The 71,602-nt window shown below is 42.7% G+C and overlaps 5 protein-coding genes across 5 annotated transcripts; 2 read left to right on the forward strand and 3 right to left on the reverse strand.

The window, feature by feature from the left end:
- Nucleotides 1–1,597: 1,597 nt before the first annotated feature.
- On the forward strand, nt 1,598–2,139 carry LOC149092101 (uncharacterized). Its single transcript, XM_089256545.1, has one exon. The coding sequence runs from the start codon at nt 1,639–1,641 to the stop codon at nt 2,056–2,058; it is 420 nt and encodes a 139-aa protein (XP_089112671.1). The 5' UTR covers nt 1,598–1,638; the 3' UTR covers nt 2,059–2,139.
- Nucleotides 2,140–18,408: 16,269 nt separating this feature from the next.
- On the reverse strand, nt 18,409–22,010 carry LOC108649314 (uncharacterized). Its single transcript, XM_089260036.1, has 3 exons — nt 21,993–22,010; nt 20,188–20,393; nt 18,409–20,129 (listed from the first exon to the last, which is right to left on the reverse strand). Exons 2-3 carry the CDS (start codon nt 20,305–20,307, stop codon nt 18,525–18,527), a joined length of 1,725 nt encoding a protein of 574 aa, XP_089116162.1. The 5' UTR covers nt 20,308–20,393; nt 21,993–22,010; the 3' UTR covers nt 18,409–18,524.
- Nucleotides 22,011–42,273: 20,263 nt separating this feature from the next.
- On the reverse strand, nt 42,274–44,398 carry LOC108651903 (prolyl 4-hydroxylase subunit alpha-2-like). The gene is made up of 7 exons (XM_089256264.1): nt 44,190–44,398; nt 43,831–44,133; nt 43,583–43,767; nt 42,945–43,522; nt 42,851–42,883; nt 42,625–42,790; nt 42,274–42,563 (listed from the first exon to the last, which is right to left on the reverse strand). The coding sequence occupies exons 1-7, from the start codon at nt 44,378–44,380 to the stop codon at nt 42,487–42,489; spliced, it is 1,533 nt and encodes a 510-aa protein (XP_089112390.1). The 5' UTR covers nt 44,381–44,398; the 3' UTR covers nt 42,274–42,486.
- A 428-nt stretch (nt 44,399–44,826) lies between these two features.
- LOC108649103 (prolyl 4-hydroxylase subunit alpha-2) lies at nt 44,827–47,001 on the reverse strand. The gene is made up of 8 exons (XM_018098105.3): nt 46,712–47,001; nt 46,356–46,658; nt 46,107–46,297; nt 45,909–46,039; nt 45,358–45,810; nt 45,246–45,299; nt 45,020–45,185; nt 44,827–44,961 (listed from the first exon to the last, which is right to left on the reverse strand). Exons 1-8 carry the CDS (start codon nt 46,927–46,929, stop codon nt 44,888–44,890), a joined length of 1,590 nt encoding a protein of 529 aa, XP_017953594.2. The 5' UTR covers nt 46,930–47,001; the 3' UTR covers nt 44,827–44,887.
- A 1,015-nt stretch (nt 47,002–48,016) lies between these two features.
- On the forward strand, nt 48,017–48,900 carry LOC108651396 (uncharacterized). The gene has a single exon (XM_018101052.3). The coding sequence runs from the start codon at nt 48,145–48,147 to the stop codon at nt 48,814–48,816; it is 672 nt and encodes a 223-aa protein (XP_017956541.1). The 5' UTR covers nt 48,017–48,144; the 3' UTR covers nt 48,817–48,900.
- Nucleotides 48,901–71,602: the final 22,702 nt, after the last annotated feature.

Consider the following 71,602-nt stretch of genomic DNA (forward strand, 5'->3'; position numbering starts at 1 on the left):
TGCAGTATACATATAGATATACATAAATATATACACACATTTTCATATATACATATCTTAGATACCATCATTTTCATTGAATTTTCATTTCCTTGCCTGAGTTTTCTTTTGTTTTTCTTATTTGGTCATCGTGTAGGCGGTTTTTGTGCACATAAATACGGCGATATTTGGCTTGCAATTCTGACGTTTAGCGCAAGGGCAAAAAGTTTTGCACTCGCCTCTCAACAGGTCCCCTAATGGACGATACTTGGCTTTCGCCTTGCACTTTTGCTAAGGTCAGCGATTTGACATTGAGCTCGACACGCGAGACTGTCAATGAACTCCCCTTTATACATTTGCACCATTCGAAAAAAGTTTTCCAATTCGAGGCGCACAATCCTGTTGAATCAGTTTCGAGTTTCTAGTTTCGAGTGATGCAGCAGCAAAACTGGTGTAAATTTAATGAAAAAAGAATTCTTTATTTAATTTCATAGAATCTTCGGTATTTTTACTAGAGTGAACTATTAAATCTCTTTCTGTTATGTTGTAGTCAAAGGAAAATAAGATAAGCTCAGAATCAATTGTCATGTTATAATATAATATATTATATCTGTATTATAGAACTATAGCTCTATCATAGAATATAGAATATTGATATTCTGAGATCTCGGCGTTCATACGGACAGACGGACGAATGGACGAACGGTCGGACAGGGCTATATCGACTCAGCTCGTCGTGCTGATCAAGAATATATATACTTTATGGGGTCTGCGATGATTCCTTCTGCCCGTTACATACTTTTCAGAAAAACATTATGCCCCGACTTCCCATTTTCAATGGGTTCAGGGTACACAAATAATAATAAAATAAAGCGCAATGTGTGTCAATCTTCTTCAAGCAGCTAAGTTCTGGCTGCGACGGAAAAAAAAAAACGAAAATAAACATTGCTGAAAAGCGAATTATTTGTGGAGTGTGCAGATATACAAAAATACTAAACCTAACCCAGTTGGATGTTCCTTTTCTATCGTCGTAGACTAGTAAATATTATTGCTTTAGACAGCTGTTCATATTTATTCAAAAAATGTATACCGTATGCGTTTAGTAAGCCGCCGAAATGATGCTCTTAGCCATCTTTTAGACCTAACATCATGAAACTATTCACCTTAAATTAATCGGAACGATCCGCATTGGATGATTCGCTTGATTCTTGTTCACGACATCAAAAATAAAAGAATTACAAGATGTCACCCATTAAACAATAATTATTGCGGAATTTGCGTAATAAGCCCATTCGAATACGAGTTCTACTTCGTAAATGCGATTAAGGAACACATTGATCAAACTTTTTATGTCTGACTGTTTGATTGTTTTCACAGTTAAACAAATATTTAAATATTTTTGTTTGTTTGTTTTTTTTTTTTTTTTTTTGGTTTCTTTTTTTTTTCAATTTGTCTTATATATAACAATAAGCAAATGTATTAGAAATAATTAACAATAACCGGATGTCTTTAGAATATTTTGCATTTGTTGTCACAGATGGTAAATGCTTCAATACACGAAAACAAACACGAAAGTACAAATTTGCAAGCTCCAAATTTGTATAAATTGAACTCCACCGGCCACAATTTGGCATTCGAAACGAACTCCCCGATACTGAGATGAGAATACTAACGGTTATCTTGGGCTGTGCCTTCTTGGTCATTTGCCTGATTCCAGAGGCTCCCGCTACGGGAACAGCAGCAGCCGATCCACCCCCCGAAGCAGCCGCTCCGGACGCAGCAGCCACTCCGGACGCAGCAGCCACTCCGGACGCAGCAGCCACTCCGGCCGCAGGATCCGAAACAACTGTCGCCAGTACCGATGCTGAGACGACTGCTAGTTCAGCGCAGGTTCAACTGGTTCGACTGCGGACTCGCTTGCGCCGCATAAGGGCGCGTCAAAGAAGGGCCGAACGCAGAGCGAGGAATCTCCAAAGGCGCCTGCTCGCCCAAAGGAGAAGGGCTCAAGCGATGCGAAGAAGGAACCGGAACAGAGGTGGAAACAGAATCAGAGTACCCAGAGTCGCCAATCGGGGTTAAGCTGAACCATTAACTTGCTGTTTATCTCTTCAGATAATGAATTCAATTAACTTGATTAATAAAGAACATATGCATACCAAATTTCAGCTCTCTAGCTCTTATTACTTCTGAGATCTAGGCGTTCATACGGACGGACGGACATACGGACATATATCGATATATCGTGCACTTTGTGGGGTCTGCGATGATTCCTTCTGCCTGTTACATACTTTTCACAAAACCATTATACCCTGATTTCGCATTTCCAATGGGTTCAGGGTTATAGCCTGAAAATTGAAGCTACTCATGTAAAATACATTATTAATAAAATACTTGGGCAACGCTATCTCAGACAGCTCTCTAGGGTTGTCCAAAATTTTTAAAATATCTTATCATATTTATGATATTTAAAGTTTTGAAAAAGTACTAAAATGATATTTGATACTCAACTTTAAAAAAATCTATATATTAGCATTTTTCGAGTTTTTTTTTTTTTTAACTTTTTGAAAACGTTTTTCCCACAATAAATTTGATATGATCGTGATATGATCATCCGACATACGACTTTGTGAGTCGCTAACACCACATTTTATTTCCGACGCAAGTCGCTCCAAAGGCACTGCGCTACCAGGGGTGGTTAGGCACTGACTTCATGTATTTTTCTCAGCTTAATGTTTTTATCTGAAAACAAAAATAAATATTTGGCAATGATTTATACTAAATAATTATACTAAATAGCTAAGCAGCCGAAATGAATACTTGCCTTGGGCCGGCCAGGCTTTTAAATTGCGGCGCACATGTTTTGAGAAGGTGTGCTAGACGTACTCTCTCCACGCACCGGACGGGCATGTTGTCTCTGCAAATCGTAAAGACATTTGCTTCTTATATATCCCTTGTCTTTTGTCCATTTTTGTAATGAAGAAAAGTTAATAAAAACCAGATTACACATTTCTTCTTACTTACCTTTGAAAGATTCAGCGTTTCTGAAAGATTGTTGAATTTTTTGGTTTTCATCAGAGTTCATCAAACCCTAATTATTTTGGCAAACGAATAGAATTTTAGAATCATAAATTGCGAAACTATCCAAAGGAAAATCAATTGTGGTGTATTCCGAGAAAGCACACATAGAAATGTGACGGTACCTTAAATGAGGTTTAAGTACTTACCTTTTTTTGGTTGCACTTTAGAAAAGCTGTCCTATTTTTAAAGTCCTCATAATTCGTTTTCAACATATTCAATTTATTTTGCTTTTGCGCTTTTTCATTTATCACAAAACTAAAAAATAAAAGAAATCACAAAAAATATTTTATATTTGGGCAAAAAAAAAAAAAAAACGATATAAATATAATTCTTAAGCAAAAAAAAAAAAAAAAAAAAAACGATATATTAGTATTTCGATATATTTTCGACAGCCCTACTGCTCTCTTCAAATTATTAATTATCTAAGATTTGTTAATAAGCGGAAGCTTTCGAAAGTGACTAAAAGTATGCAAACTTATAAATAAAATGAATGAGCCAACTATTAATAATAAACAAAAAATAAAAAAACTTTTATACGTGTTTTTTAATGAATGTTTCGTCATTTTCAATTTTCGTGTACAAAGATGCGTGAATTTTTATTTTATTATTACTTGATAAATACTTTGATCTGATATAGCCTTCAACAAATTCACTTAAGAGTTACGCCCATTAAAGTAACATTTTTAGTCGTTTGACTTTAACTTCTCAGCCTTGAAATCTGGACTGGAGTCATAACTCATATGAGTAGTTCGAGTAAATGTTGCTCAGAGTTTCGAGAAGGCATGGCTGAGAGTCTCTAATAGCACACTTAACCCATTCCCAAATGCCACTCAGCTGCCCCTTACTCCCCTTCCCTCCCCCTCACTCTTTCACTCTGTTTCCCTGTTTCTCTGGTCAGTGCTTGAACAATAACTCAAAGCATTAGTCGCTTGAGAAATTGTCTGTTTACCTTGTTGGGCTTTGGCTGGTTGGCAGTGCAGTTGCCGTTGCCAAATGGCACTCAAAGTGCGCCAAATATGAAAAATGAGACGCAGGAAGCGAAATTACAAACTGCGCGCCAGCCGAGGCGAAGGCGCTGCTGAGGGCAGCTTCCTGATATCCTTGGTGCACCTACAGACATGGCCGCAACAAAAGCAAATGAAAACTTGAAGTAATAATTGCGCAGTCCCAGTTCGGTCTAAGCAGACCCGGATCCCAGGCCCAAGACGGCGTCAGCAGCGCCGCGGGGCCTGAGGCCAGGGCTACACATTTTCATTTGGTCATGTCCGGTCGTCATCATCATCGTCGTCGTCGTTGTCGTCGCCCCGCAATGTTTGTCCAGACGACCCCAAGTACTACAAACACACACACACACAGCTGCTGCTGCTTTTCTTCTTTCATTCTTTGGCTTGCGCTCTGTCAACGGCAAATGTTGCCAGCGCGTCGCGCTGACCGCTGACCGCTGTCCAGTTGGGGACACCTCGTCTAAGTGGGCTTCATCAGTTGCGCTTCGCTGAGCTCGGGCAGCGTCATAATCGTTGTCGTCTTTTATTTTCGTTGCGTTTTTTGCCCTTTTGCTTTTTGCGGTTTTTATTTTTTGGGGTCAAAGTTCAGCCACGTCTGCTTATTTATCTTTAAGATTCTAGCCACACACACACACACACACACACATGCGCACACATTTTGCACAGGTTTTTGTCACCAGAGCCCCTGAGTTATGAGCCCCAACAATGCGTCGCCGCATTGCCAGCCCAGCCACACTGCGTTTTTGTCCATGTCCACTCTACGGTTGCCATTTGCAGCGCCTCAACTCAACTCGACTGGACTGAAGTCGACTTGCTGCCAAGTGTCTCTGTGTGTGTCGCACGTGGCTTACGGCCTTAAGTGGAAACTGTAGTTTTTCTTACTTAACCGTGCCACACATACGACGCAGCGTCGGCCACATCATAAAGATTTGTGTCTGCGCTCTTGTGCCATAAGTCAAGTGCCGGTCGCAGTTCACGGAGCTCGCATTCGGTCGGGTTCAGGTTGGGGCCAAGCTCAGCTGGGCAGCTTCAGTGCGCGCTGCGCCTTAATTAAGAATGCGTATTAAACAATTACGGTGACCAGCTCGAAAAGACTTTGCCATTTGCAGCGGCATTAATTCAATTTGTCACACTTTACGAGTGCCCAACTTTTACTCCAGCTCCGGCTCCTGCTCGAGTCTCTGAGCTTCACAGCTTTACACTTTAGCCACAAAAAGTGGAGCAGCTGGCCAAGTGGTTGGCCGTCCTGTGGCATCCAATGCCATTTTCAATTTGACTATGCCGGAAGTTACCTGCTGGCGCCAGCCTCATGCTAACACACACACACACAGTAAGAGCAGGAGTAGCAGGAGTAGCACCACCAGCAGCTGGGCTGGCACTGAAGTCATTTCCTGTGCTGAGTCTGGCTGCCCTGCTGTCCAGTGGTTTTAAGTGTCCCATGTGGCCAGCAGGCACTAGAACTAGATTAAATTGGCATCTTTTGTTGTGGAGTGTCGAAGTGACTTTGTTTTCACATATGAGACACAGAGTAAGAGAGAGAGAGAGAGAGAGCGAGAGAGCGAGCAAATTAAAACTTGACTCATATGTGTGTGTGTTTGTGAGATACTCTACTCTCCTTCCACTGTTGCTACTCCTGCTGCTCCTGCTTTTACTGTGTGTGTGTGTGTGCTTGTTTGTTTTAGCTAAAGTCCTTGGGGGCATTCTAGCAGCCAGCTGAATGTTGGCGCACAAGCTGCCTTGTGTTTGCCGAACATTTTTAAAGCCTCTCTCGGTGATTCTCAGGCGACAGAGCTTGAGTATAACATTAAAATGTAACTAACATCTTTTGGTGTTTTAATAATATGCTCGTATGTGGTGTAGGCATCTCAAGGTCACTTGCGTTGCATCTGTTGTGGGCGTGGCTAAGGAGGTGGCAATCTTGAAACATGGCAAACCTATTGTTGTATCTATAGATTCATAAGAAATTAAATGGATGAGGCAAATCGGACAGGAGCAAGCATTTGTTGGGTTTTTTAACAGATATTTTCAAGATTTTCTACTGATTTGCTGTTCATTTATTTTACATAGAGATCTATATATGAATGATTATATCTGACTCCAAATCAGCTCTTTTAAGCCCGATAAAATCGTGCATATAATTAAATCTCTACATATGGATGACTTGATCGGACTTCATGTCAGAACTCTTCTAGTTCCATGTGGAGTAAGTAGTATTTTAAAAATGCATAACCTACATATAAGTATATACGATCAAATTTAATAAAAAATTATGGATTATTTAGTCAGAAAACTTCCTCTTTAAATAAACCATAGTTGATTTTTGCTTGTTTGGTTACTTGGTTTGGTTGCTGCAAACGCGCCCCTCTACGCGCTTCTCATGTCAGCCAGGCCCATTCATCAGCTGTTTTAATTGATTGCCGGCATTTCGTGTCGCTTTGCTGCCTTCGGCATTTTGGCCGCTTGCACAAATCGGCGATTAATTAAATATTTACAAGCTCAATTGGGCGGCAATGAATGCTAATTAATTTGTTGTTTTAAGCTGAAAGGCGGCTGCCTCTTATCTTTACGCTTGACGTGAGCTCTGCGCTGGATTTCGATTGATTATGGCTGATGGCAGCTGAAGCTGAAGCTGAAGCTGAAGCCAGGCAGAGCTGAGCAGAGCTGTCCCAGTCAAGTGAGTGAGAGAGAAAATCAACCCTTTGAGCCTGAGACGGACTGAGGCTGGACACTGATGCCAGGCACACTTCCGCATCGTTGCGATGCTTTTGGGTCTTGGCATGTCTAATTGAAAAACTTTGCTCGGCTGCAATGTTGCCAAAGTAAAACTGAAGCAACTGAATAAGTGCAAATTGCCAAAACTCAAATACAAACTGACACACACACACTGGGACACTCTGTCGAATAGTTATCAAACACACATGAAACAATTCAATAAATGTAACTAGATATGTTTTGTCAAGTTACAAAAGATTGTTGCTGCTGCATTCGAAATGCGGTTAATTTTCTTGAAAGTTTCCGCCAAGTGCCAAATGGAACTTGATGCCAAGTTTACAGCTGCGGCTGTACTCCGACTCCGGCCGGACTGCTGTGTGTGCTCCGGTTAATGCAATGTCCTCTCCGAGCTACACTCTATCTCTAGGCAATCTCTGATGGCGCATGGCACGCATTACATTTGATATTCTGGCTACTTTCAATTTCTTTCGGGCCAAGATTTTTAATTGCTCGATACGTTTCGCATATGAATTGTGGCCAGACGAAACAAACAAGTTAATTAAACGTTTCCGGCCAAAACTTTTTGCATGTTATCTCTCCGCTGGCATCGTGCCACTCCTCCCTCGGTCAGCCCCACTCCCCCACCTCCGCATATTCGGCTGGTGAATGGCGCTTTTAATTACACAGATTTGTATGCCATTCACTTTCGGCCCGAATTTGTCTTGTATTACACGCATTTGCGGCCGGGGCGCACACTCGGCCGCTCAGTTTTGTATATGTAAATTTATTATTTATTAACATTAATTATGTTGGCCAGTGTGCGAGTGGTAATTGCAGACGCCGTCATCTAGCTTGCCCACTGTCGTCAAATTTCATCTGGCTGGCTATCTGGCTAGCTGGCTGACTTTGCTGATGTCAGCGCTCCAATTAACTGGCAATTTGTATGGCTCATGGAATACATGATGATATAGGATATCCCATATAGCTGACCTCGTAAGTGAGAGAAATATCAGGGGATAAGGTAACAGTAGTTCCTGGACTCATGACTAACTCAGGGTTTTCTCTATCATTCAAATTTTCTATTATCCAATATAATATATTTATATATTATATATTTATAGTAATCAATATTAGTATTAATAAAAAAAACCTTTATTTATTTAAAATTCGCGAATTCTCCGCCTTTGCCATACCTCCTCCATTTGCTTTCGCGAATAATATATAAACAAGTAAGACGGCTCTAGTCGAGACTGCTCGACTAGGAAATACCCTGAACCCTCCAAGCTGATATTCTTATCGCTCTGCACTTCTTTTATGCACGCACATATACATACATATGCATCCACCCTCACGCGCCCCCGCTCTGCTAGCTGCGCAGTAAGCAGCGACTGAGAATTTATTTGTTGAATAACTTCTTTTGTTGTATGTCTACATCGTATGGTCGTACTGCGTATGGTATACACGTATATGCACACAAAACTGCAGTTCTCTAGCTTTTGTATATTCTGAGATCGACGAACTCATACTGACGGACGGACGGATAGACGGACAGACGGACAGACGGACAGACGGACATGGCTATATCGACTCGGCTCGTCGTGCTGATCAAGAATATATATACTTTATGGGGTCTGCGATAATTTCTTCTGCCCATTTCATACTTTTCACAAAACCATTATACCCTGATTCCCCATTTTCAATGATAATGATAAAATAAAGCGCAATGTGCGTCAATCTTCTTCAAACAGCTAAGTTCGAAGGAAAAACCGCGCACTACACTCGTAAATATTATTGCTTTAGCCAGCTGTTCATATATTTATTCAAAAAATGTATACCGTATGCGTTTAGTAAGCCGCCGAAATGATGCTCTTAATCATCTTTCAGACCTAACATAATGAAACTATTCACCTGAAGTTAATCGGAACAATCCGCATCGAATGATTCGCTTGATTCTTGTTTACGACATCAAAAATAAGAGAATTACAAGATGTCACCCATTAAATAATAATTATTGCGGAATTTGCTTAATAAACCCATTCGAATACGAGTTCTACTTCGTATATTATTATTAAGGAACACATTGATAAAGTTATTTGTATCTGACTGATTGATTGTTTTCACTGTTAAGTATACGAATTCATTAAACAGACATTTGAATATTTGACAATGTTTTGCATTTGTTGTCACAGATGGTAAATGCTTCAATTCACGCAAAACAAACACGAAAGTACAAATTCGCAAACTCCAAATCTGTATAAATTGGACGCCACCTGCCACAATTTGGCATTCGAAACGAACTTCGCGATATCGAGATGAGAATACTAACGCTTATTCTGGGCTGTGCCTTCTTGGCCATTTGCCTGATTCCAACGGATATTAGCTGCGAATCGACGGCCGCTCCGGGAGGATCGACGGCCGCTCCGGGAGGATCGACGGCCGCTCCGGGAGGATCGACGGCCGCTCCGGGAGGAGCGACATCCGCTCCTGGAGGTGCAGGAGCTACAACTGTCTCCAATTCCGGCTCTGAGACGACTACTAGTGCAGCGGAGGCTCAAGTGGCTCGACTGCAGGCTCGCTTGCGCCGCATGTTGAGGAATCAAAGAAGGGCCCAACGCAGAAGGAGGAATCGCCGAAGGCGCCTGCTCGCCCAAAGGAGAAGGGCTCAATTGATGCGAAGGAGAAGAAACCGGAACAGAGGTGCAAACAGGGGCAGACCATTCGGAAATCAGGGTTAAGCTGAACCATTAACATGCAGGCATATATAAAAAAAAAAAAAAAAAAAAAAATTATAATAATAAAGAAATAAATATGAAAACTGATTATTTTTCACAAGATAAAAATTTGTCCGATCCGTCCACTAGGGGCGTGGCAAATCGGACCTGAAGATATAGTGATTTTTGAAATTCTGCAATATTTTGGACACTATTGATGCCAGACCCTCAAATTTTGTATATATACTTGGGCTGACCAACCCAGACCAAAAAGCTTCGGAATATGTGAATGAGTATTTCGCAGTCGCTAACACCCGACTACAACTTTCTTACTTGCTTTAAACTGCGCTATAGAGCTAAGGACAGAAGCTGCTGGAAATGAAAATAATTTTAAAAAGAAATTAACAAAAAAAAAAAAAAATTAAGCAAATACAAATTGAAGCTACTCATATAAATATATACATATATACATTTTATTATTCTTGTGCTATATACAAAAACCGAAACTCTATAAAATGCGTCTCAATATATATTTAAAATTTGGAGACTTTAGCTTTAAAGATGTAGGAGATATAATTTTAGAGCTGCTTTTCGATAGGATTACTATCGTAAACAAAATAACGGGATGAGTGATAAACTCGATATGCGATTAAATTCTCATAGTCTTGATTTACCCTATTTAATCTTTAAATTCAATAATCTTTAAATTTAATAACTTAAATAGCATCAACTTATTCCCAATTCATCCTGCTTGGACTCCTCCCACTTTGATTGCGCTCAAAAGTAGGCAACGAATATCGCCAGCTCGTCTCCTTGCTGTGTCTTTAAACACATTGAGCTAGCAGTTGCGTAGTCAGTGAGCATTTAATAGTTTTACATGCAATTAACACTTAAAGCCAATTGACACACGCACACGGGCATATAAACTGTGTGTGTGTGTGAGTGTGAGTGTGTGCGTGTGTGTGTTTAGCTGCTGTTGGCACTTGTCGTAGTACGTGTTAATAAAACTAATTTTATTAGCTAACTAGTGTAAGTAGCGGTTTCCACACGTTGTTTGTCTATGGCAGGCATTCACTTGTGTGTGTGTGAGTGGGTGTATGTGTCTCTGTGTGTGTGTTGCCTAAAACAACAAAACAGAGCACACGTTTGGCATTAATTTAATCCTTCCGCAAAATAAAGTGATACCGCCAGCCACTAACAAGGCAAACACATTATATATTTATGCATACATCAGCACACACACACACATACACACATGTGTATATTCACTCAATGAATTAGCTGTCTGTCGCGTTTGTGTGTTTGCATATGTGTGAGTCTTTTAATTGCTGTCGTCAAAGGCTGAGGTAAGAATAATTGCAAGATTGGGGATAATGTGTCAGGCTGAGTGCTGAATGAGCTAGCTAGCTGCAAGCTGATTACATCAAAAGCCAAGCTCACAAGACACACACACACACACACACACACACACACGTACAGATAGCGACTCATTCACACTTTGAAGTGTCAACGGCGTATGGGAATGGGAAAACGCAACCACGTTATCCATCAAGACATCTTTCACTTTTGTCAGCGAAACAACAATGGCCTCTTAATTACGTGTGTGTCTCTTACTTTGTCTGTCTGTTTGTCAGTATGTGTGCGTACGGGTGTGTGTGTGTGTGCCTTGTGAGTGTTTGTCTAGGGCGCCCACAGTCTGATGTTTGCCTGACACTTTGCCTTTGCCACTCGCGCCACTTGTTGGCCAAGTTTCTCATCGAGTTGGGCAACGGCTTTGAGTTGACTTTGCTTTGGCCATAATTGGAGCAGCATTTCTTTTGGCATTGAAGCATATTGCTGAAGTGCTGCCTGCAGGCCATTGCGCTGTAGACCAACAGGATGTTAATTTCAATTTAAATGCTGGCTAGCCATGCTGTGTAGCTGCCTGTGTCCAATTGTCACATACGACGTCCTTAGCTGGCAGCGCTTTGCCCGGTTCCATTGTTGCCATCGACTTCGTTTGCTCAGCAGATGTCTCAAGGAGCAGCAGCAACTGTTCAACTGCTCAACTGGTAAACAGCCTTTGGGCACTTGCGGTCAGTGAGCTAACCTTTGACCGCAAAGGCAGTGCCAGTCCTCTAGCTGGGCTGCATTTCCGCCTTTCGATGCGCACTTTAATTAGATTCCCCCCTCTCCGCGGCAGGCCCAGCGGCCAATCGTAGTCATACTTTGATAACTTCAAATGAACTCATTCACTCATACATAATTGAGTAATATAGCCTTTAATTATAAACATGCAACAAGCAGTAACAATTCTCTGCATGCTAAAAGAAATCTTTTATATGAAATATGTAGATGTTTGAAAGTTTCGTGCGGATCCAAGTTTGACTTCAGTTTTTACTACTTCTTCACCTATGCCTAGATAATTAAATTAATATTTTTATCATTTATCTATAGAATTTTGTACCATATATTAGTATTTACATACATTTTTTAACAAATAAGTATATGAAATTTTATATTAGTTTTCAAAATATTTATATTAGTATTTAAAATAAATTTATATACAAATAAATATATAAAATTTCATAAATTAATTTATCATTAAAAAATTCTGCATTTTTGCTTTAATTTTTAATTTTAATTAATTTATATAAATATAATTTATTTACTTAAGAGTCCCACATATTCTTGTAAATTTATATGTGAAATAAATGGAAATATTTCTTTAACAGATTATATGCCAACAGTTCAAGGCCTTTCATTTCAGTTTCACTTACTATAAGGCAGTAGAATATAGTATAACTGTAAATAACAGATTTGAGCTCTAGTAGCTGTTCATTTGGCTAATTAAAATGGTATGAACAAACAAGCGCCAACACACTTTTGCGCACATGGCAAACAAAGATATAAGAAGCAGAAAAATGCAGAGTCAATTAGTGAATTATCGGCGGAGAATGAGTTGCTGCCGTGCCGGTTGTTTTCCCAGCTGCCTTCGCCCGCTCATAATTCATATATCGAACGGGCAAATCTTGAACGAACGCCGGAAATCACGTACTAACGGAAAAGTTGCCACGTTGCGTGTTGGATTTTAGCATTATTGTCCTTTAAGCTAAGACAGCATGAGTATCAGCAGCAGCAGCAGCGGCTTCCACTTCCCCTTCCCCGCTCCCCCTTTCATCGACCACAACAGCTAATTAACGTTAATTTATTAAATCAGTGTGTAAGTAAAGGCATGCAGCAGGAGAGGGAGGAGTCGGCTGACTGGCTGCTTGGGTTAGCGGCGGCTGCTGCTGCTGCTGCTGGCAGAGATAAAAGTTTCACACGACTTACTCAGACTGCGGCCGGGGCTCAGGCTTATGGGGTACGCTTTTCTTAGCTGGAAAAGCATGAAAACCACACGCAGCAATTATTAATTCAATTATTTTAGCGCAAACAGCACCTAAGACGTTGCGCCCAAGAACAGACCAGACCAGACCAGGCCAGACCAGGCCGGGCTAGAGTGAAACTCGGGCAAAGACATAAATGCGTTGGTCTTAGTGTGGGCGTGGCAGTGTAGCAGAAAAGAGAAAACAAAAAATGTGAAGCTGTCTTTGAGTGCGCTTTGCTGAAATAGAGCAGCACAAACACAATTAAGACAGCGAGGACGTCAAGAAAGAGCATAGCAGAGTAGCTGCTCCGGCAAGGGCATGCGAAATTTAATTAGCTACATTCCACACACACACAGAGAGAGAGAGAGAGAGAGACGCGTGTGCCGCTTAGCCAAAGGGAAGGCGAATGTGAGCAACCACCTGCTTAGGTGGAGCTGCCCAGTGGTCGCCCTAGCGGTCGGCGTTGTCGCTGTCGCCGCCGGACATGCAAATTAATAACAGGCTTCCGTTTCCGGTCAAAAATGAGCGACGAAACGAGCGCAACTACAGCTAAAATAATAACATTTAAATACGATCGCAAGTCGTACTTGGAATACTCTAACCGAAGGCTGTGCAGAGAATGTAAAAAATATATAATATATAATTTATTAATATTATGTATTTTTTTTATATTTTATAATATTAATTTAATATTGTATAATACATATTTTTAATGTTGTATAATATATTTTTATATCCTGAACCCATTGAAAATCATTTAAAATGTTATTGCAATTTATATAAAATATTTAATATACATATTATATTTTTAATATGAAACAATTGTATTTATTCAAATTACATTACATATCTGCAAGTCTACATATGTACATATGTATATGCATGTATACATATATATATAGATTGTATCATAACAGCTATATCATAGCTAATGCTCGATATCTAACCAACTTTACTTGTAATACACTTTCCCTCCCAAAGCCCGCTTTAATAACAATCATAATGAGAGCCGTGGCCCAGGCAAAAATGAATATAAAAAATAGAAGAGAAAATTGTAAAGGGAACATATCCGCAGCGACAAAACGTGTTCGTAACAACTTCCGTGGCGGAATGTGACGCCGTGTGTGCACTATGTAAATGCGTGGAAAGTAGGTAAAATGCAAAAGTTTGCAACTTAAAGTCACCTGCGCTGGTTCCCAGAGCTCCGCACAGCGGCAGTTGAAACAAAAGTTTATGGGCAGCGCGAGGGGTGGACGGTGGGTGAACGGCGGGTGGGTGATGTCCCTTTTGTTTCAATTCACGGCAATTGCAAGTCAGCTCATCAGGCATCAGGTATAATTTGGCCAGGGACTATTTCATTTTACGGCCAAAGTGGCGCATTTGCATAAAGTTTTATTTTCTTTGACCCGCACTTGGGGATTTCCATTTGTCGCAGTCGCCAATTTCCATTTCATGTTTCCTTTTGCTACTTCAGCTACTTTGTCTACGACGTCTATGAAGTGATTTCCGTTTGCTTTGTTTCTTGTTCTGCTTGGTCTTTCTCTTTCTCTTTCTTTTTCTCATCTTTTTTGCAGCTATTGAATTTCAATATCCTCCGGCTGGCTCAGCGGGGTCAGTGCTTTGTTTAAAGCTGCGGCCATATCCATATCCCGGCTCGAATGATATGCTGTGCACGCTAATACCGTTAGAGCTGTTTACACACCGTCACAGCGGCACACGTCATACGTTACGCCTCCCCCCGCTCACAAGCATGTACGTACGCCCCCTTTCACACACATGCACGCAATACCAATAAAAGGTAATTTGAAAATCAAACACTTGCGGAGCCCCCCTCAAAAAGAGAGAAATCTGCTGAAGTGCAAACGGGAGATTTGGCTATCGTCGTCGTCGTCGTCGTCGTCGATTCGCCGTCTCACAGCAAATCCTTTCAATTGCTGCAATTTACAGGATAAATAGGATCAAAATCGAATTTAAATGGCAAACAAATTTTTCGTGATTTTGATTTTGTTGACAGAACTTTTCACTTATGTTGCAAAATAAGCAGATTATGTGATGACGGCGAAGGCGACGGCGACGGCGACGCACAGTGGGGCCTTTGCTCATTTTGCGTTGTAATTGTAATCGTAATTTTGAGCAAAGATATTTCAAAAATCATTCAACATAAAATTCTGTTAGCTTTAAAATTAATCAAACTTCAAAATGGGATTTTAGTCAAAGAAAAAATAAAAGAAGAGAAGAATATTTTTGTATAAAAAAGTGCACTTTGTATTAAATATATTTTTCTTATTTACTATATTTAAATTATTATTCTTTTCTTTCTTTTTTTTAGTTTTCTTGGTCGCTATCAATATCTAATAAACTTAAAGAAGTATTATTGACCACAGCATTTGGAGGCGCAACTTCTTTTTTGGCAGATGAAATTTTCTTGTAGCCGGGAAGAATGTCTACATTATGCTGTAGTAAAGCGCTGCGTAGAACGGAATACTTTTCCTTGGATAGCCCCAAATCCATGAACAACGCTAAGGCTTCGTCTGGAGTAAACTTTTTTGGAAGTGTATCCGGTTGCGTTGAAATACTCCTCGTAATCCTTTCTAGTGTTAGGGGACTTGCGTTCAGTACTACTTTCGTGATTTCCGATCTGCCTTTTTCCTTGAGTTTTGCATATTTCATAGATAGTGCCTCTGACAGATGTTCCTTTGACAAGGCTTTAGCAACTTCTCCAAGTTTCCTTTTCCTTGTATATGTTGAGCATTCCTGTAGAGTTTTAATCGGTCTGCCTCTATTTGCCGATGTACTTGGAATGTCATCATTGTCCAGTTCATGGCTTTCAAAGTCTGTTGATGCACGAAGCCAATCCACATTTTTTCTTTCGAAGCGGCTTCGTGTCCGTTTACACACTTTCCACTTCGCTCGGAGTTTATAATAAAGGTTCGTAACTTTCTGCTCCAGTGATGCATCTCTCAACAACGATGTGCTGCGATGCATACTTAATGCTCTCTTCACTTCCGTCAAAAATAGTTTCGAGTCGTTGCAGTCACGAAACAGATCAAACAAAGTCTGGTTTGACAAAGCCATAGTTCGAGCCGCGAACCAATTTCAAAATATGCACTGAAGTGGCTGCTCTAAAAAAGCCAATGCAGGACTATGCTTCAATAGTGAAATGGAGGTCCTTATATACCAGAATTGGACAGGCTAATGCACTCACACCCACCCCTTTCCTAGACCTAATTCTACCTAAATTGTTGCATAAAATGCATTGGGTAACTGTAATGCAACTAAAAGGTTAACTCCTTGACCTCTTCACATACGAGTACCTAGTTTTCATTAACAAGTGTTCGTTGACAATATTTTATATAAGTTAGAAACAAAAAGGGACAGCAACGGAAATTTTAAAGACAATTTAGAAAAACCCAAATCCTTTCAACAAACGGTCTGCTGCCGTCATTTCTACCTACGTGTTGTTGAAAATACATCAATATATCGATATGTCGATAACTATTCTTAAAACTCATTCTTCATCTTGTGGTTAATTTCCAATTGAATGGCATCAAAAAAAACAAAATCGGTTATTACTTGACTTATTTTTGCCACGCTCTGGCGGCAGAGACCCCACTGTGCGACGGCGACGTCGCTGCCTCTGCTGCTCAGCAGGATAAGCCAACAAGGGTTGCGCCTTGTCTATTGAACACCTACAGTACACGCACACACACACGCACACACTCTCACCGTCTGTACATTTGCATGAAAAACAGTTTCGCGCGTTCTTTTTTATTGAAATGCCTGAAAATATTTCAATTAAATGTTCACATGCACAGCTCAAGACACACGCATTAAATTATCAAAACTAACTGTATATCCACTCACACATATATGTACATACATATATTCATCTGTGTATCTGTTTATGTGGCTTGTATACCTAGCTATATCAATACCCATGCCAAATGTGAACTCATTCGATTTTATTTATTTTTACTCAAATAACTTTGTCGAGCGAAACTTTTGCTGAAGGCAGCTCGGTCGGGCGCCAAGTTTCGACACGAGCCCTTGGAGCCATCTCCTGGCAGCATAAACAAGATTAATTTCACATGTGCCCCATTTGGGTGGTGCTGTTGGAATGCTCAGTTATTACTTTGATTATGTTTATTTTAGTCATGAAATCCTAATGCCAGTTACTTGTGCACTTCTCGTTCATTTAATAAACTCGCAGACGAAGCGCGAAATTATTTTCACTGAATTTTCGCCTCACAATTATTGCTCTTTTGCTCTTCAGAACTTTTCTGTGATTAGCCAAGTGAAAAAACACGAGATTAGGCAAAACTATTCGCAACTTCATTAGTTTGTGCATAGAAATTATTTGGCTGAGGTGAGGCGCTATGCGAAATTCCATTATGAATACATCCAGGCGAATAGAAGCGATAACATTTTTTCAATGTTATCCCAATGTTAACGCTTAAATTGTCTTACAGTGGTGAAATAAATACTTAAAATAGTTTTGAAGGACATTTTTTTGAACTCAATTCGCATTCAATTTTATGAAAATATTTGTTGGCTTTTTATATGCTTGTCTTGAATGACTCCATACCATATAACATATATTGTTTTTAAATCTATAACTAAATACAATAGAATTGCCTTCAAGACATTATAAAACCATCTCTTGGATCCATAATATTTGATAAATGCATATGAAGATCTCTCACTAAATACAATTAAATTGCCCTTAAGATTATCTTATCTCTACACTCTAGTAATGGATTAGATTAATGGCTCCTAGGCATATGCAGCCCACTTCTACTGCCACGCTCATTGCCCCGTTGATTTAAGCATTTTGATTATCTCAAGCGTTTCATACTCTGCACTCCAATTGGCTCGATCACGATCAGACCGCACGCAACATTCAGGCACTCAAGCGGCCGAGGCAATCGGCAGTGCATCTGCCAATTTGGCGGTGCTCCAATAGAGCCGCCAGCCCAGCACCACTAGCACCACCAGCGTCAAAAAGTGAACGCGAAAGCCAACTTAAGTGCTTTTAATTATGTCCACGTTCACTTTAAACCAAATATTGCAAGTTTCCGAAATACGCAAATCACGCTACGGCTGCGTCCACGTCTACGGCGATGCACTGCATCCGTCAGTTGAGCGAGGCGGGCAATTAAGAGTGAGAGAGAGGGAGAGCAAGAGAGTGAGAGAGTGAGACTGGAGCTCTAAATAAAGCGTAACAATTTATGAAATTTTAATTTCTTACACTTAATAACACGCCGAGTTATGGGCGAGCAAGTGCTCCGCGGCGTATAGAGACATCAACGTGAGTTGCCAGCGCAGGTGAAGCAGGCGGGCAAGTGGGGCACCAGTGAAGGCAGCTCCGTCTTCGGCGTGCTGGCAACTTGTGTGGCATCGTGCCGGCAGACGTCAGACGCCGAGCATAATTAGAGACGGTGCGCCAAGGCGGTGCTGCTGCTGCCCCTACTCCTGCTGCTACTCCTGCTGCTGCTGTTGGTGGCTAAATTTGGCATTTGTTGCTGGCAGCATTTGCGATTAATCGCATTTATGATGTGTGAATTAGCTAGCGGCTACGTTGCCCAAGCGAATGTGGATTTTTATTATTTATTAATGGATTTGTTACAAAAGTGGTGCGAGTGGTGCCAGTGGTGCCAGTGGTGCCAGTGGTGCTGTTTGTGCTAGTGGTGTTAGACGTCGGCCGAGTCTGGCTCGTCTAGCTCGAGATCGAGGCGACTCTGCGGCAGTGAGCTGATCGAACTGGACTCCGAGTTGGCCTGGTCGGCCTGGTCGGACTGCCCGTCCTTGTCGTAGGTGAGCGTGCTCATGTCACTGATCATCTGGTCCATCAGCTGCTGCTGCTGCGCCTGGAACTCGGCCTGCAGGCGCTGCTGCTCCTCGGCCTGCTGCGAGACCAGCTGCTGGAAGCGCTGCCGCTGCTGCTGCTCCATCTCGTCCAGCAGCCTGCGCCTGATCAGCTCCGATGTGCTGGACTCGCCACTGGGCGCTGCCCGCGCCTGACTGGCGCTGCTGCTGCTCGACGGCGACGGCGACGTCTTGGGCGTGAGCAGCGTGCCGCAGCTGCTGCTCGATTCGACCTTCCGCGGGGCGGATCGCTTGAGCGTGGCGCGCGGATCGTAGCTGAGCCGCCGCTGAGTGCTGCTGATCCGCGTGCTGCTGTCGCTGCCGCCCTGCTGCTGCACGGCATTGGCGTGCGAGGAGGCGTGTGCCGCGTAGCTCACAGTGCTGCGACCGCGCGGCGTCGGCTTCCCGCTCCTGCTGCTGTTGGTCCACTTGGGCAGCGCGGACTTGCTGGCCGTCCTGCTCCGCTGCTCCGGTGTCGAGTGCTGCTGCTTCACCTGAATCTTGCTGGGCGAGGGGGCCACACTCGACACACGCACATCCGGCGATGCTGCCGCACAAACGGTCGCAGCGCTGCTCACCTCCACTGCTGACGCCTCCGACACCTCCTCCGACGCCGCTGCAGCTCCAGCCGCAGTCGCCGTTGCCGTTGCCGCTGCAGCCGCCTTCTGCTGCACATCGTAATCCTGGGCAACCACAGAGGAGTGATATCGCTTCCACAGCTGCGGATGCAGTCGCTCGCCGTGGGCCGTGATGCTGCCGCAGCCGGACGTCGCAGGCACAGCTCGTGGGCGCAGCACAGGACTCGTGATGGCGCGCTGCAGCAGGTCGCGTTCCCGCTTGTTGATCGACAGGTTCAGCCTCTGCGCGATGCCCAGCAGCTGCCGCACGGTCTGAATTTGGTGTGGCGGACTGCATCTTGGTGGACTCATCTCCGCTGGGTTCGCTGCCATCCCCAGCCGTTGTCGAGGGCTGCATCTAAGGCTTGGCACTGGCTGGCTGGGCGTGGGCTCAGCTGCTTCCAGCGTGGTGCTCAGCACGACGCCACAGACTAAGCTCGGCTCTCTGAGCACTGCCCGCTGTGGCTGGGCCTCCAGGTACTCCTCGCGCACCATATGCTGCCTGGCCGGCAATTTGCTGGACTTGACGAGCTTGATGATGGCATTGCATTTGTTGTCGTAGATCAGCGTCTCGGACTGCTGCAGCTGCTGCTTGAGGCGGCCGACGACAGTCAGCGGCTGCTGCGCCAGCTCCGATTCCGACTCGGTGTTGGTGCTAGCATCCAAGACTGCTGCTGCGCGCCTGGGCTGCAGCACCTGCCCCTTGGCTCCACTGGGCGAGTTTGCCGTCTGGCGTCCCGCTCGTCCGCGCTCCTCTATGGCCATAGCAGCCCGTCGCAGCTGCTGCATCTCCAGGCGACGCTCAGGCGTCATCTGCAGGCGGAAGGTGAAGAGTCATCTGCAGGGCTGCACAGCTGTCTTTAGCACTTACCAGGGGCGGCAGAATGGACTTGCCGTTGATGGTGAAGACGGACTTGAAGCGGCTGCCTTCCTCCTCCTCCTGCTTCGATTGCTGAGCAACCGCCTCGGCCATTTCCATGATGTACTCCATTGCAGGTCAGTTCGATTGCCAATTACCTAGCCAGAATATGTTCACTCGACTTTTGTGAATTTGCCCAACGTATAACTGAAGGTAAGCTGTAAACAAAATTTGACAACTGAAAAAGCGACTTTGATTACAGAAAAAATTAAATGAGCAAGAGCAGGGCTGGTCTCTAGATACCCCTTAAATTTGGGTGTGCGGAAGGGGGAATCTTATTTGATCTCAGCTAATGAATTGATTTATTTAGTTATTAAGGATTAGAATAATTAAATATTCCTTTTAAATCATCTATATTTTATATATATTGAATAAAATATTTTATTAAATTTTTAAAATATTTTCTAAATATGGAGGAGGTTAGTTTCATGCATAGCTGACTAAATGAATAATATTAAATTAATATTTACATCAATTTACTACTCAGAGTACCTCAATGCAGATTCGTCTGTCGCATCAGCTATTCACCTCTAATATACTCCTCAATGAATGCATTCATGTTCACATGTTTACAGGGTATGTGAGCATTCCATTGTTAACTGAGCAGCGCGCATTGGTATGCACTGCACATGGCAGGACGCACTGTACAGGCTGACAAATGTGACGGTCGTCGGCGCTGCTGAAGCGTGCCAGCACAAGGTGCCAGCCGGCAGCAGTGGCCCACTGATGCGTTGCAGCAGTAGCAGCAGCAACAACAACAGCAACAACACACAAATAAAGTCCACTCCATTACCGGCGGGCACTCACTCACACTAACACACGCCCTCTCCCTCTCCCTCTCTCTCTCCATCTCTCCCTTTATATATATATTTCTCTGTGTGTTGTCCTTTGAGACGCCGTCAACGTTTTGTGCACTTCCGACCCAAAACGTAGTATATGTCGGAAATTTGTCTTGCGGGCTGGAGTGCTTGCTCGTAGGTGTGTGATTTGTTTTTTAAATTTCTGCAGCCTTGAAAGAAAAATGAAAAACGCAACGGTGTCTACAGCAGGGGCGGTTGGCGGAAGGAAAACTCGAGTGATGGGAGGGGGAGGGGAGCGCACTGCTGCTGGCCAATTTGTCGCATTGTCCACCCTCTCTCTGAATGGCAACTGGCAACTGGCAGCTGGCAGGACCTGCCGAATTTTCTATTTGTATTTTGGCAATGGAGTCACGTACAATTTCACTTGCATATTTGCCCAATGACATGCGACAATTTTCCACTAAATTTGGCATGTCAAACATATTTGCAGCCAGCAGGCAGGCGGAATGAAAAATAATTCAAATTAATACATTAACTGCGAGGGGGCAGTTGGGAGAGAGGGGGAGTGCCTGTCAGGTAATAAAGCTCATTGTCGTTAACTCACTTTGACATTGCGTGCCAAAGTTGCCAAGGTTTGCGCCTCGTCTGGGCAATTCGCTTGAAGTGGCAATTCGGGAGCGTGCCAAGTGCCTCGATAACAGTTAACAGCCGTCCATGCGCCGTGCGGGAGGGCGGCGGCAGGTGGGGCGGCCACAAAAGGTATTTATCTCATTGAGCAGATTAACTTGTTCTCGTCTTCAAATTAGACATGGGCCGAGGCAGCGACGTGAACCCAAACAAGGTACGTGCCCTGCCGCATTGAGGTGTATTCAAGGGGCGCTTTGTTACTCGACAAATGAAAGAAATTAACATAACAATCGAGTCAGCAAATCTGTGAGATGTGAGAGCTCTGCTTACCTTGATTCGAATTGAGTCTTAGCCTGAGCCTGAACTGCACTGAAGCGGACTTTGCTTGACTGATAAAACCTCTTTTAAATGAAATCTAATTATTTACTCTCATGCGTGCGATATATATCGGCAAATATGTGACAGCGGCCACTAGCTAGCTTTATCGATAAGTTTAGTGCGTCTGCTAGTTAGACGAGCTCTGCTCAATCTGTAATCGCATTTCAATGTATCCATTTTCATTTGATAACCACACTTAACCTCTAAGGCCATCTCTCTCTCTGGTATGGTAATACCCATTCGCTGTCTGCTCGCTGCTCTTTGTCAGGACTAGACGCTCGGTTACAGTTCATAAATTCAGCGAATTATGAGCCGTAACGCTGCGACTCCTGAGCGGAAGCGCGACCATTGCAACGGCCATGGCCAGAAGGCCAGGCAGCCAACAGGTAATAACGGTTGCACGATTGGTTAGCCTGACAGTTATTTTTTGCTTCCACCATTTTTTAGAATTTATAACAGCAAAGCAGGAGAAGGGAATCTGGCAGCCATAAGTCTTGCAGAACACTCTCGTGCTGCCCACCTTGTACGGCATTATAATGTTATGCAATATGTATCTCTCTGTTGGGGCGGGGCGTGGTGGTGCGGCTAGCCACAACAAGTTGCCGTCATAAATTCGGGTTTTGTGTTTACTCAAAGGTCGCCGCATTTCTTTTGTCTACCGCACGGCATTTTATGGCAATTCAAAGTGCTAATGCCCTGTAAGTGGTCGCAAGGCGGGTATACTTGACGAAATAAGTTCTTAAATACATTGAATTGATTTTGAAGTCTATCTATAGATACTTATAGTTGAAGACTGGCGCTTCAAAGTTATTCCATCTGTGTACAATTTATCTAACACTTACAATCTATAGACTTCCCATTCTTCTATCTTGTTTATACATACTTATATTTCCATCTAACCACTATAACATCTACAGACTTTCTATCTTGCCATGTACGGACTTATCATCTATTGACTGTCTATCTATTGGCTTGCTATCTATAGACTTTAGATATCTATAGACTTTCCATCTTTTCATTTCTAGAGCTATCATCTATAAACTTTTTATCTATAGACTTTCCCATACTTCTTTTCCGTAAAGATGTCTTCTTGTTCTTTATATAGACTTTCCATTTACCGAATTTCACACACGCACTTATAGAATTCTTATCTACAGACTTCCCACCTATTGATATTCAATTCATTGGCTGCCCATCTGCCCATCCATCTATAGACTATCCATATATACTTTCAACTTATAGACTTTCCTCCATAATGCACACTTGTTTTCCCTTAGGGAATATAGAATTGCATATATTTCACGAGGAGTACTTTTTAAGCTACATCTATTTACGCCCATTTACAGGGGATTTGCTAGTCGCGTAAGCCTCTTTTGCTGCGGCTGGTTGTCATAATTTTATGCCGCAGACAATATCGTCATTTTATGTTCGAGCAATCGATGAAAGTTTTACGATTCGGGCATTCAGCTCAATGTCGCGTTCGCATTGATTTTGTCAGCAGCTCAAGGTTCAGGCCGTCAAAGACGAATGTCGAGGTTAAAGTGGAACTTGAAGTTGACGTTCAGGCGCGGCAATCGCTTTAATTGAGTTGTTGCTGCTGCTGCTGCTGCTGCGGCTGCTCATGCATATGCAAGACTCAATTAAAAGTGCGCTCAGAAAAACTGTAGACAAACAAACAAAAGACCTGGCCCCCGCTTTTTTTGGGGAGCCAGGCTGATGAGCAGCGCTGCAAGAAGTTGGCAACGTCTGCAACTGACTCGGCGAGCGTCTGCGGTGTTTTGTTGACATTTTGCGGCATGGAAAAAATTAAATTAAAATGCAAATTAGACAGACGTGGGGGACGGGCAGCCAAGACGCCGATGCACAGGCACAGTGACAAATTGTGGTAAGCAAAAATGTTGCGCATTCGCCCGGTGGGACGACCCCGTGACTCTACCGGTGTCACCTACGTCGCCTTTACCTATCGCCTCTGTGTTTTGGCTGGCGACTTTTGCACGCTCCCAATGCTGTTTAAGCTCAAGATGAATGTTGTTTTTCTTTTCTTTCTGTGGCCTTTCGTGGCGGTAAATTATGCAAAGCAGTTACGTAATGCGCTTGTTACAATAATTTAATCTTGTAATCTGTTGCCGCCGTTGCCGTTGCCGTTGCCGTTGCTGTTGCGGCAAGTGCCATAAATAATTCAGCTGCCTGACAGACACTTAACATTGCATCTTCGGTAGCTAGTAGCAGGAGCAGGAGTAGCAGCAGCAGGAGTAGCATCTGTATTACGTCCTCTTCCAGCTGCTCGGTTTATTTTTTGCATTCGTAATTTCAAGGTAAACAAACGACAAACAACTTGCAAGCCAAAACGGAATTCTAATGAGCTGTCTCAAGGTGAATGCCAGATTCCTTTACCTATCAGCCACTGTCAGCCAAATTGACATCTCAGCAGGGCGCGCCCGTTAATTCAATTTCTGAGCTCAAAGAAAAATAAAACCAGCGAAAAGTTTTTAATGCCAGACCAAAGATAAACCAACCCTTTGACAGCGCAAGGGGTTGGCCAAATAACGTAAATATTATTTGTGGTGCGTAATTAGCTGCGAATGCTTTAAAGCGCTGCTTAAAGTGAACTCTCGCTGCCAACGACGGGCCATAAATCAGCAGCAAAGACGCAAATCCACTTCACGCAAATCGCAGACAACATAAAATTTCAATAACGCTCTTAACCCAAATGCTTGTCACCAATCTCTGTACGTGTGCGCGCGTGTGTGTGTGAGTGTGTGTGTCTGTCTGGCATCCTTGGCAAGGTGCACCGGCTGCTGCACAGGCGAAACCAATAACAAACAACAAACGGAAGCAATACACGTTGACACGTCGAACGGATACAAATATGGCGCTGTTAGTTCCGCACCAAGACAAAGCCCGTGGCCTAATGTTACGGAAACTCTATTGAATTGCGATAAAAATCGCGTTTGCCATGCCTTGCCTGGCTCTGTCCTCGTCTACCACACACACACATACATACACACACACATGCACACTCAGTGTGCGCGAGTCGGTAGCTAAGCCATTTTTAAAGCATACTTTGCGGCTTGTCAACAGGCAGCACAATTTATTGAAATGGCGCGCCAAAGAGTTGCAACATTTTGTCACACACTTTCGCTTAGGGTATTGCAAGGTATTGGTTCGATATGCATGCATGAACAGGATATTACAGCTTTGTTTTAAGAGATGACATGTGGAATAATAGCCAAGTGATTCTTGTTTAGTCTAAAATCTTCTCAATTATTCATAGTCAAGGTGGCTGGATAATATTTCATATAATAAATAAATTTTTTGTTTGTACCGGTAATACACTACACTTAATAAAATAAATAAAAAAAAAAAATTAAAAAAAAAAATAAATACCAGGTTTATATAAATTAGAAAAATATTTTTATTATAGTACATCATACACAGTATAATAATATTTAATAGAATTAATAAATATATTTAAACTGTATAGTGGTTTCAATAGGAATAATAGTCAATTTTTAATGTAATATTTGTTAAACTTTTATTTTATTTTATTTTATTTTTTTATGAAGAGAAAACTTCTTAATGCATATAAAATTTAATAGAAGATTTAAGCGTTTTTGACGTATGCAATGCATTGTCAAATATTATTAAATATCAGTAAGTAAATATAAATATTTGAATATTATACGACCTTTATATACAACATTACACAAATTCTAAAGAGTTTCTCTTTTTTCCCTGTCCCTTTTATTTGAAGTAGCAATAAGTGAGTTAGCGCATTCAGAGTTCGGCTCGACATGAGGATCCTTCGCTCCTAGTTTATTGTATGCTTGTGCTGACAACGTTAACGTTACGGTTATTGATTGAGCTTTTTTTTGGTCGAAGTTGGCTGTGGCAGTGTCTTTGCTCGCCAGGCAGAGCCCAGGCACCAGCTGCAGCTGTCGTTTGCTGCCACAGGTTGCGCTCCGTTTGCTCTCCAGCTCAATGGGATCTAGGGTATATTAGATGTTTGTATCAGCTCAAGTAAAGAGATTTCAATATAAATTTGAATAGTCTCGTCTGCTGGTAGAGCTCTCCATAGCAATCCAATATACCCGATTGCTACTACGGCTTGTTCCCTGTTGATTTAGCTGGCATTTATCTCACTTGGCGTCAGTGGCAGTGATCTACCTGTCTGCCACAAGGCTACACTCGCCTCCTGCTCTGCCCCTTGACTCTGTCACTTGCAGCGGCTGCTGAAACGATACACAAATGCCGCATCAATGTGCATTTCATTTAACTTGCCACGCCCCTGTGACTTTTAAGTGTTGCCTGAACACACGCACCACACACGCACACACACACACGCACACACGCACACACGCCAACAGCCGCCCGCACAGCCCTTTGGGCCAGCATTAGAAATTTGAGTGCTGGACATGACAGCTTCTGCATGAGCAACTTTTGCCCCTATGCCAAGAGCCAAAGTCAATGCCCAACTCGGCGTATGTTGTAGGTGTGTGCTATAAGGTATTATCTCTTGTGTGTGCGTGTGTCGTCATGATGTTCTACGCAACCCATTGTTGTTGTTGTTGCTGGTGCTGGTCCAAAGTTTGTGTTTGTGTCATTGTTAAATTTTGCGCTCGAACGATCTGCAACGAATGACATCCGTACGGCAAGTTACTTTTTGATTTACAGTATGCTACTTTTTGTTCATCAAACGCCTGGCTGGTCCTGCCTGCTGCTACGGCTGCTACGGCTGCTGCTGACCCAACTCCTCCTGCCCGCCTGTTTGCTTCAGCTGCTCGAAGGTGCAGCGCAAAGGTTGTCGGCTCTTGCCTGTTGGCTATTGCTTGTTGGTTGTCGGTTGTCGGTTGCCGGCTGGTTGTTAGCTGTCGTTAGCATTTGGTTTAAATTGCGCAAAATGCGTGTAATTGCTGGAACTGACGATTGAATGAGCCCGTGTCCGCCAACGAGACGATTAAGGGGGGAGGCAGGGGCAGGGGGAGCACTGTTTAGCTGCAGCTGCTGTCCGACTTAGCCCCCAAGATTTAAAGTTTCTGATTTGATTCGATTTCGTTTGCCTGTTGACTATCCACAGTAATTATGGACGCATTGTTGTGCAAAAATTGAGTTTCACTTCTCGCCCGAGCTCTCGAATTTGTTTAGCCATAAACTTGTGCCAACTAGTTTCAGGGTTTCGTGTGCATCTCCCACACCGATATGAGTTTGAGCTCCAACTTTTGCCGAGATGTTGCCATTTCCGCAACTCAGCCAGTGAAGGTGTCTTTAAGTTGGAACTTTAAGTTATTCCAATTGAATTTAAACTCGGGGAATTATGATATAAATCTAGCAAATTAAAGAATGATATTTGAAGGTTCTTTGGGATCCATCAGCGAATCAGAGTTCAAGAACTCAGACAGGAAATTTAAGAATTAATTACTGAATTGTTAAACAACTCAGCTAATGAATTATGGTATTAACTTTTGATTAAATGTATCAATCAGTCATTTAATATACATTCATAGTGAATTTATTAATGAGCCGGAGTGTCAGTCCATTGGTCAATCAATCTATCTATCAATCAGCCAATAAATAGATTGATCTGAGTGCCTGTCCATCCACCAGTCGTTCAATCAATATATCAATCAGTCAATCAATCTATCAATCAGCCAATGTCAATCTAATCCACAATCTGATTTCAATCCAATTTATATCAATCAGAGAATCGACAATCTATCTAACTGATATTTCGTAATACAGTCAATCAAATGATAAAGAATCAATATATCAATATATGTATATCGTCAGCCTAAGTGCTAGTCTCTAGGAGTCAATCAATTCATCAGTCAGATATTCAATGAGCCAGTGAATTTATCGTTTAGTCAATTAATAAGCTAAGCATTCTCTTCTCTCTGCTTAATAGCTTAAATTTGCTTCAATCAAACATTATTCATCAGTTAAATATTGTCTATCATTCCTTCAGTTGGTCAATCAACGAGGCAGACAGTGTCAACGTCAATCGTATGACTCGACTATCATTCAATCAGACATTTACTAGGCCATGCTGCATGTCAGTCAATCAAGTTAGTTTAACTGACTACAAGTCAATCAATTAAAGATACCGTATTCAAGTCAATCAATCAATCTAATTCATAGAGTTAGTCAATCAGTCAATTTGCCAAATACGACAAATTCTGTACTTTATACTACATATATATAACACAAATGCATCTATGTATGTGTAGATGTATGCTAATCCAAACAATTTATGGCTTCTACAGACTCTGTCTCTCTCTCTCTCTCTCTCTCTCTCTCTCTCTCTCTCTCTCTCTCTGTCTTTCTATTTCGCTCTCTCCCACCTCTCTGCAATCTCAGCTCTGGCCAGCAGCAGCAACAACAATTAACGCGTTTTTATTGCACTTCCACCGCAACGGGCAATGCATCATTCAAAAATTTGTCAATAGAGACCGCAGCACATTTAATATATATATATATATGAGTAAATATATTTATATATTTGTGTGTGTAGGTATAAGCCACAGGATGTGGCACTCGCTGCAGCTCCAGGAGGGACCTGGCCATCCCTATAGGTATTTGTTTTTATTACGTATCAGGGCGGCACGATCGACGGGACGGCATAGGCCGTGCGCAGGCGAAGAAGCGCTATTTAATAATATAAAGGCAATATTTTTGTGACCAAAACAATAAAGTCGGGCTGTCATTGATTTATTTGTCTGCTGCGTGGCCAACACACAATAAACTGAACGCGAAATGCACTCGCACAATGCACAAAGTGGGCACCGGCAACGGCAACGGCAACGGCACCAGCACAGGCACCACAGTTGCACCACCTCAGCGGTGGGTACAGAGTGCTGCCTCCATTAGCAGCAGCAGCAGCACCACCACCAGTGGAGTCTCCCCTCCGCCCCACTCAAACATAATTCATTTCCGCTTATTGTCAGCGACGCTTTTGCATTTAAAATAACACAAAAACCCAAAAATCTCAAGTGTAAAAATATATATATGAAAAAAGAAAAAAAATATTGGCTGTGCGAACAATGCAGGTAAATTGAGTGCAGATGGCGTTTGAGTCCTTTGTCCTTTGTGGCAGCAGTGCGAATGCGTAATAAAGTTCCAACGGCAACAAATTGGCAGCGAAATGAAAATGAAAATGCACGACTTATCGAACACATTCGGATGGACGTCGGGGGTGGCCGAGAGGGGGTGGGAGGCAGGCCTGCTGCCTGGAGTGAACTCTGCCCGGCTCGGCTCTGGGATGACATAATTAAATCCATGCACTAATTAAATTTCCCAAAAACTGTATGCAAATGCCGGCAAATAAAGCGTCAACTTTTGGCAACTACCTTAATTGCATGAGATAAGCCGTTAGACGGGGCGCATACGTAATGCAAATTATTTTCAACATTTCACATTTAATTGCAAGGCGGTCGCCGGACATGTCCCCGCAAGGGTTTCAGCTCGCCCAGGACGGCGCATTCATTAAGCAACCCTTGAGCCGGACCGGGGGATGGGGATGGAGCTCGGACTGAGCTGGTCAAGTGTCCCGTGTCGTGTCTCTCCTGCCCCTGCCGAACTGTGGCATGCGGCATACATGGCATACCAGCTGAAAATTAAGTTTTCGCATTTTCCACCTTTTTTCCATTTTGCGTGTGTGTGTGTGTGCTTTGGCCAAAGTCCAGTTGATAATCCCAGCATAATGCGCTTTTATTTGAAATAATAATGTTGATGCCGACATCGGTCTGGGCTCATTAAATGTGAAGGAACGAAAAAAAGCGGAAGCAGCCCATCCCTGGCTAGGTGTAAATGTGTGTAAGCCAGCTGAGCTGGGTTATGCCTGCTCTTTTTTTTTTTTTTTTTTGCCTTTGGGCTCATTGTCAACCACAAAATTGTTGCATGAGGTGTCAAAGTTCATATCGACCCGCCCTGTCGCCCCCCCTCTCCACTGTCCATAACTTGTCGGAATTAATTTCCATGCCCATGTCCATATGTGCTGAGGTCCGAGAGTGCCAAACGTTTGTTTAATTGCTAAAATTTTCCAGCAAATTAAGTTTGATGCGTGCCCCAGCGGGGACCTTGAAGCCAGGCGGCCAGGCGACATAAATATTTCTGAGGTGTAAATTGTTGAAATGCCAGCGAGAGAACTGAGAATTGCGAACTGTGAGATGACTAACGCAGGCGCATAAATTTGGCAATGGCCGGCGGAGGGGGGGTATCGAGGGCGCGGTTAACCAGAGCCACAATAAATCTCACGAAAAACGATTTAAAATTTTGTACTTTCACTCGAGAGACACACGCTCAAACACACACACACACACATACACATAGTCGCACACTATGTGTGTAGTTCCATAATCCCTTGGCCCAACTGCTTTCTTAACTTTCAGCTTGGCAAGCAAAATTCTTGCGGCGTTGCCTTTTGGTTGCCTCTGAATGTGCCCCGAAAATAATTTATCATTTTCACTTTGAATTTTGTGTGAAAATTCGGTTAAGTGTGCGTGTGTGCAAGTGTGTGTGTGTGTGCCTGTTGTTGTCAGACCTGACACTGGTATACCCCCGCCCTGGGCAACGGATAACCCACCAAGTGGCACGTTGACTTGTCACCACATTTGCTGCTACCTTTTTGCAAGCACCCACAACGCACCACGCACCACCCACTACGTCGCATTCATCGGCTGGCGGTTAGTGGTTTAAAGTTTTGTCAACTGCCTTTAGTAATTTAAAGTTTGTGTGTTTTTATGCATATTTTGTTTCTTTTCGCTTTTAATTTGCATTGTTGAAATGCCATTGGCATTGCCCAATGGCCCCTGGGGACCGGCACCTGGCCGAGTCCGACTCCTGCGCCCAGCCCGGCCCTGTAGAATACCTCAACATTAAAATGCCATTAATGCATTTGCGTAATGTTGTGTGTAATATTCAGCCAGCGTTCCTCCTCCTGCTCCTGCTCCTCCTCCTTTTTTTTGGCACACCTCATTGAAAGCCCATTAAAGTGACTTATGTGATGGCGCGGCTACGGCTCCAGCTCCTGCTCCTGCTCCTGCTCCAGCGGCCAGCTCTGACTCCAAGTGGAGCGCGCATTGCAATTGGAGTGCGTTCGCTCTGGGGGCCCATGTAAAAATTGCATTAAAAGGGCTGGCAAAGTGCGCTAGGTGGGCGTGGCGCGGCGATTCCAGTTCGGCATGCATTTGTCTTATCAGCAGGCTACATTGGCGCTTCCATTGGCATTGGCTCTGGCCCTGGCAATGGCAATGGCCCTGGCAATGGCTGCCAACCGATACTCCTGCTGCCCATCGGCACATTTGCCTGACCATAATGAGCGGCAATTACCGCATCGGCCGCAATTTGCATTACATACTGTGAAAATGTTGCAACAGCGAGTGCAACGCTGCATGTGTGTGTGTGTGTGTGCGTGTGTGTAAACACTGTGCTATCCTTTATCAACAACAGCAACAACAACAGCAACAACAACAACATCAGCTACAGACACAACAATGGCATCGGCAATAGGAATGGGCCATATTTAATTGCGACTACTTAAGCGCTAAAGGGCAACGCCATAAAAAGTCAAACAGCAAAAAATCCTGAATTCGCGTGCTTTATCATTGCATTGCATTGCAGAATTACCTATGTTAGACCTGGGCAGATATTTTTGTTGAATTTTACTTTGATTATTTATTGAGCAGGTGGGCTGGTCAAATACAAATCGTTGAAATTTCTAAAAAAAAAAATAATGATTTAGATTTGTGTAATTAAAGCAGACGTTTTTTGGTAAGCTATGAAGATAATCTATACACAAAAAGTTGTAAAACAATTAAGTGCTCATAATATACCTATAACATACCCATAAGCAGAAAAGGTTAGTAACAATTAAGTATTTCCTCCAAATATTTGCTCTTCCAAGGATTTCTTCCAAGATATTGCCTCCAAGATATCATTCAAGGTATCCTCCAAGTGTTTACTTTAAGTATTTCTTCTAAGTTCTTCTCTTAAGTACTTTGTCTAAGTCCAAGTTCTTAAATCATCCAAGTATTTCCCAAGTCTCTAATGCTTAGCTGAACGATCATAATATATGCACGTTCATTATATATATACATACATTTCACTTAACTTAACTTTACTTCACTGCACGACTGACCCCCAACAGGCCTGGGCAACTGAAGAAATGCTGCAGTTGCTGCCCTTTATATAGGGCGTCTTTCACTCACTACAAAAATTGGCAGGTAGAGGTCGCTGCAGTCGAGTCTGAAGTAACCATTGCAAAGGGAGCACTCTCTGCTGCAGCAGCGCTTTGTTTTACTCAAATATGCATGACTATTAAATGAGTAGTGCTGCATACATACAGACAATTAAGATGATCTTCTGTAGCTCGTTTTCATACCTTGCTTGCTCACAGACAGATGGAGAGACAGACTGTGAAATAAACTGGGAGGCAGTGAGACATACGACGAGATATATTATCAAATAAACATGCATAGTTGAATCGAATAATCTCTTTATTATGTTGAAGAATATATGTACATGTGTACATACATACATATATGCTTGATAAGGCTTAACAAGTAGTCATGCTACATAGCTTAGGCCTTACTGTCTGTTTCTTTTCTTCTATAGCTCTCTCAAAGCTTAAGACTTCAGCATAGTCTGCCTCAGTTTCTGTATATTCCATACCATACTCACTTTCAATCGATTTATACTATTTCAAATAGGCTAGATCCAAACCTGCGATGGGCTAAGCTGGTCACACTGATTATAGTCTCACTCCCTCCAAAGGTTCAAGCTAACACGTAGCATTCTCAACTAGATCTCTCCTACTAGTTCTCTTTGACTTGCTTTCTAAATCGGTTCTATCGGCGCTTATCAAAGATCATATCTGATCTAGTGCGCCACACACAAATCAATCCACAGCAATGAGCGCCAACTCCTGCCTCACTCTCGTAATACTGGGTATATATATGGGGGGAAGGCTATCAGGATTGAGTGGCATCTCATCATGTGGCTAACCGCAAGCGGCTTGCTCGTAATCCAACTAAGTTGCTTCAATTTAAATACCGCTAAATCAACAACTGCCACTTTATATTGAGTCGCAGCAGCGAGCAGACGTTGTCGGAATAAAAAGCACAAAATTAAATAAACTGCGAGTAAAATTAAAAGTAACAGAGGCAAAAGCAAACACCCACACACACACACACACACCTCCACACACACACACACACACACACACACACACACACACACACACTTACCTCCATTTAACTCTCGGCTGCTCCATTTCGACTGGGACTTGTTCAAGTTTCGGTACAATTTTTACGCTTCTTTTACTTCATTTTCAATGCATTTAACTTGAGTGACTCTTTAATCCTTGTAAGTATCTTAGCTTGAGTGTGCGCGTGCAGGGGGCGTGGCAACAATACTGTTGCCCTTCCACTTGCCATGGCATGAGCAGCATCTTCGCCTTTGCCTTCGTTCCGTCGTCCTCGTCTTCGTTTTCGTCTTCGTCTTCGTCTTCGTCCCTTTTCCTGGTCGCATTTTGTGCTACAATATTTATTTACCTTGCGCCTTTTGTGCCCACGTGCAACGTCTTCGGCTTCGCCTTTGGCTGCTGCTGTCGTCGCTGGAGCTACGTGCAGACCCAGACTCAGACCCAGACCCAGACTCAGACCCAGACTCTGAGCAAATCCAACTACGATGGGTGCGTCAAAACGTCTGCCACTTGGCATATTTTAAATACATTTCATGCGCTCCTGAATTTCGGCTGCTTCTTCTGCTCCTGCTGCTGCTGCTGTTCCTCAAGGATATTTACTTCTTGAAAATATGTTTACTCGTGTTGTGCATATTTTAATCGTTTACTTTGCCGTCGACTGTGCGCTGCTTGTTTAACTTGCGTTTAAGTTAAATAAGCCATGCGAGTCCTCTGATGTCCTCTCATGTCCTGTCCTGTCCTGTCCTGCATCCGGGCTCCTGTCCCCAACTAATTTAGACCGAGTTTAATGCCAGCCGTTGTTGTCGCCAGTTATTAGCATACTGCGGAGCTACTCATAATTGTTATAATAACGCGGCCACAAATTGCAGCCAAGCTGCAACATAAATTAGACATCGCTGGGCGACGCATAAATAACGCGTGTCCTGCCACAGGACACAGCGTCGGCCGGACTAATAGAAACATCCGCTGCAGTTATCTCACGTAGCCCGGCTGCCACATAGTGCGGTCCGCGGCCACGAGAAACGTTGCATGCCACACGGACAATGCGGCAACAAACCAAATGGCAAACGGGAGAAGGCAAAAGGCAAACAGGTGTTGGTTATTTATCTGGCTCGATTCAGTTTCTAATGGATTCTAATGAGCATGCTGAAAGAGATACATTTACGGATACAGTCCAAGGGAACAGACACAGATACACACACACACACACACACGCATACAGATACAGTTGGAGTTGGCCAAGTGCCGCTGGCGGTTCGTTAGAGCACACGCGGCCCGCTTCGACGCGTTTCAACTGCTTCGCCTTCCCCTGCTTCCTCTTCTTCATCTGCTTGGCAAACATCTTGAGGTGAGTTGCAATTGCAATTTAGACAGCAAAATATATATGTATATGTATATGTATATGTATTATGTAAAGAGTGAAGAAGTATCTCAAGTTTTTGGCGCACAAATAGCCAGCGGGCCAAGCGCTTTATTTAACAAACTTTTGGTTCGCTTTGAAATGTTGCGGCACTCACCTCGCCGGCCGACGGCGGAAGGGGAGAACATGTGAGCTCAGCTGCGAGCTTTAAATTACTTTAGACATCCAAAGAGACCAAACACAGAACGAGAATCCCGATTCAGTAGCGAATTCATTAACAAAGGGAAGCAGGAGAGAATGGGGAGAGTGAGAGTGAGACAGAAAAAGTAAGTGAAAGAGAGATGGAAGATGGGAGAGAAAATGTGGCAGATAGAGAAAGAGAGAGGAGCAGAGAGATTAAGAGAAAGTGAGATGGAGACAGGGAGATTTATAGATATAGCGGGATTGAGCAAGCAAGAGAGAGAGAGAAAGAAGAGCGAGAGAGAGGGAGATAATAGATAATAAAACGGAGAAATAGAGACAGTGAGAAAGACAGAGGGACTGAGATAGAGAGAATGCGACAGAGTGAGAGAGAGGGAGAAAAAAAGATATAGAGACTGAAGAGACACAGAGGGACTTATGAATGGCAAAGATTGGAGAGAGGCATATACATTGGTATATAAAGAGAGAGAGAGAGAGAGAAAATAAGAGTGTGATGGAATGAAGACTAAGTAGACTTAGCGAATGAGAGATGAAGAAGAATACAGATAGAAAGAAAGAGACAGCTGGAGAGTAATAGCTGAGAGGGTTGAAATTGCAGTGCATCCGAAAGAACTGTATTCATACTTATTCATACATCAATTTATTCATACATCAATATTAGATCGATTTCGATTGAAAGAGATTTTTATTATTTCAAATATTTATTGTAAAATACCTATATAATCTGAAATCCCAAATCAAGCTCCTTTCATAATAATCAAATTGAAGCACATATTCATAGGTAAATTACGAAGGGGATGGCCCCGCCTCCGACGCATTCATAAAATATTTGCACTTTGATTGCTAAGTAAAACTTTAGCCAAGACCTTATGAAGAGCCCAATTCGACCCAACCCAGTGGAAGTTCAGTTCCTGCTTCAGCTTCTGCTTCATATTCTTGCGCCAGCCGAAATTATTTCAATTAAGTTTCTTGCAAATAGCCTCGCCCTGCCTGCGAGCTGCGGGCTGTGGGCGGACTGTGGGCTGGACCCACTTTTATTAGGTTGGGCTGAAATTTATTGCCAGGTTCGATGGTTGGCAAAGTTTTTATTGCACGCGCCAGGAATTTGCCAGTTGTTGTTGTTGTTTGTTGGCTTTTGATTATTCAAATTACGCTTAATTGTTAAGGTGGCCATAACGCCCGAAAAAGGCAGAGTGAAAGGGTTTTCTTTAAGTGCTGCCACTCAACTTAAAGTCTCAAATACATTGAAGGACTCGAAGGCTTAGGCTGGGTCTAGTGCTCTTAGTCCTTTGAATAGTGACTAATTGGGAAGATGATGAAGCAGAGAACTGTGCCTGGTTTACTGTAAGTGTGATTGATGATTGATTTAGGATATCTAGAAAATATATGGGGGAAGCGAGTCAATGAAGTAGAGAAAATAAAATCAAATAAATAAGTAAGAGTCTAAACTAAATAATAATTAAAATATATAAAATATTTGCTAGTCCCTTAAACGTATTAGAGACAATCCCCATCAATTATACTATTTAACTATGATTACTAAAAACTATCTTAAATTGTGATCTTCTCTAAATTATTTTAAAGCCCTGAAATCCTTTCAGAACTCACTTGATTTTCAGTTGGTTTTTGTTTATAGTGCAAGCCTCAAAGCGGAAGTGCTTCAAGCGTCATGGAAAAGAGAAAAAATCACATCAATTGCGGTGTACCTAGTTTTTTTGCCGCCACTGTATTGTTACATTTCTATGCGGCGCGTCGCATTGGCAGCTGGGGGGCGCAGTTGACCAACGTAAAATGGCGCGAAATTCGTGCAATAAATGGACTGAACTTCCGGTGTGTAAAATCGACACACACACGCACACACACAAACACTTAGGCACGGCCAATACAAATACATATGGAGCGCCATGAAGAGCGCTTGGCTGAGTGTGTTTTTCTGGCCATATGCGAGCTGCTGTTTTGTGGGCGCTGACAAAAGCGCAGCGAAAAAAGGAAAAGTGTGGGCGGCGGCATGGGCACGGCCATGAGCAACTGTAAATTTATGCCCAATGCAATAATCCATTTTGGGCCGCACATCAACAACAACAGCAACAACAACAACAGTAACAACAACAACTGTAACAAGAGCAACATTTGAGGCTCCATTGTTTCTGCGCTAATTGTTTGGCTTTTTGACCAATTTGCTGCTGCGGCGACTTGGCCTAAGAGTTTAGCCAGCAGCAGTTTATTTTTTCTTTCTACATACTTTTTGGCCATTACTAATACACTCACACACTCACACACACACACACACGCACTCACCCATGAAGAGCTCCCTTTCCGCTGCTGCTGGGTCGCAGCTGCCTGCCGTGGCTTGCAATTATTTTGCAAACAATGAAAATTGTTGCTGCGTGTGCAAACATAAAATCAAATTGTGCGTAGGTGTGTGTGTGTGTGTGTGCAGCTGTTACGGCTAAAAGATACACGAGCACAATGCTACAGTTACGGATACATTTACAGCCACATCAGAGACACGCTTTGGTAAGGTGTTGCGTCTGTGTGTGTGTGTGTGTGTGTGTGCGAGTGTCTGTATGGCTGGGTGACGCAGCTGGCATTTGTAGCATTTGCCTTGATTTGATTACATTCAAATACACCTAGCATGAAAGCGATTTTTTGGTGGGCGGGGCGGGGCGTGGCGTGTAGCTGCTCAATAGATATGCAAATGAATTTTTTGTTGCTTTTTTTTTGGGACGCGCCAGACAACAGGTGATGGCCACATAAAAATGCCAATCGATACACAAATACAAGTGTATTTGTGTCTATATATAGATCTGTGCTTCGCCTTGATAATAAAGTGTAAATCGCTGGCAGCAGCAGCTACAACATGAGCTGGCTAAATTAATCACGGTGCTGTACATACATATATCAAAATAAACAGATCATGACAAATGCAGCGCGTTAATCGTGCAGAACTCACTCTCACTCTCTCTCTCCACCTCCCTCTCTCGATCGGTGGGCCGGTGCGTGCTCACCTCGTCTTGCTGGCTGGCTGCAGCTAGCTTCTGCTGCTGGCTGCTCTTTTAATTAAAATAATTTCTGGCTGCACTTTTTCCACGTGAAATTCCGCATTGCAGCAGACGACACGAACATAGCCGCTGTCATGTTCGCTTGTCTAGCAATGTGTTCGCCCAGCACCAGCACCAGCACCAGCACCAGCTCCAATACCAGACAAACGGCAAACGCATAAATTATGCTTTGTTGACAACACAGCCGGCACTTTGACTGTGACTGAGGCTGAGGTGCCAAAGGTACGCAAAAACTGTTTAAAACATTTCTTGGCACAACAAATGCCACAGCTTCTGCTGCTTGCTTCTTTCTGCTCTTATTTATTTCTAGTCTGCTGCCGCGAATGGACTTTTAATTGTCGAATCTCGACATAAATCAGGCAAGCGATGCGCGTGATTTGAGCCGAGTTCTGTAACATTTAATGTTAATTTCTCTTAGCCTGGTCAGCAGGTAATGCTTGACTTCAATGTAATCACGTTGCATGGCGCAAGCTGCTGCTCAGCGCTGTCCTACTGCTCCAGCTCCTGCTCCGTCTCTTCATTAACCGAGAAAGAAAAGAAACGAAAGACTCTTCTTTTGGCTGCCTGCCAAATGGCCAGACAATCAGACATCTTTAAAGTGCGCCACAGACACGAGCAGCGGCAATCTTTAGCCAGCCTCTAGACGGCCACGCCCCGGTCGCGCCTCAGCCCCACCTCAGCATGGACATCTGCGCTGGCTGCATGCAGAATGTTTTGCATTTCAAATTGCATTTTAATCGCATTTCAACCTGAAATGCCATTAGACATAATTCGTTTAGCTGCATTTGTCATTGGCCGGCAAATCATTTCGATATGGCCAGTGCCACGCCTACGCCCATGCCCACGCCACGATAAGCCGCCCACCGAATGCGATTCACTTGAACAGAATTTGCCAACCGCACGTAAATCAACTTTGCCATTGATTTCGGCTGACATTCGCTCCACTGGACACTGGGAACTGGGCACTGAGCCCTCTACAGTTGTCAGTTGGAGGACGTACTGTTCAGATTATGCGCATGGCATCCGTTAGTCCACTCACACACACACAAACAGACAGACAGTCATGTCAAATTTGTCATTTTGTAATTGATTGTGAGCCGATTGCAGACGCAATCGAATGACATTTAATCAATTTATGTTTGGCTCATTTCTAATCAAACGAACGACCCAAACACAAAAACCGTTTTGCATCTCATTTGAGTGTTGGCACCTGCCCGATTGTACATATAAATACGCACAGCATGCAGCATGATGTTTGTTCTTTATTTGTTGGCATTTGGTTACAAGGTGAGCGGCAGACGTGTTGAAAGGCGGGTCAGCCAGAGTCCAAGTGCCTTGGCAGGCTAGCTGCCTAGCGCAATCAAAACGGACAGACTGACTGATGGACAGACAGTTGGACAGTCGAAGTGCCTACAAAACTTAAATAGCCTAAGATCTGAGCACCCAATGCACTCTCGGTCTCTCGATTATCGATTTTCGCAAGCACTCACAATGTAGAATCAAAGAGAAAAGAAGAGTAAGATGTGCGAGTGGATTGGGCAAAGAGTCTCGGCGGTTTTAAGATGCACTTTGAATTTTATATGTACTCAAATATATATGTTCAAGTTGTCATAGACTTTCTTAAAAAAAAAAAAAAAAAAAAAAAAAAATAGAAATAAAATAAATAAATAAAAGTGTATAACTAATAATATATAAAAGAAAATATATATACATAAAAAAAAAATAAGATAATGGTATAGAGCAAAAAATACAAGGACGAATAAGTTTACGTTTTTAACAAAAAAAAAAAATAAATAAATAAATAAATAAATAAATAAATAAAATAAAATAAAATAAATAAATAAATAAAAAATAAAAATAAATAAATAAAAAATATATAAGTTAAAATAAATAAAGGAAAAAATAGAATAACAAAATGGATAAAATAAAATAAAAAAAAAATTTTTAAAAATGTTTATAAAAAAACCTGGAGTAACCTTTTTACAACTTAATAAAATAATAAACAAAAATATTAAAAGTATATTGTATGTGTAGTATATAATTGTTTCATATACATAATATGCAAATATGTATATGAAATTAGTAAAAAATATAGACAACACAACTTTGTCTAAAAATTTACATGTCTATTTATTCATATATATCAAGGTATTCTATGTTCTTTTAATTTAAATATGTATACAGACACTTGGCTGACAAAATCATTTAACTCTCAGCACTCAGTGTGTGCGAATAGACTCAAATTGACCCTGAGAGTGCGATGCGGCTGCTGCGTAGAGCGAAGAAACGAAGAAGAAGAAGACGAAGACGACGCGCCAAGCGAATTTGTGCGCTTGAGTGCGTGCATAAATTTCTTGTGCTTTTTGCTGGCTATTATTTACATTACACACACACACACACACATAGGCACACACACTCAGCTATATATGTGTGTTGCTGTACAGCTGTACGAAAAACTCAATTTCCTGCGACGGACACTGGCACATCAAATGCTTTACGGCCGCGCGTTGGTCCCCACATCCAGCCACACCCACAGAGCTCGGCGCTGGCCTCCCTGAAATTTAACACACGTTGTGGCACGGCACCCACTTGGCCATCGCCAGCGCCGCCGCCACCGTTGACCTCATTGCCTGGGCCCTGGGCCCTGGGCCCTGGGTCTGGGAACGTCTGGGAGCGTCTGTCTCGGCTACGTTTTTCATATTTCGCATGTAATGTGTGTAATCAAAGTAACAAAATCCAAATCATATTTCCTTCATTGACCACAGAATGTGTGTGAGTGTGAGTCTGCAACCCTTTTATTTTCGTTTTCTTTATTTTTTTTGCCTGTGCATAAAACATTTTGCTAGATTTTCACAATCAGCCTTACAGCCGACATTTCTTAACCTTGTTTGATTTTTATTCCATTTATTTATTTTATTTCTGCTCTTTTCCCTCTGTGGGTGTGTGTGTGTGTGTGTGGTGGGCAAAAATTATTGGTCTGCGCATATGTAATCATCTCTGTGTGGTGCTGGGAGTATCATAAAGTGCACACAATCAAAATGAAATACGTTTTAGCTACGTTTCCATCTGCACACTCGAGCGCACCGAGTCGACTGCACAATGAGCTACCTGTGGGACATTGAGCTCTGCTGCTCTATATACTTCAAAGCATATATCAAATGTTCTCCATAAATTTCAATTGCAGCGCATTTGTGATTCGTCTATGGCCTTACAACTAGTTTGCATTTCGCATATGCTAGCAATTTTGGGTGTTGGCTCGATGAGTCGTTGAGTTGCCTCATGTTAAAGGTGTTCGAGGCGGGCGCTTGGCAAGGAATTTCCAAGGCTGCTGGCCATTTGGTTGCTGCTTTGTCAAAACTTTAATCAGAAATCTTTGAAGCTGTTGAGCTGCTGAAACGTTGCAGCTGCCCAAAAATATTCCCATTTGTGGTCAAGCTAAAGTTTTATTTGAGTTTGTTTCAGTTGCCAAATTCAATTAAATCTACGCATTAGCCATGCTGCATTGCCCAGCTTCAGCTGACCCTTTCATAAAAAACGAGAGCGGGGGTAAAAAACTGGCGCACCTTTTACGGCGAGTGGATGGTAAGCAAATTATCAAAAGTGCTTACTCAGCAGGCGAGTGCAGCCAAAGCTGAAGTGGGGCCTGGAGTGGAGCTGGGAGTGACAGCAGAAGTTGGAGCTAGATTTAATCGGGAGCATCAGTCGCTAACGCACACGTTGCTTCGTGGTAAGCGCCAGTTCATTATTAAAACTTTTAAAAGCAGATAAGTGCACAGACTGATAGAGATACTAAGCACTGATACACAAACCCACACACACACACACACACAGAAGCTGCTTAACAAGGCAGCGATAAGGATAACGTAAGCAGGAGACGGCTGCCACCACGGCTCATTCAGTCAACGTGGGCGCCACTTCACCTCTAATTGAAACATTAAGTTGCACGTCACGTACGCGGTGTCAGACACTAGACGCCCGTTGGCGTGGACGTGGGTCGTGTCGTGGTGGTGCCGGTGGTTGGCGCCTAGGAGTATGCTAAAACTCCGCTTGGCTCTTACCTAGCCCTGAGCGTACCTCAGCCCTAGGCCCGGCAGCAGGACGACTATCCGGCGAACGACTATCAACCACTCAGCACTTTATTTTTTCCATGTTGGCATTTTAAAAAGCATTTAAGCCACAAAAGGTAGGGGCTGGATGAGGATGAGCTGGCTCGGGTCTCGTGTTGGTTTTTGTTAAGTGTGCAAAGTGATTACGCCGGAAATTTGTTTGTCTATGACTCCGCATACGTGTGGGTCGACCAAAATAGTCCGACTCCCCCTCGTCTCACAGTCTGGCATAGAGCAGAGCGTAAGTCCCAACTAAACGACATGTTTATTGGCAGTTATTAGAGCGCCAGCCCAATTAAATTAGTAATTCATTTAGCACACGAGTTTTTATTCCATGCCAATTGAATATTTCTATTAAATGGGAACAAAATTTAGAATGCATTAAGATATTTCAGCGAACCGGTCATAGGAATGTCGAATTTCGAATTTGTTTACAGTTGAATAAACGTAATGTGATCCCATCTCCCATTACACGATTGACACATCCGAGTACTGTGGAGTTATCCTCAATTATTATCCTTTAAGCTGCACTCGGCTCCTGCTTACGACATGGTCTGTGAAACATATTCGGCAGCTCGTGTATCCACTGGGTAAATACTGTTGGAAACACGGGAGTTTAGTCGGGTAAGGAACATTATACGATTGGCAGGTACATTACTCCACTTGGAACCAACTAGGACGGGACAGCCGCCATGCAGGGTTCTGGTGTCAACAGTTCCATTATGTTGTATGTTGTACCAGAAGAGGGCATTGCCACGCTTGGGTCTCACAGTCTGCCCAAAGTGAGGGAATACGGTGGCGCCTCCTTGCTCTACGTCATTCATCTATTGATGAGAGTGCTGTGATTAGTACAGGTTGAAAATACCTTACCAGAGCTCACACACATAAAATAATATCGTCGCTAAACGATTGTCATTCTGCTGAAAAGAAAACGCTATGTAACTAGGACTGCGATTACACAGAATTCGTTGAAGTTACCGTATTGCTGTCGAAGTAATCGTAGTGGGCTTTGTAAAGACCGCCTAAGCCATATCTTATAATATAAAAGGGTTCTGAGCCTTCCAAGTTCAGATCGACCATGTCCGAGATACGCCTCTCAATGCGCAATGTCAAATTGTTATGCTTCGGGTCGACCCACGTACCCGCCGAAATGCGTAGCTTCGCTTGAACGTTGACCCCGTATCTAACGACCAAGCTGCGTTTCAGATGCGGCGTTGCAATCTCTTGCAGACCGTCGATTTCCCTAAGCGACAATACGTCATGGAAGATTACAACTAACGGGTCTAGGACCAGAACTTCCATTTTAATCCGCGCCAGTCGAAGAAATGCCGGACTCTTCGACTTATACATGCACATCAATCCGGACTTCTGCACGTACTGACCACGACAACCGATTTCGTAAATTGTTTGCCTGCTTTTAGCTTCTGGTTTCTCCTTGACCTCCCCTCGGGAAAGCTCCTCAATTATGCTTCTCTTACTCAACAGTGCGGGGTCGGCCGAGTCGTTTGCCAATAGCACGGCTTGGTCGAAAATTGTTAAGGCGATCGAGTAATACTCTAAGTAGAGGGCGGGGAAAGGGACTCACTACGAGAATCCAAGTTGAGAAACAGACTCACTGTAATCGAGTAGGGCTTGGGCAAAGAGAAGTAGCACCTTCTCGCGGCTATCTCCGATCGGAGTTTGAAGTGTGTTCTCCTTCAGCCACTCGCTTGTTTCCGTGAACCACTCGCCAGCCAAGCCTCTATCCAACTTAATCAGGTATTTGCCCATTGCATAGGTATCCAGGGCATTCAAGCTTGCGCTGCAGTTAGCAATTGGCAGCTGAAGTCAGCTTCCTCTTCAATATAATAATCAGAGGACTTACTCGTATTGCTTTCCATTGAGAATGCCCCTGGTCATATCCTTCACAGTCAATTCGTAAACCACTTGTAGGCGAAACAAAGTCGCGCAAGCGTCATACAGATCTGCCGAAGTTGGGAGCTCTGCCCTTGCTTGGTTAAAAAAGTTCACTTGCGACTGGCCAACAGATGTTTCCATGAACACGTTCCAATCCTGCCAGTCCTCATGCATCCGCCGCAAGAGTGAGAAGGCGTTAATTGGATTGGATATATAATTCTCCACTTGAAGCAATGCCTGCTTGCTGCGAGCCCGCATCTGTGGAATGACACTGAAGATTTTATACGTTTCATCTATCTATTAAGCGGGTCTCATTAGTCGACTGACCTTTTCAATTTGTTCAGTTTGGCTTCCAGCTCATCTGCATAGCTGCTGAGATTGTCTATGAAGTCGGCCTCAAGCTGCACCAGTCTCACCATTCCCTCCACGGAGGTGAAGACGGATTTTTTTGAAGCTGCTGTCCCATTGGTCAGCAAAATTATTGCTATGAAATTTAACTTCCAGTCAGTCAATTCCATTGCGCCACTGGATAATCTCCAAAATACATAAGTCGAAGGCACAAAGCCAACTTTGTATAGAGAAAACACAATGAATAGAGAATCTCTGTACTATGAAGAATTTTCAGAAGACATCATCCATGAAATGAGAGCGTTCAATCGCTGATAGCAACCTCTGCAGTGATCTATAGAGGAACACTTAAATCATTTTGTATTAACTGTCCAATGAAATATCACCTCTTACTCCCTTTATCCATTAGACTATTGTGATATCAGGTAATGCCCATGCAGCCTCATTGTTCTATTACATTTTCATATAATAAAGAGATTCAATAATAATATACAAATTTACGCATGTTATATTGATCCCTATAAGAACTTCCGTTTATTTGAGTTGAGTGAGAGCATTATAGAGATGGTTATCAATTTCATTGATTGCTGAGATGGCAAAAGAATAATTCTTTACCGGCAAATTCTATTTTGATTATATTTAAGATAAGTTAATCCTATGAATTAGATTAGTTAAGGTTATACGTTTTTGCTTGTTGCGAGACAGGGTCTTCGGAATACTTGTTGTCGTTCGCGTATCCATTTATTGCAAACTGTGAAGTAGCGTTATGTAATCCATGTATGTATGTGAGGGGATTAGATTATACTTACCCCACTTGGAGCCCACTATAACTGGGCAGGCGGCGTGCAGTGTTTGTGGATCTCCGTTTCCGTCGTGCTTCAGGTTGTACCAAACAACGGCTGTTCCACTTTTGGGAAAGATGGCCTTCTCAATGTTGGGAAATACCGTGGCACCCCCTTGCTCCACATCGGTTAGCTAGGGACACGTTAAATTTAAAATCAGAGAAGGAACAAGTACGCACACGCGCTTACTCACATAAAACAGCACGGTGGCGATGCGATCGCCATTGAGTCTCGTCAAATCTGTGGCCTAGAATGGAATGTGTTAGAGATTAGATGCATCCGAGTCGATTTATGTATGTACTCACAACGCTGGAGTTGAAGTAGTCAAAGTGCTTGTCGTAGTGCCCGCCGAGGCCATAGTTCATGACCTGCAACATCTCCGAGCCATACATGTCGAAGCCCGTCATGTCTGTAATGCGTCTGTTCAGGCGAATTGTCAGTTGATTGAGTGTGTCCAGCAACCACGTAACCTTCGAGGTTCGCGTCCTGACTACTTGGTTACTCATGCTCTTCTGGTTGAAGACCGTTGCGCGCTTTAAGCCTGGCACGGCCAGGCTCTGAAGTTCGCTGATCTCGCTGGGCGCTATGACATCGTGATACAGCACCATATAGGGATCCAGTGAAATCAGCTCCATTTTCAGCGGAGCCAGGCGCAGAAAGGCCGAATTGGTGCTGTTGTAGACGCAGTGCAGCTTGGAGTGCCGAGGGTACAGGCCGCGGCAGCCACGCTCATAGGCTTGTGCTTGCGGCGTAATGAACTGTCAGCCAGAGAAAGACAGAGAGAGAGAGAGAGAGAGAGGAAGAGAGAGAGAAATAGAGAGAGAAATAGGAATTCAATTTCATAAAGTGCCCCTACCTTCGTGGGTACGACATTTGGCTGCGTTCTTATCAGCATTTCCACTTCCGATTTTCGCAGCAAAAGTTTTAAATTATCTTTTTTAAGAGTCGCTGCCGTGTGGAGAACCTGCAGAGCATCTTTATATCGATCTAAAAATGAAACCAATTTAATTAAGCTGCAGGTAAGAGCTGCTGCCCGTTATCAGCGGCAACTCACTCATTTTGATAAGCGCTTCGGCGTAGACGTGGAACACCTCAGCACGATCCAGTTCCAGAGGCAACGGCAGCTTGTGTGGTCCTTGCAGCCATTCGATGGTCTGGAATATCCACTGGCAGGCATAGCCAAACTTCTGCTGGTCATAGTAGTACATGCCCAGGGCATAGCTGTCCAAGCCATTCAAGCTGACGCTGCAAGATTCAGTATGCAATGGAAGTCCGTGGCTCTGTAAGCTGTTTAGCTACGTACTTGTACTTCTTGCCATTCAGCAGCCCCCGAGCCATGTCGGAGACGTTCAAGTCGTAGGTGACGAGTATGCGATGCAAGGCGTCGCCGGCCTCCTCCAGATCCGTGCTGCTCGGCAGCTGCTCGCGCCTCTGCTGCACGTAGCTCACCTGCTGCTCGCCCACCGGTTGCTTCATGTAGTGCTGCCAGTGCGTCCAGTCCTGATGCATGCGGCGTATGAGTGAATAGGCATTCAGCGGATGCGACAGGTACTGAATGGGATCGTCCAAGGCCTTGTCATTCTCCATGCGCATTTGACTAACGAAGCTGGAGTATTTCTATTAATACGTGACTCTCTGCGTGACTCTCTACTAACCAACCTGCGCACCACATTCAGCTTCTGCTCCAACTCATCAGCGTAGCTGTTCAGATTATCGATGAGCTCCTTCTCCACGCGCAGCAGCTGCTCCATGCCGGCCACCGAGGTGGAGTGACTCTGCTCATTATCCGCACTCTGGCCATCCACCAGGGCCCGCAGCAGGACTGTGGCCACAAAGACCAACTTCCATGACGGCAAATGCACTATTTCTAGGGCCATCTTCAGGTGCCAATGCGCCGGGTCCAACTGTTAAACTTGTTGACGTTGGCGCGAGATAAATGTTCTGAAATACAAGAACACCGTCGTGCTGCTTGCCATTATTGCCATTCGTTTCCCCGATTGATAAGCGATTTGATGCGACTCATTCAGTTGATAGCGAACCGCGAAGCCGCTAATTAAAAAAAAAACAGTAAGAACTGAGTCGCGCACCGTGGAGCACGTAGCCACGATACCTTCTCGACAAATGGCCAAAAACTGATTGAGCAAATGAATATAATATACTTTGTTATTAAATGAAGAGCATATTCCATACGAAAAATATATATAATATAATATAAATAGTATAGTATATACATATGTATAAGATATATTATACATTCTTCTGGCATTTCCACTGTGCATTCTCAATTTATTTACCGGTTAATTTCACACTCGCATTGTTTATAAGACACAGCACTTTTTATTTTATTCGCTTTCGTTTTGCTTATACAGCTCTCAGCATATGAAGCTAAGCACGTGTGTGAAGCGCTGTAAACGAATATTTTGCTGCTTCGTAAGCTTATCTATAGATGTGTGTAGAAACTCACACCTAACCCCATGACTCTGTGAGCTACTTAAGGTAAAAAAAAGAAGTTATAAATATACATATATGTAGTAAATATTTATTTTGCTTCTAATAACCTTCTATAATTAAAACCAATCATTCATAGGAACGAGCTTTATAGTAAAAGTCTTTGATAAGATCAAAATTTTCGTTGCAGTTTTTTGTTGCGAAAAATAGTTGATGGATGACAAAATTTGATATAAATTAACTTTAAAATAATTTCATAGTTGTTATTATTTTCAAATTCGATTTGTCATGCGTCTCATGTCAGCTCAGACGAAGATTTATCGTTGCAGAGATGACTCAACCAAGTTCTATATTTTATTTGACTTAACTAGCTAAGACACCTGTGTAGTTTATAGATATAACTAGCACAGAACTCAATCAAGCCTTTGATGGCTCCTTCATTATGTGAGCAGAACTGCATTAGCCCTAAAGATTCTTGTAGCCTCTGCTGTGAGCTCAGAGTTTGCGCTTAGAGGGCTTGAGTGTGTGTATAAAGTACTTAGTCAATTCAATGTCAAAATTTAAGAAACATAGTATATTTGTTCATTAAAATTTGTGTAAAAGATCAGAGAAAGTAATCGTAAATTATCTGTAACCGTTAAGAAATGGTCGTTGTCAGCACCGTAATTTATGGCCACGACTCTTCGGATGGTTCAACGACGACTACACTGCGGCCAGTGTCGTTTCTGTTTTACACGCTGGAGTCGATCTTTAATATGTTTTGTTTGGCTTATCACATCAAGGGATTTATGGCTGTAGATTTGTATATGTTGTCCTGGGATAGGCATCTCGTTTTCTATATTTACTTAATGACCTTTTACGTGTTCATGGTGATCACGCTCTTCCAGAGCATCAATATCTGCTCGGGCCACAATCCCACCATTGGCATGGAGATCTTTAAGTCCTGCCTAGCCTCGGTAGGATTTATATCGATCTCCATCCTAACAATGTGGGATGCGGAACGTGACTTTCACTTGATGTACAGCGGCAAGGAGACCAAAGATGGTGTCTATAAGACAGATAGCCCCGTTCATCCGTTCTCGGCATTTCTCCTTTATCAATCGGTTGCCTCACTGGCCTGCGGCGTTCTCTACTTGCTGCACGCCACCATCCTAATAGATGTGAAGCTAACAGCCGTGAACAAGGTATTGACAGAGGGGGAAGACTCCATGTACATGGCTATACATATCTACGTCCTTGGTGAATATGTTCAAACAAAACTTGAGAAATACGCATGGTTCTACGATTTCTGCTCCAACCAACGCATTGAAATCTAAACCTGCTTTCGCACCTACCGACTATTTAAATCTGTATATAAGTTTAATATGCCTTTTAAAAGAAACAAATTATATGAATCATAACTGTTTTAGATAAAGATTGGATTTTCCTTTGATATATAGCATGGGATATAGAAATAGAAAGAATTGGAGTATTAAATGGTATATAAAATGATATTGTAGTTGTCAAGCTGAATAGATTCTGGCTTTTTTTATAGATGAGATCATCTAATAAAGCGATTATATAGACATATAGGAAACCAAAGCGATCATTGATTATATTCGATATGCTTTAAATTATATTATATTCTATTATTATTAAATTATATCCACCTATTCTGTCTGCAATCACATTTAAATAAACTCAGTTGATCCAGTATATATAATATCTATGTATACAAATGCGCTTCTAATACCCTTTTGGTCTTTATTGTTGCTTTCAATTACCAGTGGCGAAATGTTCTATAATATTGTTCTCCTTTAAAGTCCATTGACGCGCTCAGTTAGGGACCTTTGGACAGGAATGTGACAATCTGTTATCTGCTTTAACCATGAATGATTTCATTGAAAGGCTTTGTGGAAAACCTAAAAACCTTTTTGTATACAAAATAGCTGCACACACACACACACACACACATACACTCGCACACTCGCACACTCACAAGGCGCCGAGTGCTCCACCCACTTGTTGTGCAAAGGTATGACCGGAAAGGGCTTTAAATTTTGCACTTTTATGGGGGCGTGTGGTTGGGTGTTGGCTGCGCTGGCAGCAGTTGTCATCCTGCAGCGGCATGTGTCCTGCCGTTGATATCGGCTTAACTTTGCCATAAAACTGTCAGCGTCACGCGTGTAGTGGACACGGGCACGGGCACGGGCACGGACACGGACACGGAGAGCAGCGCAGGGCGGTCAAATGAAATAAATTTTACAGCCAAATGGGTAGACTTTTGCCAAACAAAAAGGCCAAAACCCACACACACACACACATACACATACAGTTGCAGAGATTTGTATGGGCAAATGTCAGAGGCAAATCTAATGCGGACAACAAAAGCACCTGTGACCTGGAAAATGTCTCGTGGTTGCCAACGGCGTGGCCGGATTTAAGCCGGGCGCTGTTGACCAGCAGCACTTAAAGCCCGGCGCTCGTCTGGGCCAAGTGCAAATGTTTACGCCAAGTCGCCCTTTGTTGTTGAGCTTCATCAAGTCCCCGCCGTTCCCGATGTTCATCAATTAAGTGTCATCAATCATCTGCAAGCAATCGAAAATGTGGAGCGAAACAGCGACGACGCGACGGCCAAACATGTCACGGTACAAACTGTCGCTTAACCTAAACCAAAACCTAAAATGCGAAAAAACCACAGAGATTATTTACTTTAGTCTCAGACATCGATTAGACGTCATATGGGGTATTCCACGAAACGGCAATACAATACTAAAATATTGTAATAAAATTCGAATTGTATGATAAGATTAAAAAAATATTTGATTAAAAATTTAAAGCAAAAACAAATTCATAGACATCGATTATATGTCATATGGGGTATTCCACTAAAAAGTTTGAACCAAACAATAAAATATAGAACAATGTATTACTTAATGAAAAATGTAAAACAAACAGAGATGATATACATTTATATATACCGATGTATACCTAACAGAAGAGTTCATTAATCGACTTTCATAATTCCCAGTTCCATTAAAACAAATGCAATCAAAGCTCGTCGAATTGTTATTGATATTGATTTCTGGAACTGCCCTTTCAACCTGATATTCGAGCCCTGCTATGGAAGGAGGGTTTCAAGTTTTTCGACTAAGCGCAAACATTGTACACCTAAACACACAAGACCGGGCCATACACCACTCGCAGCGCAATTTGTGAGTGGTGCAGTGGTGGTGGTAGGCGCAGCAGCACCTTTTGAGCCCATATCAATTTCAATCATGGCTCAGCATTTCGTTTGATGGCCCACTGTGCTCTGTGCGGGGCCGTAAAACTAAAGCGCTTCACGCTTACGGCGTATTCTTTTCTCTGGCTTTTGGGGGATGCCGGAGTTAAGGGCAGCTGAAACTTTAGTTGGTTTATGGGCTCGTTGGCGAATTCAAATCAAGTGGAAATGCTGGAGCGGCACTTGGAACGACTTGGTCTTGTAAGACAAAGCCATTAATGGCGCCTGGCGCTGGCCACGCGAATCTTTATGCCACAATCTTCGCATTAGAAATCAATGTCGAGCGCTGCAGTTATGATTATTGCAGTTGTCAAAACTTGTCTCACACTCACTCTCCCCCTCACTCTCTCTCTCTCTCTCTCTCTCTCTCTGTTTCGCTTTGTGTGAGCTTAATGGGTTATCCTGGTAGCTGGCTAGGTTTAGGTTTATGCAAATGCGCAACGCTTTAGCGCTGGCAAACAGACGTCCAAGTAAATGTGGCCAGGGCACGCTAAAAAATGCTTATGACTTGTGTAAACAATTTGGCATTCGCCAAGTCCAACGCCGGCAGCCCTCGAGGTTGTGGAGCTCTGCTCTTACGTGTAGGTATGTGCCAGCTGAAGCTCTATCCTGTGGCTCGATCTGCTGCAGCTGTATAAAAAAATATTTTATGGACTTTGGGTGCAAAAGTAACTTTGTGTCTTGGACGATAAGCGAAGTTTGCGTATGTGACTTCCGTTTGTCCTTGCATGTCCTTTCGCCATCGTGTGTGTGCGCATGTGTATGCGTGTGTCCTGTTTGCTTTCGCACAATTTTTATGCATTTTCTTAGCGGCCATTTTTATGCCCGCACACGTTTTCCATTAGACGTCAACGGCTGTCATTTCCGCATTTGCCTGTTTGATTTTCGATACGTATCCCTTGCCTGAGGCGTTTAATTGAAACTGGGTCAACTGCTGGACGCCCATTAATCACGCCCTCATCGCCGCGACACTAACGCAATTTGCATTTGCGCTCTTCGCCCAATTATCATGTTCGAACAATTATTCTTTGTTAGGCGAAAGTTTTTCCCGATCTAATTGAAACGGTGAAGGCGGCATTAATCTTCATAAGGTTGACAACTTCATTAGAGTGGCGACAGCAGCGAGCACGGCATTGATTTGCTGCTCCACACAGTTTGCCAATATCCCCACGCCCCAGGCAGCTTTCCTGCTGCTGCTCTTCTGCTAATTAAAAATGTAACACACACACACGCACACACACAGTGAGAGAGAGAGCGAGAGAGAGAGAGAACTTAAACCGCTCGCAATTTATCAAAGGCATAAAGCGGTGCGTTTTTTATGCCGCGGATATAATTTTTTAGCAAGGCGCTGAAGCGCGGCGCGTATAATGCGCATAATTTCTATGCCACGTCGGTCGCCCGCAAAATGAATGTAGACAGACGCATGGACTCGGACAGGGTTGGGTTGGGGAAGCACTAGTCGACCTTTGCGCCAGCGCCAGCCACAACAACAGGCACAAACATGGCGTCAGTTTTTGGCAATGAGCAGCGTATCGGTAGCAGGAGGCAGTGCTGCGTGTAGGGGCAGGGGGGCGGGGGTCACATGAACAAAAGAGGTACACGCGAAAATAAAACCTATTACCGGAATCATAATTATCTTTTATGGCCGCGTCTGTCATGACGACATTATGGCCAGCACGCCACGGCGCGGCCTTCTGGCCTCGGCCTGAACCGCGCCAACACGCAGCAATAAAAAACCGCGAAATGCGGCCAAGTAGCAGCAAAAAACGAGCAAGCGGCTGGCAATGACTGCGCAATGCCCGCTCACAGCGCAAATGGAGCTTGCTGGGGATTCCAGAATAGAATCGAGGACTCCAGATTAGAATAGAGTTTATTTGGATTTCAGTTTCAAATATTTTGTAGTTCCAGGTATTCCCTCAGAATGATTGGCTCTAATCTTTACTGCTTATATATATATAGAAATTGATATCTATTAGATATTATCTATATTGCAAGTTTTCCGCTCTCTCATTTCATCTTCATTTATCCCATCATGGGCTTTGCCAAACAAATATGCCTCTTTTTCATTAAATAACAGTGCATGAAGAACATAAATTACACACAGACACACACACACACACACACATAGGTAGGAGCAGACTGGGGTCAGTGGGGGGCAGACAGGGTGGGGACACCAGTCCAGCGCAAATTATGTAGTCGGCATAATATTGTGCTTATTTTCATTACGCGTTGTCTAAGCGCGGGCAGGAGACAGGGGCCAGTGCGCTGGCCGCTGGGCGCAGGGTGGGCGGGGCTGCCAGGCAGCTGTTGACAGCGTCGCTAAAAACAGGTGTTTTCTAATTTATGGAAACACCCCAGCAATAGACGCACTCGACGGTTGTCCTGAATGTCCTGGCAGTTCTTCTGTTCTTGTGTTTGACTTTGAGTTATTAAAAGTGCGCTGAGCGGCAGGAGGCGGGGCGGGCAGTGGCATGAGCGGCAGGCTTTGTTAGCGTCTGTCTGTGGCTGTGGCAGACAAATCAAAGTGCCCTCGCGACGCTTGTCATGTGTTTTTTAATTTCTAATATTTCACGCTGCAACTAGAGCTAATGCTTGAGGGTGCTGCGGGGCAGGAGGCGGTAGGGTGTAAGAGGGGGGAGGTGAGCTGAGACGCGCTATTGTTGTGCACTTGCAGTAAATTATGCGAGACACGTTGCTCTAGCTCTGCTCTGTCGACGAGGTGTGCCTGAGGTGATGCACACACACACTCATACAGAGAGAGAGAGCGAGAGACAGAGATAGAGAGACTTGCAGCACTACGTGTGATAATTCAGCGCACCAAACAAAAGTTTAAAAATTGCCCAAGGCCAAGTGTGTGTGTGCGGCCTGCCCCTTGCCCCCTCACCCAGCGTCCCTTCGCTCTTCGCCCGTTGCTCGAACAAAAAGCGCAATGCACGTGCGGCCTTTGTGCTGTTGTTGTTGTTGTTGTTGTAATTGCTGCCTGTTGACAGGACACTTCAACTATTGTTGTTTGCCGCTGCTCCCCTCAACGCTACGTCCGCTCCTCTCCGTGCTCCACATGCCCACCTCCTGCTTAATTCAGCATGAAATTGGTTTGTATTATTATTTCGCACTCGTCGCTCGCACCGCCAGCGGCGTTTCAGCAACACCTCAGCTCAGCTCCACTTTAAGCTGTCAGTCGCAGTGGCTTAAAGCTCGTTTAAAGTGTGCCACAATTCCCGAAATGCCGAAAAAAAAATGGCATATGAGCCACGAAATGCCACAAAATAATTCTAAAGCAAAGTTTGCTTTGATGCTGTGCGCTGCTTTAATTAAAAACTGCGCGCACTGAGTAACTAGCACTTGATTAATTTTTGGTTGCACACAAAAGTAACGCCAAGCACAAAAAAAACCACCCACACACACACACATACGCACACCACAAAACAGCAAACAGCAACAAATTGCTGGCCAGTTGCTAAAAAAAAGTGCTAAAAAAAAGGATCCAAATTAATTATGTCCATGGCGCGCTGTTGGTGGCGCGTCGTACTTTACGTTATCAACGCGTGCTCTGCATACGTGAGCGTGGATCTAGCAGCATAGCGACATAGATACACACACAAACACACATACACATGTACACATAGAGGCGAACTCTATGCGCTTGGCCATTGCATATTTTGTGGCATGCTGAGAGCTCTGCGAGGGCGGGCTACGTTTGCATTGCTTTGATATTGAATTTTTATGAAATGAAATACGACTAGATGAACCTGCCTTCCATCTCTGACTGTGAGAGAGGCTCCATTTTTTTGGTGGGGCGTGATCACCGTGATTTAATATCTGCTGTGATTATGCGCAAAATATTTGAAATGAACTGCGCTTCAGCTGTGAACTGTGCACAGCTGCTTTGAGAGCTGAATCTAATTGAAAAGCAGTCAGCAAATAGTACATCAAAGCATGGCCAATAACTGTTGCAATATTTGGTAAAATTGGAATGCATACATGATGAGGCAAGGGAGAGGGAAGTTATAAAGTAGTTGCAGAAAATAAATAAATATCAAAATAAAAATTATTATATATAAAAATTATTAAAATAAATAAATAACTAAATTAGTATGTGTAAAAATATAAATAAAATTTAAAATTCAAATTAATAAATTTTAAATCCACATAAATTTATTATATACAAAAATAACTAAATATGTATATACATATATAAAATAAATTAAATAATTTAAAAATAATAATAAATTAATTTTTGAAAAATAATTAAAAATATAAATGAAATAAAAAATTACATTAAAAAAAATATATTAATAAATTTATTACATAAAATAAAAATAAATGAAAAAATCAATCAATTAATATATACAAAATAATTTAAATAAATAATTGAAATATTTTAATTAATTCAGATATTAGGAAATAAAAAATTATTAGTAATCAATATATAAATAAATAAATTAGTAAAAAAATAAAAAAAAAATAAATTAAATAAATAAAAAAAATAGTAAAAATAACATAAATAATTAAATAAATAAATACAAGAAATAAAACACGCAACTATTTTACAATTTATTTACATGTTTTGCAACACTAATTTATATCACAAGGCCACTCAAGCGCTATTTAAAACTGCTAAATTAATCAGTATAAATTAAGATATCTAATTTTAAAGAGCTGTCTGGTCTTTGTAAATATATACATATGTATGTCAAGAGTTATTCCGGGTGGCTTGAAATCATCGAGTTGCTGCCATGCGTCTCAGGTCCTCAGCGGCAGACACTTTTCACTTATGATTGGAAGCAGAGCAAATAATGAAATGTCTCCGGCAAGCACACATATTAAATACAATATTAATAATCTCGCTTGCCATTGTCATATGTGTGTGTGTATAGAGATGAGGAACGGCTGCGAGTGCCAGTATAATCATGCCGACATTGTCTGCAACTACGCAGCACACGCCAAGAGTCATCACTCATTCACTCACACACACGCACACACACACTCATACACAGTCGCAGTGGCAGACACGCCTGATTTTTACCTAGAGCACAAAAGTATAGCATACTTTGTGGCGTCGCGCGCCAGACTGGCGCCAGGCCAAACAAAAGCGTAGCCCGGAGTAGCTGGCGCAGAGGGTCGCTTAATAAAGCGACGACATCAGCTTCAGCTTAAAGCCCAGTCGAGTAACTGATAGAGCCCATACCTAGGCACACACACCCACACACACACACACACATCTATGGATTGCTCTGAGTGTGCTCCAATGCCCGAGGCAAATGTTAATGTAAATGTTTGTCTGCTATTTGAATTTTAATTACTTTTCTTGGTTTTCGCGCAGCGCAAAAACTATTTATACCTTGGCGCTCCCCACCCTCAGCCTCAGCTTCTGCGCTAGCCCCAACCCAACTTTATAATAGAATCTCCAGCCAGAAAACCATAAAAACTTTCGCAGCCAATCGAAGGTAGGGCCCAGCGAGCGAGAGATTGTAATGCGCCTTAATTGAAACAAGTCCCAGACCAATTGTGCCGCACAGCCACTTAAGCGCGTCCAAAAGGTAGACGCCACAGTGGCTCCCAGTTGCACAATCAAACATCAGCCGCCGCTTGCCGATGGGTAGCATAAATTTTCAAATTGTTTGACTCTGGTCGTGGACCACTTGAACGGAAACGTCTAATTCCAGTCGCTGAGATTGAGAGACGGCCGCGCCGCCCCCTTCGCTCGGACAAAAGTTGACGCGGCGCGGCTTCTGGCGTCTGGCAGCTGTTCCCAGGCAGAGCCACAGCCACAGACAGTCTGAGAATTCCTGTGCTCTCCTTCTGTCTCTTATCGGATTCAGCAGGGGCCGGCTGCGCCGCAAAGTTCAGCTCGAACAGAACGCAGAAAGAAATTCAATCAAAGGTACAAGTTAATCCCGCGTGAGTTCATAAAGTTCACAAAGCCAATTTATATGCCAGGCGCAATAAGTTTTCAAGTAAACGCCAGCGAGACGCCTATCTACATTTTTGGCAAGGCGATATAAGTTTTAGTGGATCAAGTTAGTAGTATTTCGTAATACTTGTTAGCTATTGAAAGATACAGAGATGCATATCTGCATCGACTATTCCAAATGAACTCTGAATACACCTCTTCAGCTCATTAGTCTCTACAGATATTCGGTTTGAGGCACTTCAAAGAGTCAAAACTATTGCAAATATCATTCAACTCAACTTGCATGCCATTGACAGAGCGCTTCAGAGTTGGCAATATTGAACTGATTTATGAAAAAGCACGCAGGCCGCCTAGAGAAAAGAAATGGCTCGTTTACCAACTGGCAACTCGTTCGCGTATCACGCGCCTTTGAAGTCCCGTCTAATGTGTAATAGAGCTGCGCGGCGGCATCATTATGGAGTCAAAAGAAGTTGTCTACAAAGGCAGCTTTTGGTGATTCCTTCACATATCCTCAATTAGTGTTAAGAGCTTGTCAAACAAGCAACGAGATTAAAGCGACATGCTCCAGCCAGCAGCCCGGCAGCCCAGCAGCCACACCCACACCCAGCTGAGCGTGTGGAGCAGAGAGGTCTCGAGGGGCAGGGCGTAACCCGAAATCGATTGGCAATAGCCGGCAGCTCATTTCACCTTCCCAGGCAGCGGTAAAAACAACAATCGCAGCTGGACGGACAAACGCAAACATCTAATTGCCTGGACAGAGCAAATACAAAGGCAGAAGACACTGGGGACTACTTAGGATGAAGTTCAGAGCAGCAGCAGGAGCAGCAGCAGGAGCTGAAACCAGGACCAGAGCACACATTGCAACAATAAAAAGGTGAAGGATTAATAGCAAATAAATTGATGTTGAAATGGCGATTAGAGTGGACAGTGCAAACGATAGATAAACTCTGCTTAAACTTAGTTTCACTCTCGCTCTCTCTCAGTCTCCCTCTCTTTCTTTGCTCTTAAAGCCAGTTGCCTTGAGTGTTGCTTTAAGCGAGTCTCATAAATCAACTGAAAATTTACCTATGAAAAGAAAATGTCAAAGCGTGCAAATCTGCAAAAATCAACAAAATGGAAAAAAAATACAAAATCGTGAATAGCCGCATTATCATATGAATTTTTGTGGTCCACCCGCAGAACAACAACAAAAGCCAAAAGTTGTATAAATTTGCGAGCCACTTGACATGCATATGTGTGTGTGTGTGGCACAACAAAAGGTAAAGCAAAGAGGGTCAACACACACAAAGCTGGACAACAGAGAGCAGCAGCTGGGGCTGGGAGCCAGAGAGCAGGAGAGCCAGGAGAGCGGGCAGGAGCCGAATGAGTGCATAAATTTTCATAAATTTGCGGGATACGCAAGAACTTTGATTTATATGATATTTGGTTTTGTGTTAGTTTTGCAACATGCTCATCATATCTGAGTGGGAGTATGAGATTTTAGGTGGGCGGAGCCGGGGGCCTGATTGCCATGAAAATGGGGCTGGCAACGTGTGGCGAATCGCACAAGAGCTCAACAGCAAATCGATGAAATCGAGTCGAGTTGCGCTTTAAGTTTGCCTCAAACGAGATTAGATGGCGCTGTCCATGTGGAGTGACCTTTGGCTCGCCCGTTCACTTTTCACGTTTCACGTTCACGTTTATTTTTGCAGTGAAAAACGATGAGAGGAGCAGAAATGGCAGTGGTTTGCATGTTCAACAGAAACAATCAAATCGCAATTTACTGGCTCATGGAAAAGCGATTTATCGCTGGGGAAGTTAGTCGGTCATAAAACATCCATTAACTTCATGTCAATGTTGCATATAGGGTACGCACAACCAGCCCTCCCCCTCGCTAGGCAGGAGCTGGGCAGAGCATCGGTTAGTCAACGGCCGTTCATTTGCGGTATTGGTCGTGCATGGGAGTCAGAGTCCTGGCCGCATCTATGTCCTGTGCACACTGCAAATTGCTCGGCTCCGCCTCTGCAACATGTCAGCGTTTTATTTGCTTTTGTCCAAGAACCGAGCCCAATGACACGTGATAAGAAATGGCAGGCGGCGAGCAAAAGCAACAACAAAACTGAAACACAATTGATACTAAAGAGCGGACTCGATGATACTCTATTGAGTTGACAGACTTGATCTGCCGGAATGGATACATTAAAGTCGAAAATTTTATATTTTAAAGAATTAATAATATATATTATAGAGACTCCTCTTGAGATCCCTCTAGAGCCTACATTCCTATTTCTATTTCCTATAGATCTATATGATTGATTCTACATAAGAACTCATATGGTATAGAAACAATTGGACTAGCAGCGTCTACTTATATGATAACTGTATATAAACATATTTGTTAATTTTTTCATTTTTCGGTCGCTTTCATCAAACATTGTCACACGATCTGCAGCCCCCTTTCGAACTGCTCCCAATTAATACAGGGTATAGAAACGGGCAAAAAGTAGTCCGGAAAAACAACAATTGCACACGTACGCAAAAGCAATTTTCCAATTGCCGCAAAGAAATGTCAAAATTTTTGTCGTACTTTTTCCTTTCTCTTCCTCTTCTTTTTTTTTGGGCCGATGCAGAGTAGATTTTTTTCTCCGTGAAATGCGAACCACTCGACAAGAGTTAATTGTTGCTGGTGGAGCATTACGAGTGTCTGGAAGTAAATACTTTTGACTGTCATTGCCAAAGATGCTCAGAGCGAGTGCTGGAGTGTGTGGGGCGTAGCGGAGGGGGCGACGGCGACGGCGACGGCGACTGCGGCTGCGGCACTTAGCCGTAATGTGTTGTGAGTTGCGACGCCTTGCCGCAAACTTTTGAATTACCTCAGTTACAGGCGCAAAGCTGAAGAAGTTGCGGCTGTTACCGTTACAGGCGCGTAACCCCCTCTGCTTGAAGCAGACCCGCCCACAGCATTGCTCCATCTCATTTATGCCGTTTCAAGTTGCGCAACGAAGCTTGCGCCGCTCCACCTCATCTCGCACCACCTCCCACATTTCACTTTGGCTCAATCCCAATGTTTGTCTTTCATTTGCTGGCATCCCCCGGTCGGCGCGTTCTGCTCTACGATTATTACCTGCTGTTAAAAATTTCATAATCTAACAGATAATAATTTAATGTGCCGCTTTTAGTGGTTCACATTAAAAAGTTTGCCAAGAAATTCTGGCATTTCCTTTGGGGCAGGCAGGGGGTGGGAGCACTTCTTTTTATGCTGCTGTAAACAGGTAATTTTATTTAGCCAAATCTTGGTTTTGCCTTGGCTCGGGGTAGGGCATTAGGCAAGGCAAACAAATGTATTTACTTACATATGTATCCTCTAGCTGGAATTCCTTTCAGATTCTCTTACTGGTGTAAATGAATTTCGAGTTACATTAGATCTTTAATCCTACTTTAGATATGTCAAATATACTTTGCAGAATATTCATGTCTTGGATTATATCTTTGGTCTAACTCAGAATAGAGATTAGAATTTATATATATTATATATTATGTGGGAAATTAATTAACTAATAAATAAATTAACTATGATCATTTTTATATTCGTTCACAATAATTGTCCACAATTTTATTATATCGTATTGTATTAGAGTAGATTGAGTAAAATTGCACTCAATTTAATTTTCTTCCTTTCTTCAACATTCTTCTCCTAGGCGTGCGCTCTCTTTGAATGACTCTCTAGTTCATTCTCCAGGAATGTCATAGTTTTCAGGAATCCCACATATCGAAAGGCCTTATAGTATTACTAGCCTGTTTTTCTTTATAATATTTTTGCAGTCTTAACTTCGACAGCTAATGGACGGCTGTTTGCTGGCTCAGCTTTTGGCCATAAGTTGCTCAACACTGCTCGCTCGCCTGATCCTAAATCATTGGCCAGGCGAAACACTTGTTAGCCTGTCATAAGTTGTAGCACCCGCACTCTCGCTCCCCCTCTCCCGCCCCCCTCTGGTGAGAATGTGCGAGCATTAGCACTGCAGGCAGGCGGAGCTGTCTGTGCAGCAGCGGGCGCAGCATGCCGCCAATCGAAGGTATGTCCAGGGCTTGTGCTTCTGTATAGGTAGCTACTGTCTCGACAGTGTGTCGGCATCTCTATCTATCTGTGTGTGTGTGTGTGTGGAACTTTGCGAAGTTATGCGCATTTCTGCTGACCATTGGCATTCTGCAGCTTTTGTTTTTGCTCCCGGACATGGGCAAAGGTCGACACCGGCAGCTGTTGCCCGTTTTGTCTGTCCCGTGACTTTGTCTGCAGCCGGCGATTGGATGCGCATCCGCATCCTTGGCGTGCTTGGCAAACGATTGGGGATTAATACCATTTTCGTTATCGTTTTTTTTTTTCTGTTGGCTTTGGCTCATCGTTTGGCGCAGTTTATTGAAAAGGTGACACTGCAGCGTGTCCAGGACATTGCCAAAAGTTTAGTCCTTGCCCAGCGGCAAAGTTTTGCGTGTCTGCGATTCGCTTCACAGTACGTGCGTTATTTTTTTTTCGCTTTCGTTTTGCAACTTTTTTGTTTGCTCCTCTTGCTCGATATTATCGACGTGTAACATATGTGAACATGTCGTTTGACACATTTGTCAGCTGGCTTAAAGTGTGGCCAATGGCGGCTTTAAGTCCCTCTACTTGGCCATTTTGGCTACAAAGCCAATTTCAATTGTCGCACACGCACAGGCCTAATTGTAAGCTACTTCGCAGCCAATTAGGTGCTTTCAACAGCTTTCCACATGCAGTCTGTTCTGAATACACACACACACACACACACACGTCCGTTGACAAATGACGGGCAGTGTTAACGGTGTTTGGCAGCATTTGTGCGCCTCATTATGTGGCATTTGGGCTAACCGCTTTAATTAGCTCTGCAAGCGGTGCACACACACACACACACACACACACACACACACACACATACACATGTATACATATGAAATGCATGCCTGCACTGGAGCTGCGCCCAAAACTTGCATGTGGTCAACAGCAGCCGACCCCAAAAGCCACTTGGGTCCGTCGAGTGTCGTTTGTCGAGTGCTGAGAGCCGAGTGTCGAGTGTCGAGTGCAGTGACTAAATGCTGCTAATACGATGTTGCAAGCACCTTCCTGCCACGGCTGTCGTTGACTTTAATTGAGTCACAAATCAACCAAAATATACTACAATGCACACACACACACTGGCACACTCACACACACACACGCACGCTAATTTATTACACAAAGTGTTGCATACTTTCGTGGGCACGGGCACCTGCTGAAGATGTCGGCGTTAATTTGAGATCTAATGAGCCGCAAAACACGCGCAGCAGACCTTGAGACACCGCGCTGCTTCATTATGCTAATTTCGGGTGCAGCTGGCGCTGACAACGCGGCGCATACGCAATCGCGCAGCGAACGCCGCAAGAATGCCCAACTATCGAGAGATATTTCTTATCGCCTTGGATGTAGTTATGCTGGCGCCAGTCGTCGCCGTTGCGAAATATTTTTAAAGAAATTCGCCAGCGCACAGAAAAATTATTTGCAAACCGCATAAAAACGAAATTTGGTCACCCCCAGAGGGGAGCAGGGGGCAGGCGGCTGCTTGCCCAAGGGTGACACTGGCTTGTTGCTGCGGTTGTTGTAGTTGTTGTTGCTGTTGCTGCTGTTGTTGTTGTTGTTGGGTTGAAAGTCAGCGTCACAGTTGCTTCCCTGGTTTTCATATTTTGAATACAAATTGCTTTATTTGCGCTGCTGCGCCAATTTGACATACCCTCAACTAGATAGTCCACTCCCCCGCCGCCCACTCCAGCGCCTCCTTCGCTCTACTCTTTGTGTTTGCTGTGCCAGTTTCGCTCCACTTCATTGCGAATTTTACATAGATATAAACAAGTGCTCAGGCCATCGCCTACCTTTTTCACTCTGTCTCTTTTCCTTATTTTTTGCTCACTTGCATACCCTGTAAATGGTGGGTATGCGCGGCTAGTTGTAGAAGAATATCAGTCAGAGGAGTATTCATATCGACTGATATTGACTTTAAGATAGATATTAGATATTTCTTCTAGATATTAGTGCATTGATGTAAACTTAGTACACGGTATCTGCTAGCTCAGCACTTCCCAGCAAATCACTCTTTCTTGTTTTCCCTCGACTATTTCTTTTGCATTTTATTACAAGCCACACACAGCGCTTTGATTCGCCAGGGGTTGGTTGTCAGTGCTGTCACGTGATGATCAGGGGCGGCAGCAGGAGCGGAAGGGGTGGCATGGAAGTGGGAAGTGGAAATGGGAACGGGAAGCTAAGCGGGTCTATAGGTAGTTCTGGTTTTTGAAAAACAAATTGCTCCCCGGTGAGCGTTTGCCAGCATTTGGCAAAGTTATTTGCATGGCTTTTCATCCAGGCTTCGTCCGCTCTGCGCTCAAGTCTCGAAATACATAATAATTTAATAATATTTGTCAGCCAGATAAATCATCTGCAGTTAATATGACAATGACTGACAGCGACTTTTTTCAAATGCCAGCGAATAAAAATTGTGTATCAAGGTAATATGACAACATTGTTGACAAATTGCCTTGTGGCATTTGTGAGTCAGTTTTTCTTGATGTGAAGAATTCGTATTTGATTTGATTTTATTTTATCCACTTTTTTGTTGTTGTTGTGTGCTCTGCTGTTTTTTAATGTCAGGCGGCTTTACGATCTAGATCTGGGATGGCCAGCGCCTGCCCTAGGGCAACTATGTTGCGCGCATAAAAATGCTGAACGCAAATTAGCACACACTGAGCCAAAAAAGCTGAGCACAGTTTTACGACTTCATATATGCAGATTTTTGGTTTTGCCGAGGAAGTTATGCGTAGGAAATATGTTTTAATTAGCTGCTGACAACAACAACAGCAGCAGCAACAGCAGCAGCAGCAGCAGCAGCAGCAGCAAGAGCAATACGATGTGGGTTAGCATCAACAAAGTAGCATGAAAACATCCGTTCGCTAATTTTAGCGATCGTCTAAGCAAATCCCAAACCCGTTCCGCCCATTCCGCCCTCTCCCCAGCAATTGCAACCGCAGTTTGTTGCAGCTCGACCTTTGGGGCAGACAAGTTTTGACTTGTTTGGCATCTTGTTTACGTTTGCCCCATTCTGATTGGCGTCGAGCAGGTGCCCCGATCATGCCATAAACAATCATACCCAGCGCATCACTAAATATTTTATAAATAAAGAGAGAGAGAGAGAGAGAGAGATATATATAGAGAGTGAAAGAGGGAGAACATTTTTATGGTCTACATAGTGGGAGGCAGCGCATAATTTGATGACAAATTAATACAATGGCCGCCCCCCGGCTAAGCGATGGGCAACGTATGTGGCCCAGGCGATTTATGCCGGTATTTATCAAATGAAACATATTATTATTGTTATTATTATTGTTGTATTTTGCACATTGTGTAGAATCGCACATGATTCATTCGCTGTGCGCTTGCCATTGTTCAGAGTTAAATAGAATTCGCGACATAAATATTAAGCGCGGCCACCGAAACATTCAAACAACATTAAGTGGCCTACAGCAATAAATAATGCATAATTTACGATCAATAATTTAATACTCTTAAATTTGCACACCAAAAGCATAAAAACTGTGGCAAGTACAAGTACATACTTAATACAGTACGTAATCTATCTAATCGGAGCAAATTGTTGTTGTTTTTTTTTTTCTTGATAAGAAGTTTGATTGCGCTAAATAATTGAAGTTTGTTCGGCTTCTGTGGGCTTATCAAGTGGAATTGTTTACTAGATTGCTGAGCACAAGCTGATAATGACTGAAATATCAACATTGTCGGAGTATTGTCAGAACTACAAGCAGATTGGAGAGGTAGAGGTACAAGAAAACCAAAACCAATAAGACTTATTGAATTAAGATTAAAAATATAAATTTAATAAATATTTATAGAATTTTTATTTTTAACAGTTTAGTATATATTTTTTCATTCATTTTAAAGAACTGCAAGCAGATTAGATTGAATAAAGGTTAAAAAAATTAAATTATTATATATTTATATCATTTTTAATTTTAATAGCTTAGAATTTTAAAAACGATATTTAATTAACCGAGCTGCAAGCAGTTTTAGCGAGGTAGAAGCGCAACTAAAACGTACTGAATTAAGATTAATAATATCAAATCACTAAATTTATATAGTTGTTATTTTTAACAATTTAATATTTAAAAAAAAAAATAATAATAATAATTTTCAGAGCTGCAAGCAGATTAGAAAAAAATTTAATAAATTTTAAGTTGGTATTTAATTAGATTTCAATTATTAAATTAAAAATAAGTACATAATTCTATTTCTTGATATTGCATTTTAGTTTAATTGTTCTTAAATCTATTTGGTAGATTTAGCAAGATAAACAGAATTCACAAATTTCACTTAACATATATCGTATGGGGAAATGCGCTTAACAGAGCAGTAACAGCAGCAGGGCTGTTAGCAGCGGCGCACTGTTATGGCTAACATGGAGCATACAGCCTCTCGGCCAGTAGCCGCAGGGCCGTCAGTCTGGGCACGGCCTTTGGGGCTGCAGCAACGTGTTTGGGCCCAAACAGAAGCTGGCCAAAACCCAAGCGAATAAGCCAATTGGCCAATTGCGACTGCGATTGCCGCCTTGACAGTGACAGTGGCAGTGACAGTCACTGTGGCTGTGACTGTGACAGTGACAAACAGACAGCTCGAGTCACATTTGCAGTCGCTCATTTGTCGCTACATCTATGGCCAAAGTTTGGCCATTAAACTCTGTCCAATTGCTGTGATTCATATGCTGCGTGGCCGTGAGGCCAGCGCGCACATTTTATGACAAACGGAAGGCACTTGAGCGAAACTTTGCGCCACCAGAGGGTGCGCGGAACCTGTGCGAGTCCCAATTGAAATGATCCAAGTCCTAGTGGCGACAGCTGAGCTTCATTTATGGCGGCCTTTGAACTATTGATGAGCCGTTTCAAACAATTAGTGCGTAAATTGCTGCTGGCTGGCGGCCATTAAATATGGCCAAGACAAGACACCCCCACCGCGACACCCGCCTCTCACACTTTTCTTAACCCTTTCACGCTTCGGGCATTATTAATGGGCTTGGACTCTGCTAATACTTGAAAAATGGAACGTAGACAATTTCGCGCACCTTTTTCCTCTGTTTTTTTCCTTTTTGCTGTGAAGAGGAGGGGGTGGGGGAGGGGGAGGGGGTACTCTAATGAGTTTGTTGCTTATTGTATGCTATGCAACGTTTGTTGTTGTTGTTGTTGTACTTTATTTTTGGCCGCCAACATTTGGCAGTGGCACTTCAAAATGCTCCGCACGTTGCGCCGAGTTTATTGGCGCCGGGGTTGGAAGTTGCAGCAGAACTTGACAGCAATGTGAATGATTGAGCGCGTGTCCATCAGAAATGCGTCTAATTGGTTTTCGCCAGCCGCGCAGCATAAAAATGTTACAAAAAAAAAAAGAGAAACGGAAAGCGAAGCGAAAAACGTAAAAAGTAAAACGTAAAACGTAAAAGGGTACGACTGTCTGCCAAAAGGTAATTTTGTTGTAATTTGCTATTCGTGTATGGCTGCGGGGCAACTAATTTGATTTGCTGCCGACACATTTAAAGAGGCGGCTCTTTAAAGTGCTCGGCACACCGAACGGGGCTGCTCCTTATCGGGGGCCGGGCCAATAAACTTGGCCAAATGGCAATGGTTATCAACAGCTGCGTTTCATAGGCGCCGTCCCCACCAGAGCTCGTGTTAATGTAATGTAAGTAATTTAGCTCGGCCTACGTTGGGTAGCTTAATTTACGGCCAACACATACACACACACACACGCACGCACACACACAGTGGCACACATTTACGTGTTATTCAATTTTGCAAACTAAACGTAAAAATATCATGTTTCCGGGCCCCAAAACAAACAACAACAGGAAATGTGCCAAGCGGGGGGGATTCGCAAGCAGACAAAACACTTTCACTTACACTCTCAATACATATATACATATGTATGTGTGTTTGTTTGAGTGTGTGTGTGTGTGCACAGTAAATATCAGGTTAATGGATTTGACGCCTGCAACGTCGCACGCAAAAATTTTCACTTTCACTTGGCATCTGCTACGGCTCTTGTTGTTGTTGTTGTTGTTGTTGTTGCTATTGCTGCTGCAGCGATTCCACATTTTCCACTCAATAAATTTCTCTTCCGTAGCTGCGGCAACATTTTCCCACCGATAAGCAATTTGGCTCAAACTCCTTTCGCGTCTGCCTCATTTGCCGCGCTCAATTTCTGCTGATGCCTACCAAACGGCGCACCTTGCGGGGCGGCTTTGTCTTAGACGCTGCAAATTGTTAAATGTGCCACAAGAAATTGCTTGCCAAGCTGATGAGCAATCAGATTTCGCCCAGAAGGTGCCAGCCACATGCGTCTGAGCATCTCTTTAAACGGCAAATAATAACATACGCAAGCTAACATAGCTCAACCTAACAGAGCGTTACAGGTTAAGCTAGCTGAGGCAGCAGAGCATCGTCATGGTTGCTCTAAAACCTAAGAACAATATTGCTAAGAGATTTATACGGAATACAATTTAAAGAAATTGTTATTATTATTTTTTTATTTTTTTTTTTTTTGTCAGTAGAATTATCAGTAGATTTTCATTTTTTGATTTTGAGAAAACACAAATTGTTTTATACTTAACTTAGATGTCTGTCGTTTGCATTTACTACAAAATTAATATATATTTATTTTTTAATTTATACGAATGTTCTGCTTTCGCATATCCACTAAATTTTTGTGACTTCTCTTGATGACATTCTCATTCACAATATATTCGCCCTAGACCCAAATATCGATGCTATTCTTGTCAAATATCGATAGTTAGCTGCAGGGCTATCCCCTCTAATTCCCACTGGCCTCTTAAAATTGATCCTGTTAAGCTTTAAAATACAAACAAATAAATAAAAATTGTGAAAATATAATACAAATATTTATTAAAATAAATATTTTACAATATTTTTCTACTGATTATCATAATTTTGGAGGATTTATCATTGCACAACATTTTCCATAATTATTTTTTTAAGTTGCAGGAAAAAATAGTTTGGCTTGATTTTACAAGAAAAACTCCCAAATTACAAACCAAAAAGTTTTAGTCAACCGAAAAGGAATAGTGGTTTTTCATGAACTATGTTCCTTTAATTATGTATATAAAAAAAAAAAAAAAAATATATATATATATATATATATATATATATATATATATATATATATATTGGCGAATTTTGAAAGTAATTTTAAAGAGAAAATCAGAACACAGCTTTTAAGACACAAAACGATTTGAATGAAATATGATTCGCAATGCATGTGGGATTTAAATATTGCTCAGTCGTATCATTAGGAAATCTCTTGGCCTCTTATCGAATACAAATTGGCAGCACATACGACCAGACTGCGAATGGGCTGTCATAAACAGTGCTTACCACCCGATTGGCTGGCATGCAAAGTGGGCGCAAGGTACAAATGCAAAGACTCATGTGAGCTCGCTCAGTGTGCCGGAGCGGAGGAGTGGAGGGGGCGGCGAGCAATGCGCCAAGTCGCTAAGTCGTTTTAATGGCCAATAAAAGCAAAATGTTGTCACTTTTTTCGAATTTGTATAAATTTTCATTGCCCGGGATAAGCCGATGCTGCTGCTGCTTCTGCTGTTGATGCTGATGCTGAAATACTACGTGCAATTTGGCCCAGCCTCGTTCTGCTGCGGGGCCAAAGGGTTGTTGCCTGGCTGATGCTTCGGCTCTGGGCGATGTATGTATGTATTTGTTGTTGTTTACGATGTAGCAAGTAATTTTTTGCAACTTATCGCATGCAACAGCAACAACAGCAGTAACAACAACAGCAACAACACAAACAACAACAAGAGTCGATACTTTCTCGCTGCTGTGATTCCGCTTTTCACACTTTCTCGCTTTCTCCATTTTATGTTTGCCTTTACTTTGATTTAGTTGCTGCGCCTCCTGCCACGCCCCCAGTACTCTTGTGTATGTGTGTGCTGGATTCAATTTGTTTGCTTGTGTGCCGCACGAAAATAAATAAATAAAACGCAAATCGTTGCAAATCGTCGCAAATCGGCATCAGAAGCCAATTTGATAGCCTCAGCTTTAACCGAGCAGCTTCCATTTTATAGCCCGCTCGTGGCTAGATTTTCACGCATTATGTCCAATTGATAATAATTTATGATTATTTACTTAAGCATTTGCAGTTTTTCAATTGCCCCAGCCAAGCCCTAAGCCCATTTCACTGCCCACAATTTGCATGGCATACTTTAAGGCGTCGCCTCTGAGCTCAGCTTACCCCTAAGAAAATATATGCATATCTCTGGCCAATATTAAATTTGCTTTTGCAAATCCTAAGCGATGTCTCTCATAAAGTACGTGGCCCATAAATTCGTGCCCGAAAAGTCGAAACTCAAAACTCAATTCACCTTCTAATGAAAACCGGCAACATTTTTACAATCTCATCAAAGCATTCGGGCCTCGCAGAATGGGATATTGTTGTTTATGCCTCGGCTGCCGACATTTTGCATAATTTTCGTATTATTTCACCTTAGGGCCTTGCCGAGCTGAGCCAGCGCCAAAGAAAAGTTTATTGATGTAATAAATTGTTATTTGCTCAAAAGTTGCGCCCTTTGTTTTTCCACATGGCTGGCAAGGCGCCATCGCAGCAGCGACGAGCCACTGCACCACCCAGCCACCGCATCGCTACGCTCACCTCTCAATACCGTTTTATGCTGCACAAGATTTTATGTGCATTTAATAGATCGAGCAACAACACCAAAAGCTCCTATGCCATATGTCTCTCGTTCGATTTATTTACGAGACACGCGTACGAACAGCAACAGCAACAACAAAAGCAACAGCAACAGCAACAACAACGGAAATGTACAAGTGAACAGGGATAGATACTCGACTAGGTGACGCCCTATGATATTGTAAGTACTTCTTATGGCACACGAGCATATACTCTGTAATCGGAAGTGAAATGAGCTTATGAATAGAAAATGTTTTCTTACATGTATAGCTTTTGTTTTCAAAGTGTCACTTATTTAATATCTATTATTATTATTATTTAAGTGTGTCTTTAGTTCTTTTATATTAGAGAATTTCTCAACTATTGATAGACCTAAAACTATTGACTATCGATATGTATCGATGAACAATAAATACACTATTTTAACAAAGTCATGGATTTTTATATATTCTCAAAAAAACATTTCTCATATACGAGATAATTTGAAAACTATAAATATCTATCGATGTAATCCAACTTTTAAGCGATCGACACCTCAATCATGAGTTCGCTCAAGTCGTCTATATAGACTTGAGCGAACTCATGATTTTTTGTTCTCAAAATACAAACTTTTTAACCAACGATCTTTTATGCATTTCATATTTATGAGATATTATCATTATTTATCGATATTAATCTATGTAATCCAGCTGTTAAATAATTAACATTTTATACAGACAGTGTAAGCAGACACAGATATAATAATTTGAAAGTAGCTTTTCCGATACCTATCACTTATTATCGATACTTATTGGCGTATAAATGATATATTGCTTTATACACATATGTACATACACAATATAAATTTGTTATATGCCTCCTGCCTTTATCTACATATTAAATACTAATAATGATTAAGCTTTTCTCTGCTAGCAGACTATTTATAGGGTATCCAAATCAGATATATATCTCTATATCAGCTCAGGCACTTGCTCAGGCATCGGTTCGATTTGTCTTGTTAGTGGATCTAATGGCTTTCATTTAGCGCTTGGCCTCTGCTTTGGTGCAATTAACTAAAATGAAAGTGCAATATGCAAATGAAAATGATATTAAGGCGCATTAGATGTACGCCGTTTCGATGCCACTCCCCCAACGTCTCTGGCTCTGGCCGCTGCCCCCGACCGCATGCAGTTGGCCTCCATCCAAAAATTATATGCAAAATGCGCGTAAAGTGTTTTTAATTCGCTGCATCTCAGCAGGCAGGCAGGCAGGCAGGCAGGGGAGGCAGGAAGAGGGGAGGTTCGCCCTAGTGTGAGTTGTGGGCGGGCGGCGGGCTGTTGTCCAGAGGGGCTTTCCTTGGCATGAACGCGTCATTAACGCGTCGCCAAGTTAGACAGAAAATTTATGAAAAACTATCGCGAATTTCATTTCTCTCTGTGGATGCGGCTGGCATTCACTTAATTGATTTAATAGGCCAACACAATAATGATTGCAATTTTTATGCTGTTGTATTAATATACCCTGCATTGTCTTCCTTACATTATGCTCGGATCAATTTTTGTATTGGTTTCTTTATTTATTTATTTTGCTGTTTGTTGCATCACTTTGCATTTGGTTTATCAATTAATGCGCTGCATTTTATTGTTAAGCACATTAACGCAGTCACGCGTGGCCCAACACCAGCCGCTGGATACCCTTCCCGCTCGCCCCCTCGCGCCCCAACATGGCCAGATAATTGCGTGTGTGGCCGACGAGGCTGAACTGCGTGTAAATTTTAATCCAATTGTGTGCAGCCAAAAGTGTGCAGCCCACAAATGCAAACAGGCAACACACACATACATACACACACACACATATACTCATTCGTATGTATGTGTGTATTTATTTTTGCGTACAGCTTTTCCAGCTGAATGCATTTGATTGTATTTTTCATTGAGCTACATGACCCACCGCAAGCCGCATCGCTGGCCACGCCCACTCCATTGAGAGCGCCCAATCAGCTGCCCACGTGGCGTTGTTCATTGCATTTGCCAGCAAATTTGTTTTGGCGCTTTTATCGTTATGCATTTTATGCTCAAAGGTGAAACAACAACAATAGCAACAACAACTACAGAAACAACAACAATAACAACAATAAAATCAACAAATACAGCAGAAACA

Source organism: Drosophila navojoa, chromosome 2 (genome assembly GCF_054131105.1).
Source record: "Drosophila navojoa isolate 15081-1374.11 chromosome 2, UAZ_NAV_1.0, whole genome shotgun sequence".
NCBI classification, from domain to species: domain Eukaryota; kingdom Metazoa; phylum Arthropoda; class Insecta; order Diptera; family Drosophilidae; genus Drosophila; species Drosophila navojoa.

What these genes read in the sequence shown, in the direction of transcription:
- LOC149092101 (XM_089256545.1), top strand. Translation starts at nt 1,639, where the DNA reads ATGAGAATACTAACGGTTATCTTGGGCTGTGCCTTCTTGGTCATTTGC.
- LOC108649314 (XM_089260036.1), bottom strand. Translation starts at nt 20,307, where the DNA reads ATGGAGTACATCATGGAAATGGCCGAGGCGGTTGCTCAGCAATCGAAG. An exon ending in AGTCCATTCTGCCGCCCCTG is followed by an intron (nt 20,130 to 20,187) that starts GTAAGTGCTAAA and finishes TTCCGCCTGCAG; the next exon opens with ATGACGCCTGAGCGTCGCCT.
- LOC108651903 (XM_089256264.1), bottom strand. Translation starts at nt 44,380, where the DNA reads ATGGAATTGACTGACTGGAAGTTAAATTTCATAGCAATAATTTTGCTG. An exon ending in CTCAATGGAAAGCAATACGA is followed by an intron (nt 43,768 to 43,830) that starts GTAAGTCCTCTG and finishes TGCTAACTGCAG; the next exon opens with CGCAAGCTTGAATGCCCTGG. An exon ending in TAGCGACGATATTATTTTAT is followed by an intron (nt 42,791 to 42,850) that starts GTGTGTGAGCTC and finishes TCTCATCAATAG; the next exon opens with ATGAATGACGTAGAGCAAGG.
- LOC108649103 (XM_018098105.3), bottom strand. Translation starts at nt 46,929, where the DNA reads ATGGCCCTAGAAATAGTGCATTTGCCGTCATGGAAGTTGGTCTTTGTG. An exon ending in CTGAATGGCAAGAAGTACAA is followed by an intron (nt 46,298 to 46,355) that starts GTACGTAGCTAA and finishes TGAATCTTGCAG; the next exon opens with CGTCAGCTTGAATGGCTTGG. An exon ending in ACTACTTCAACTCCAGCGTT is followed by an intron (nt 45,300 to 45,357) that starts GTGAGTACATAC and finishes ATTCCATTCTAG; the next exon opens with GCCACAGATTTGACGAGACT.
- LOC108651396 (XM_018101052.3), top strand. Translation starts at nt 48,145, where the DNA reads ATGGTCGTTGTCAGCACCGTAATTTATGGCCACGACTCTTCGGATGGT.